The 72,089-nt window shown below is 34.6% G+C and overlaps 1 protein-coding gene and 3 pseudogenes across 1 annotated transcript; 2 read left to right on the top strand and 2 right to left on the bottom strand.

Moving 5' to 3' along the window:
• Positions 1-9,923: 9,923 nt before the first annotated feature.
• LOC109676657 (olfactory receptor 4S2-like) lies at positions 9,924-10,748 on the bottom strand. Its single transcript, XM_020152971.1, has one exon. The coding sequence runs from the start codon at positions 10,746-10,748 to the stop codon at positions 9,924-9,926; it is 825 nt and encodes a 274-aa protein (XP_020008560.1).
• A 13,597-nt stretch (positions 10,749-24,345) lies between these two features.
• LOC109676656 (olfactory receptor 4P4-like) lies at positions 24,346-25,264 on the bottom strand (annotated as a pseudogene).
• Positions 25,265-31,892: 6,628 nt separating this feature from the next.
• Positions 31,893-38,096, top strand: LOC109676659 (olfactory receptor 4C46-like; annotated as a pseudogene).
• A 25,791-nt stretch (positions 38,097-63,887) lies between these two features.
• On the top strand, positions 63,888-64,795 carry LOC109676676 (olfactory receptor 4C11-like; annotated as a pseudogene).
• Positions 64,796-72,089: the final 7,294 nt, after the last annotated feature.

Below are 72,089 nucleotides of genomic sequence, written 5' to 3'. Positions count from 1 at the left end.
TTTTTTTTTTCCTTTGTTCAAACCAGTGTTGTTCTTTGAACTCAGTCTTCTGCCTGGCAAGCAAGTGTTCTACCATTTGAGTCATGCCTCTATCCCTTTTTGCTTTGGATTGTTTCTTGAGATAGTGTCTCACTTTATTCCCTAGCTGGCCTGTAGGCCAGTTACCAAGCAGTTGGGATGGAAGCATGCTATCATGCCCAGCTATTATTAATAAAGGAGGGGTCTCACAAAATTTTTGGCCAACCTGACCTTGAACCAAAATCCTCCTGCAATCTGCCTACCAAGTAGCCAGGATTCCAGGGTAGAGGTACCATGTCCACCTTTCATTATAATTTATTTCTAACTTCCAACCATGGTTCTGCACTCCCTTTTTTTCCAGTAAGTCTCATGTCTGTGTCTTTTTTGGGAGGGAGACATAGTTGCTAAGATCGTTGTCACCATCTGGCTGATGTCTTCAAATGCAGTCATTACCAGCACTTTTGTTCCTATTTTACAGAGACAATTATACTTCGAGTGCAGTGAATTCAATTCAGTAATGTAGTGGGAACATAATTACAGCATAGATTTGCAACACCTAGAACTTACTGTGAAGAAGTATTGCAACAAAACTCAATTCATAATATGGCCTTCACAAGGATGCATTTTATCTGGGGAATTATGTCACAATTTTAGATTTATTCATATCAATTACAGGTTAAATGTTTTATGCTAATGTCCTCCAGGTATCTAGGTATTTCTGTTGCCTACCAACATCCTGCTAAGTGATCCCTTCTCAAACTTTTACTTTCTCCTAGGAAGCCCTGCATCTCAAATCATTTGCTATAAACCAGAATCCTGTCCAAGATCTCAAAGGATGGATACCCACGGAGGGTCCAAAAATACTGAAATTCAAGGCCTACTTGACAGTGTCTCTTATTAGGGATTAAAATCATTCTTAAAAAATGGCCTCCCACTGGCCACTGGTGGCTCACAACTAAAAATCTAGCTACATGGAAAGCTAAGATCAAGAGAATGATGGTTTGAGGTCAGCCTGGACAGTTTCCTTGACCCCCATCTCCAAAATAACCAGATCAAAATGGACTGAAGCAGTTGCTCAAGTAATAGAATGCCTGCTTTGCAAGTACAAAGCTCTGAATTCAAGCCCCAGCAAAGTAAAAAAAAATGTGTTCTCCCAACTTGCACAGTTTACATTAGTGAAGTTCAGCACATAAGCTGCGGTTAGGGTATTTCACTCCACTGTAGAAGCTTTACTCCTGTTGTGCTGATATTTTACTCTAACTGTTATTGTGCAACCATCAACACAATCTAAATTTAGAATATCATCCACGCCCCTCAAAGACAAATCTATACCCATTCTTTTTACCTCCATCACTTCCCACCTTTGACAAACCCTAAGCTCCCTATCATTCCACATTTGCATCTTTCATGTTTCCTACACAAAGAATCATACATAGTTTCATATTCACAATGGAGTTTTACTCAACCATTAAGAATTAGGCTAGGCATGGAATCTCATGTCAGTGGCCCCAAGCACATGGTAGGCATAGGTAGGAAGATCGTGGTCCCCGGTTGGCCGCAGCCAAAAGGCGTGAGACCCTTTCTAAGGATCCTATCTGAAAAGTAACCCATAGCAAAAAAGGCTGCAGGCATGGCACAAGTGGCAGAGGGATTGCGGAGTAAACACAAGTACCTCTGTTCAAACCCCAGTACCAGAAAGAAGAAGATTCCACTCACATTCATCAGTTGGCTGGCATGTGATTTAGTTCTAGAACTGTTAGTTCTAGAGCTGTTAGGAAGAACATTGATTTGTCAGTTTTTGTGCAAACATGTTTTATCTCCCTTGTGCATATACCTAAGTGTGAAAATACTGGGTCAATATGGTAGTTGTGCATATGACCTTTGGAGGAACTGTTTTCCACCATTTCAAATTCTCACCAGCAATGTATGGGACCTGCAATTCCTCCACATCATTGCTTCAATTGTTATTTTCTCTCTTTTATGACTCTAGAATGTATGTATTATCACACTGTGGTTTGGTTTACATTTCCTAATAGTGAAAGGTACTGGATATCTTTTCATGTGCTTTCGGTCATTTGTATGTCTTCGATAGAAAAATATTCACATATTTTATATAGTTTTAAATTGTGATAAATTTTAATTGAGTTTTCTTCTTTATTTTATTAAGTGGTCAGTTTTCTTTGCATATTTTCAAACTAGTCCCTTATCAGACACTTTTTGCCAATATTCTCTCCTAATCTGTGGATATGGTTTACAACTTGTTAGTTACATAGTTTTTAGAACAGAAGATTTTAATTTTAATGAAGTCTAATTTATGTATTCAAAATTACTTTTTACCTAAGTTTATTATAAAGTTATATTATGTACTTTATTATAAAGGATTTCTACTTCCAATCATGGAAATCAATTTCTTAATGACAGTTGCTGTTTTATATTTTTCTATAAAAATAATTTTTAGGTACTGCAGACACCTTCACTTGGACTTAGAGCAATACATTTTTTGTAAAGCAGTGTTTTTTCACTAAGATGCAATTTATATATAATGAAGCGCAGATTTTAAGTATAGGCTTAGATGAGTTGTGATAAAAGTATATATCCATGTAATTTTTTTTATTAATCATTTATTCACATGTGTGTATATTGTTTGGGTCATTTCTCCCCCCACCCCCCCACCCCCTTCATCCTCTTCCCCTTTCCCTCCTCTCCCCCTCAGAGAGGAGGGAAAGAACCTGTTCTGCCCTTATCTCTAATTTTGTCGAAGAGAGAAGACAAGCATAACAAGGAAGATAAAGTGTTTTTGCTAGTTGAGTTAAGGATAGCTATACAGAGATTCCTAGCATTGCTTTCAAGTACAAATGTGTTACAACTCAAGTTGATTCATCTCTAACTGATCTTTACACTGGTTCCTGATACTCTTCTCACATTGACCTCTTTATTAGTTCCTCTGTAGTAAAGATATCAAACGCTTTCAAATTTTGGGTTTTCTACCTATTCTCGTATCTCCCGTATGTGCTCTCCCCTTGTCATGTGATCCAAGTCCAACCACATTGCTGTATTTGCCAAGGATCTAAAGTCCACATATGAGGGAGAACATACGATTTTTGGTCTTCTGAGCCTGGCTGACCTTGCTCAGAATGATGTTCTCCAGTTCCATCCATTTACTTGCAAATGATAAGATTTCAGTCTTCTTCATGGCTGAGTAAAATTCCATTGTGTATAAATACCACATTTTCTCATTCCATTCATCAGTAGTGGGGCATCTTGATTGTTTCCATAACTTGGCTATTGTGAATAGCGCTACAATAAACATGAGTGTGCAGATGCCTTTGGAGTACCCTGTGCTGCATTCCTTTGGGTATATCCCCAAGATATGGTAGGTTTATGTTTTGATTTTTAAGAAGCCTCCAAATTTTTTTCCAGAGTGATTACACTGGCTTGCATTCCCACCAGCAGTATGCGAGGGTTCCTTTTTCCCCTCATTCTTACCAACACATGTTGTTGGTGGTATTTGTTTTTACTTTTTTTGCCTAATAGTATTTTATAATGCCTATTCTGACAATGCGTATCTTTTAAATGCTATATATCTATATTTAATGTAAATAAGATTTTTGGTTGTTCATCTTACTATAGTGTCCTTGTCCCTTCTATTATGATGTTTCTTCCTTTCTTGTCTTATTTTGATATCTTTAGTTTTTTTTTGTTTATTACTCAATTCCATTTTGTCTCTTGGCTTAATAATAGACTTATTTTTTAAGCAGTTTTATGATTCATGGCAAAACTGAGCACAAGACATAGAGATTTCACATATACCACTTCCCTACATATGAATTTTCTACCCTATAACTGACATTCTCCACAATTTTTAGTGCAATTTAATATTTATGAAACTGCATTAATATATTATTATCATCCAAAGTGCATAGTATAGAATAGGGGCATACTTTGATGTTCTCCATTTTTTGTTTTTTGACTATTTTATAACAGCATGAATACATCTTTATAATAGTATATATATTTCTAACAGCATTGATTTAAATTCCCTGTGCTCTATTTATTCATTCCCTAACTCCTGAGAACCATTGAAGTTTTACTGTCTCCATAGTTTTCCTTTTTCCAGAATATGTTACACTTGGAATAGTAAAGTATTAATCTCTTCAATTTGGCTTGATTCCCTTATTGATGTGCATTTAAGTTTCCTCCATGTTTATTTTTGCATAGCTTGATAACTCATTTCTTTTTAGCATTGAACAATATTCCACTTTTATGTGGAATCTGGATGAACCACAGTTTATCTATTTAGTAACCTACTGAGAAAAACTTTACATCTAGTTTAGGCATCTGTGAGAAAGCTTACCTGAACACTTGTGTACAGGGTTTTGTGTAAGCATAACTCTTCAACTTCTTTTTGTAAATATCAAGGAATGTAATTGCTGGATCTCACAGTAAGTGTGTTGTTAGTTTTTAAAGAAACTGTCAAACTCTGATCCAAAATGGCTATGACATTTTTATTTCCAGTAGCATGGATGAGTGTCCTTGTCACTCTAGTCTCACTAGCATTTAGTGTTACCGTATTCTGAATTTGGTCATTGTATTAGTGTGCAGTTACTTTTCACTCTTTCTTTAATATGCAATCCCCTGATAACATTTTGTGGAACACCTTTCATCTGCTTACATACCTTCTGTACGTCTTCATTGGTGAGGTATCTATTAAGGACTTTGGCTCATATTTATTAAGGTTGTTTGATTTCCTATTATTAAGTGTTAAGGGTTCATTTTGTATTTCTGGAAAGGCAGTCCATTACAAAAAATATTTTGTAAATATTTTCTCAGTCTTTTCATTCTCTTTTATTGTCATTCCCCCCCCAAATTTAATTTTATGAAAACTTTTTGTCTTCTTGGATATCTACTTTAGCCACAATTTAGACCCAAACTAATAATAGACTTACTGCACTAGCAGAATACCCTCTTGTACAATGGCTTCATGGCCCACATTTTGTATGGCCTCCCTTTTGGTGTCACTGATATCCTGGTTGTGGTCATGGCTTTTGATCACTATGTAGCCATGCCTACACTTCACTAAACAGTCATTATCAGGAGACAGGTGTGCTGTTGATATCCTGGTTGTGGTCATGGCTTTTGATCACTATGTAGCCATGCCTACACTTCACTAAACAGTCATTATCAGGAGACAGGTGTGCTGTGTCCTTATGATGGTCTGTGTGTTTGGAGTCTAACCCATACACTTCTGCCTGTATTGATTATTATTGAATTAACACTTTGGGGCCCTAGTCAGATAGACCACTATTTCAATGATATATTCTCCTTTTTATACTGTCCTGAACTGACATGGGATCTATTCACTAAATATTTTATTTACTATTTATGTAAATTGTAAATTTATTACTATTACTGTATTTATAACCTCATTTAAAAGGTCTTCATGAGTACACAAATTGTTTGTAAATTCCAAGTATGGATTATCTCCCATCCTACATAAAACTCTAAATTAGGAAAGCCATGTTAAAGAAGTGGATATTCATGGGGTGCAATTTGTTAATCTTACTGCACATGGAGTATGCAAAACTAATTTTAATTCACCTTTCAATCTATGCAACTCTGTGTCTTCTTCACACAAGGATGCTTTCATCCTGATGAGGAATAAAGATTATTGAATGAAGAAGCAAGATATCTGCTTGTATATGCATATACACACACTCAATAGCTAAGTGTGGTCATGGATATGTTAATAAATTTGATTATGATGATAAATCATAATTTGATCATCATTTAGACATACTGAGAGTCAATCTTTGTTTGTTTAGGGTTTTTGAGGCAGGATTTCCATATATAGTCCTGGATGGCCTCAACTCATGATTTTCCTGTCACATGTGTCTTCTTGAGTGCTGTAGTCACAAGCATCTTCCTCCATACCTGTTGAAGTTTTATTAATTAGTTTTACTACAAACAAGCTAGAAAAGAAAATGGAAACTGGTAAAACCAATGAAATTGAAACATAGGCTAATATTATGTTTAGCTCACTGAGGCATTTCCTTTACTTATAGAAGAATCTTCAATTTTGGTGAATTAGAAAGGACATCAAGAGGCTCTTGTGGCACAAACTACTGCAACACTCACCAGAAAAACTGGGCTTAGAGAATGGGTAAAAATCATCAGGTTTTTATATAGAAAAGATACATTACTAATATATTTTCTATTACATACTATGCAGCAAGATCTCTATTACATAACAACTATACACATTTAAACAATAGTCCCCTGTGCAACAGGAGAATGACTGTAACCATAAGGAATCAAATTTTAATTTTCACCAGGTTGAAAAGATTTTAGAAGAGCTTTCCCTTCCCAAACTTTCTAAACATATGTCTTGCTTTAAAAAAATTAGGGAATTTAGAATCATAAAAAGAAGAAACTGATTAAACACATTGAAGAGAAGATAAGATGATAGAAGTCAGGTTTGATATTTATGGTGATCTCAAGGGGGCAGAGTGGATGCTAAGGGAGGGGGTGGGGGCAAGGGGGAGAAATGACCCAAGCCTTGTATGCACATATGAATGATAAAAAAAGAGTAAATAATACAAACAAAAAAAAAAAGGAGATTTTCTCCTTGTGTGATTGTGTGTATCAAGAAAGTGAAGATGAAGAGAAATGTCCATTGATGCATGGGATCCACATAGGTGATGCATGGGATCCACATAGGCAGGTGTGTTATTCTGTATTTTATTTTTAATTTGCCTGCTATTGATGTATATGTATCATACATGTTTCCATTCCCAGACTAAATTTAATTATTGTGAGAGATTTGATACCTGTTTCTCTTAAAAGATAGACTTTCCACCACTCAGCTTTAATATGTCACATTTATCTTTTATTTACCTTCATCTAACAAGTAATCAACAAAGGAGGGGTGAAATGCAATCTACCCTGTAATGAGTAATAGTATGCCTATTTTTTCCTATGTGTTGTCCAGGAAATGAGTAGTTGAAAAGAGAAGGCTGCTTCACATGTATGTATTTAGTGATGGTCCATTACGTATATAATCTCTGTGGCTTGACTTTTTACAATGCTCCTCTCAAGGAACTTTACAGTGAGTATTTTGAAGGTTTTATTATTGTAAGAAAATGCCTCACAATCTCCACTTGCACAGTTTGATCATGTTGTTGTACAATCAAAAAGCTCAATAATTCTGTTACCAAGTCATACTTAACCTCATGGTTTATATAACAAACATTTAATTCTAGTTCATGAGTCCATGGGGAAAGAAACTTGGGTTCAACTGATCTAGGATCACTTTGAGTGGACTTAATTTTAGACTTTAGGATGAGATAAAAAAATCCTTTTAACACTTATTTTTTCAGGCATAAAACAGATGCATCATCTCACTCTTTCCAAGTCAGATTATATTAATTAACTGTCACTATGCAAGAACTAGACATAACAGAACACTTCAAAATGAATCATTGCTGTTATGGCATCTCAAATCAGGTTTAATTTTGGAGCCCTCAGTACACAATAAATGCTTTAGTCTCACATGTATACTTAAATGGAGGAATATGAAAAGCATGTGTACACAATCAATTTAACATTGCCTAGAAATATGTTTACAATAAATTATGTTCACCTTGGAGAGAGCAGAATAATCAGTAGTTAGAAGGTTATTCAGGGAGAAATATTTTCATTTTTTCCAATATTAAATAAACTATTCTTTTCAACTTTAAAAGAAGAAGGACTGTTATTTTTTTATCAATGAATTTTCCAATCACAATTACATTTGCAATTCTTAAACAGTGCAAGGTTGGCAGACAGTATATATCCATGAAATAAAATGTTTTTGTTGATCAAACTTCTACTAGAAATGGGGAAAGTTTGAGGTTCTCATGATGTAGTCTTTTCTCTGTAACTAATCAGAAGGCTTTCTAAGCTCCTTCAGTGGGGAATGACTCAGAGCAACTTTTGTGAATAGTTGTCAGTCTGTAGATCCATTCCTGGAAACTTGAATATGCATCCACATTTTCTACTTATGGTTCTTTTAAATCATGAAGCTGGCATTTGCTTAATTCCGAGACCATTAATATCCCCTGAGAGTCAATTCCCCAGTACAAAGCATAAAGCAAAGAGCATTGAGGAGAAATGTTATCTAATGGATCACACATGTTATGCATTTCTAAAATTTTGTCAATTTTTGCATCCTGTGTATTGGTAAGCAGGACAGCTGGTAGTGCATACTCAAAAATTCTGCTTGTATTCCATATTCACATAGAGCTATCATGATCTAAAAACATCAAGGGTCACTAGTCTCAGCTTTTCAAATTTATATACATAGACATGCTGTTGACTGTATACAAGTTAACAGAGGAGCTTTTTAAAAATACAGTTTTTTTTTAATACTCCCCAACCTTGGCCTAATTGATAAGACTTTCATAGACTATGTCTTGTTTTCTGTCAAAGATTAATAAAAACCTTCTCAGTATGAGTCTAAGGATTTGCCAAGTTAGTAAAACATTAACTGGAGTCTTGTTTTAAAATTAATCAAATAGAAATAGATGGTGAATGAGCTGGGAAAGTCATCCTGAAATTCTTTGACTCCAAGGCAAGACTTAAAACAGGATTATAATTTTTAATGCATGTATTCTGTGACTTTTTGATTTTTAGCTTTTAATAATATGGCTGCATCAATATGAAATGTCATTTTTTGCAGTACAGTTATTTCCAGTAATATTATTGCTACTCCACTCTCAATCATGAATATAATACCAAGTATAGGCAGTAGCACATACAAATTGCAAGAAATGACAATAAAACCATGGCAGAGATAATCAGTGATATGTACAGTTACTATAAAAATAAATCTTTGGTTGTGGCTTAACCAACATAAGTATCAGGTCATACACAAAAGAAATATTTATCCATAATATGAATATTAATGGAATGCTATCATGGAAAAGAAGAAACTTACAGATCTGTCAGTCCAATATCATTATTTTGGGAAAGAAAAAAGGATGAAAGCGAATCTTTTTTTTTTACACTTATGTTGTTATCACATTTACATGTTAGGCACGTCTCCACTTCCATTCCAAGCTTACTAGGCTTAGTTTCCCATTTGTTCGGCAGAACTTATATAAGAGAAGATTAATGCAGACATGTTGCTTTTCATGTCTGCATGCAATATATGCATGCAAAGTACTCAATATATTCCACCCACTTTTTTAATCCTTGTAAACAGTCTTATGTATTTATAGCACACTTTTTATTTATTCCCTTTTTTGAAGTTCTAGGTTTTGAACTAAGGGCCTCATGCTTGTTAGGAAGGCACTGTACCACTGGAATCACAACCCGAGCTGTTTTTATGCTTTATTTATTATTCAGGTAATGTCTAATGTTTACTCTAGAGCCAGACTCAGATGTGGTCTCCTGAGTATCTGAGATCACATATGTATATCATCATGACCAGCAAATTGATTGACATGGAGTTAAGGCCTGGGTTGGCCTTGAATCAAAATCCTTTTTTCTCTGCCTTCCATTTAGCTGGGATTATAAGTGTGAGACACTGCACCCAGTTACAAACTCTCATTTTTAAATAAATAACAAAAAAGTAAACAGGAGAAGAACATAATTATTTTGAGCATGATCATGACTATGATTCTGAGTCATAGGGTTTCTTCAGTCAGATATATTTCAGGAAATCATATGATGATGAAATAGTATAATGATAATAGTGGTCATAGCTTACTTATGTGGAATATTCCACTTGTTTCTCCTCAAATCCTGTGTGGTTGCAATTATTACCTTCTCTGTACACCAGAGTTAGCAAAGGTTAAAAAATATAAGATCATACAATTTCAGTGATAACTTATAGATATTTCCCATTAGCATCCTAGAAAAGCTTCCTACCCCACAGTTTCTTCATTGTATTCTTTACTTCTGCATTTCTGAGTGTAAGTCAGAGGATTTAACATGGGAGTGATAATGATATAAAATACAGCCACCATCTTATCTTCTGAGAAAGTAGTGTCAGGCCTCATGTACATGAAGGTACAGGGACGAAAAAAGATAATGACCACAGTGATGTGGGAGTCACAGGTAGAGAGAGCTTTGCGCCTACCTTCTACGGACTGCTTTCTCAGAAACGCCAGTATGATAGTATAGGAGATTAGCAGGATGACAAAACTTCCCAGTGCAATGGTACCACTGTTAGCTGTCACAACAACACCCACAACATAGGTGTCTGTGCAGGCAAGTTTCAGCACAGAGTGGACATCAAAAAAGTAGTGATCAATCTCATTGGGTCCACAAAATGGGAGCTGGATAACCAGAGCCACTTGGATAATAGAGTGAAAGAACCCACCCACCCATGTCTCCAGCAACATTTTATTGCATTTCTCCTGGTCCATGATGGCCATATAATGTAGAGGTTTACAGATGGCCACAAAGCGATCATAGGTCATGACAGTAAGAATGAAGATCTCAGTGTAACCAAAGAAATGCATCCCCAAAAGCTGCAACATGTTACTCAAATAGGAGATGGTTTTATTTTTCACTAATAGATCAACAATCATCTTGGGTGCTGTAATTGTAGAATAACAGATGTCCACAAAAGACAAGAAGTTAAGAAAGAAATACTTGGGAGACTTGAATAGGTTAGCCATGCCAACTGTCATTATGATGAAAAGGTTTCTGAGAAGAACGACTGTGTAGAAGAATGAAAATACCATGAAACAGACATTTTCAACTTCTGGGTTCTGAGAAAGGCCCCAGAAAATAATTTCCATGGAATGAGTTAGTGAGGTTATGTTCCCAAGAGAAAATTAAATTACCTGGAGAACACATAAAAAGGATAATAAGCAATTATTTCTAACTTAGAACAATTGAATAATTCTGGTAGCTGAAATTTGAAAAATATTTCTTGCTGTTGATTGGTGTGCAAGTTTAAAAGTGTGGGGTATGTCTATTTTGGTTATCTTGCCTCAGTATTATACCCCATTTATTCACTTCAGATAAGGAAGTAAAGGACAGAGAGATAAAGCAAATCACCTGAATCTCACATTTTGCCAAGTTTTTCTCTATATTTGCTTAGCTTTTGTTTAGCATAAAGCAGTATATTTAATTTTGAAATAACTGTGTTTGGGATTTGGTTGTTTTTATATATCGGGAAATGTTTGCTTTTCCTTAATGCAGAAGTAAAAACATATGCCCACATTTTCCCTGCCAAATACTGCCATGTCTGATTATCCGATGTACACAGGTTCTTTTTCTCTGATCCTTTCTGTATTGAGATATCTATCTATTATCTATCTATCTATCTATCTATCTATCATCTATCTTACCTTTCTTATTTTTCATACAGCATTTAAAATGTCAGTAATCTTCTTCATACCCCCACTCTTCAGGGCTGTCAGAGGAAACAAGTGAAACAGAAAAATCATGAAGTGAAGGAGCAGTCTCCTCAGGTTTGTGGAACTACTCAAAATGATTTAGTTACTGTATCAGTTTCCTGTTGCTGCTACAACCAAGTACCACAAACATGGAGTCTCAAATCAGTACAAATGCAATGTTCTATAGTTATGTAAGCCTTCAATCTAAATTTGGTCTCAATGGGCTAAGCTCAAGGCACTGATACAGTGGAGCCTCTGAAAGCTCTAGGGAAAAACTTGTTTCACTGATGTTTTCCACTCTTTTCTCATCATCAAACCTGGAAGTGGATCATCTTCATATCTTTCTTTGATCCTGACATCCTCTTTTGTCTCCCTATTCCAATTATAATAAACTTATGAATACACTAGGCACTGGAAAACCTGGAAAACACCCTTGATTAAAGGTCAAATGATTAGTACACTTGATTCTATCCATAATATGAATCTCTCTTTTCATTTTACAAAACACACTCACAGGTATTATCTAGGTGTCCCTCTTCTGCTTATCACAGTTAATCCATTAGTTGAGTAGCTGAGAAAGTTAGTTAACCTTCAGTTTTCCTACTTCGCAAAATGCACTTTAAGATCTAAGAGATGTTGATGTTCAATTACTTTTAGAAGGTGAATACTATGTAAGTCCCATGTCAAGCAGCACAACATTTCAGCATCCAGACACATAGTTTTTGAAACTTCCTTGCCATTATCATCATTCCCACCTATGAACTACATTTGTTTCTGGAGACATATTTTTTATATTGTGATGTAAAAACCAAGGAAATATTTTTTAATGAAATATAAATTAGGCTCTTGAATTAAGTGAGAGAACTTTATGATATTATTAAGTAGAAAGCTGGATCCTTCCTCAAGGGTGACTCCATATATGTGAAAAATAAGAAAAAAATCAAGAAAGTTGCAAGTCAGGGTTTATATAATGTTGGTCATGAGGACAGTTGAGCAATTTTAAAATGAAATCCTTTCTGTCCTTTGATGACCTGACTCTTGCTTTATGTCCTGAATCTCAATAAGTTTGTAGGCAGTCTGTCATGTGTGGAAATCTATTTGAACAGCTTAGCATAATATAATATTTCTTGAGACAACCCAGGCTGGTCTCAAACTTGCAATCTATCTGCCCTAGTTACCAGAGTGCTCAGATTATAGGTATGAGGCATGTACCACCACACCTGGTTCTAAGGTATGGCTTTTCATAATATTTATCATTGTTTTAAGGGTAAACAGTTTCTGATCTTTGAAATGAGCAATGTAAAAAGTATGAAACTGATGTGAACTGAGGAGATGGAAAATCACATTGTATATTTGAGGGAAAGCAAAAGCAAATAGAGCAGGATGAATTTGAAGAAGTATAAGAGAGGTAGGCAGGACACATGTAACTTAAGATCTTGTAGGCAAAGGAAAGGAACTTTGGATATAAGATGGTAATACACTCTTCAGAGGATATTGAACACAAAAGAAATAGAATTTAAAGATCATTTAAAAAGACTGGAATATTTCATGTTAGTATGTTGTCACAGACAAAAGTGAAAGCAGACAAAAGTGAAAGCAAAGAGGTAGTGAGAATGATAAAATAATATTTTGGAAGTAGAGTTAAAAATTATTTAAATATATTGATAAATAATGTGTGAAGGACAGAGCAATGAAAGACCTAAGACTTAGTAGACAGTATAATTTAATGAGATAAAGAACACTTAGGAAAGAAGAAATTTATTGAAGAAAATGAAAAATTTAGTTTTATAAATACAAAATTGATCTAATTTTAGAGATGTAAATTACCTACATACATAAGATCCCTTAATTATTTTTCTACTAATTTCAAACACATGAATTATCTTCAGTTTTTTCTGAAGTATTACATTTTTGTAATGCATAATGCATATTTTTGTAGATTTCTTTTCCACCCTTTTTTGTTCTATACAATTTTCAGTTTATTCACTTTAAAGTTCAGCTAAGGCATTTTTTTAAATTTTATTATTCATATGTGTACACAAGGCTTGGGTCATTTCTCCTCCCTGCCCCCACCCCTTCCCTTACCACCCACTCCGCCCCCTCCCTCTTCCCCCCCACCCCCTCAATACCCAACAGAAACTATTTTGCCCTTATTTCTAATTTTGTTAGAGAGAGTATAAGCAATAATAGGAAGGAACAAGGGTTTTTGCTGGTTGAGATAAGAATAGCTATACAGGGAGTTGACTCACATTAATTTCCTGTGCCTGTGTGTTACCTTCTAGGTTAATTCTTTTTGATCTCACCTTTTCTCTAGTTCCTGGTCCCCTTTTCCTATTGGCCTTAGTTGCTTTTAAGGTATCTGCTTTAGTTTCTCTGTGTTAAGGGCAACAAATGCTAGCGAATTTTTTAGGTGTCTTACCTATCCTCACCCCTTCCTTGTGTGCTCTCGCTTTTATCATGTGCTCAAAGTCCAATCCCATTGTTGTGTTTGCCCTTGATCTACTGTCCACATATGAGGGAGAACATACGATTTTTGGTCTTTTGGGCCAGGCTAACCTCACTCAGAATGATGTTCTCCAGTTCCATCCATTTACCAGCGAATGATAACATTTCGTTCTTCTTCATGGCTGCATAAAATTCCATTGTGTATAGATACCACATTTTCTTAATCCATTCGTCGGTGCTGGGGCATCTGGCTGTTTCCATAACTGGGCTATTGTGAATAGTTTCCTTTGAAAAATATTCAGCGATCAGCATTTCATGAATATTTTCCAGTGCTGTAACATTTAGCACACCGTGAATACATTTATAGTGACACTCATTAAATAGGTTTCCAATTTTCTGAGTCCATCTATATGTATCAAAGCACCAAAGGTAGAGAGCAATTTTATTATTCAATTTGGTAATCCCAACATCTATATCAAGTAGTTAGACCCAAAAGATGATCCATACACACTTTTGATTGAGTGAAGACACTTAAATAATAAATTAAACTAAGGAGCAATGTAACTTACTTTGCCTTCTTGAACCTCATACAGAATCTGAAGAAGAAAGAACTTTTTGTTATATTCTTCATTGTCTATATTTCTACCATGGTGTACAACTGCATGCCATGACTGAAACTATCCATTAACACATGGGCTTGCTGATGTTCTTTATTCTTGCTTGTTTATCACTTATGGATTTATTTCTCTGCTATTTTCTGCAAATTGATTTCAAAATTGTTCTTTAGGAAAAATTCCATGCTATACCAATCTTATATAATCTGCTTTATTGCAGAGCACATTTTTAGTGGATGAGAGGCTATGGCTTATGGACAGTATCTTTCTCTCCCCTTCCCCCACCCCCTCCTTTTCCCTCATTAAGACAACATTGTTGATGACTGATATATGATGATTTTGCAATTCAATTTCTGAAACATTAGGAGAAAACAATATTTCCAGTCCTTGAGCTAAGAAATAATCTCTATCAGATCCCACACAGCAGTTCTCTGGGAAAGAAATGAGCGTTCATGGGTATGTTCTTTAATTTCTTTTTACACTTATTGGAAGGAACCCAGGACCTAGTGCATGGTAGACAAATTCTGAAACACCAAACTACTCTCTCAGATAATTTTGTATACTTTAATGAGTATCCATTCAATAGAACTTTCTGGAAAATTAGACACATAGGATTTTCTTGTCATTTTGAGTTTGCAAAATATTCACTCAAATGCTTATCATCAGTACAGTCTAACATTTTGCAATTTTCCACAATCTTATATTATTTTAAATAAATTTTTGAACATCTAAACTCAAACCTAGCTTTTGCTTATGATTTGGTCTGTGACCCTATACTTACAAATAGCAAATATTTAGTGAACAGTAAACATACTCTTTATCAGACATGAGAAATTGATGATTTTTACATTATTTATCTTTATAACAACATGATGAATAAACACATAAGGATACTTAGGCCTGTGTAGAAAGTTGATCCTTTTATCATTATATAGTGTTCCTGTTTACAACTGATAGCTGTCTTTTTCCAAAGTCTACTTTATCAGAAATTAATATTTCTTCAGATTTCTTTATTGCTTTGTGGTGTATCTGTCTCCATTCTTTACCTTCTTTCATGTAGTCCATCACTGTCTTTATTTAGTATATTTCTATCACTCACAGTAAAGATAATTAGCTATATATTTGGTTACATATATATAAGCATCCTGAGTTTTAGTTGATTTATCTTCTCTGTTATGTTTTTCATTTTATCTTAATCTGCTTCAGTGATTTTACTTTCGTCAATTTTCAAATTTTATTTTTCTCTTCTTTATTTACTGATTATTTTTGCATCTTTAAAAAATCTTCCTTAGTGGCTATACTAGAGCTTTTAATATTCTTTCAAATCATATGGCAATAGATTAAAATAATGTCTGGGGCTGGTAGAGTGACTCATGTGATAGAGCAACAGTTTAGCAATCCTGAAGCCCTGAGTTTAAACCACAGTTCAACAGAAATAAATGCATCCTTTCCTTATAATAAAATGATCTTAGAAAAGAATATCTCAGTGACTTCCTGTCAATGAAGAGGCTATGACATGTTATTGCTGTCCTTTCATTCCATTTACCATAAGCTGTCAAAGGGGGTAAGAGGTGATATGATGAAACTAGAAAGGCTTTTTACTTCTAGAGTATTATATAAAAATAAATGAGTAAATGAAATGAGGGGCATTATTCAGGATATTAGGTCAACACTCTGCAAGACTATTAAGAGCCTGAGAAAAAGGAAGGATTGAGAAGTCATCACAATTGAAGGAAATCAACCAATAGGTTGATCAGATAAATGTATCTAATCTGATGCCCTGGAATTGAGAGATACTGTTAATGAAACTACTGGTGAGATCTAAAGAACAACTAGAGTTCAGTAAATAGGAATATATTAATGTTGGTTTCTGAATACAGACAAATTAACCTTGGTAATGTAAGTTATTAGCAATGAGGAAACTGAGCGAGGGTTATACAGAAAAGGTATATTCTTTTTTATCTAATTATTTTTTATTATTGTGCTGGGTGGGGTACATTGTGACTTTTACAAAGTTCTTCCAATCTATCAAATATATCATACTTCAGTTCATCCTCTACATTATTCTCCTTTATCTGTTCCTCCCCAGATTCCTGGAATAGTTTCAACAGGTATCATTTTTTCATGTGTTCACAGTAGTTGTGCTATATTCTTCCAACATTTTTGTGAGTCTAAAATTATTCCAAAAGAGGTGCTTTTTAAAATTATTCATAATTTTTTCCTAAAAATAACCACATTTGATACATGATATAATTATAATAATGTGAATATTATAATTGATTTTACAATAAAAATAAGTTTTATCAAACTACTTTGCATATAATATTAACATTTTTATAATACAGTAAAATAAAGAACATTACAGTGATCAACATAAAATCAGAGCAAATGCAATTTACACTTGAACTCTGAGTATTTTTCTCGTCTTTATTCCTTGTACTTTCACATATTTGAAGTGATACTGACTTTGTGACAATTTATCTTCTATATCATATTTATTGTGGTACATTAATATTTTGTTAGATCAATAAAATTCATGATGTACAGTATTTTTCCCAAAGAAATATCAACATATTTTGAGATACATTAAAAAGACACAGTGAATATCTTTTTTCTAAACAATTTATTATAAAGAATATGAAATATGTTTGCATAATAAATAATAGCATGTTTCTATGCTCAATCAATTTAAAACAGAGAAAAATCAAGGTTTTTTGTATTATGAAATAAAAATTGCAAAAAAATTGTCATTTACAGAACTTTCACCTCTAACATTGTAACTTGTGACTTTTCAGAAAATAATTTTTCATCATATACCCTTTATTATACTTTTCAAAGTAATAATTTGCCAAGTTATTCTCGTCTGTAAAACTATTTAAACCTTTCATTATTTTTCTGCTATTCATCTTTTATATATGTTATCACAAGAATGATTATGACTCTTTATTTGCAAATTCTAACATTTTCTCTGCATTTCAATGTTAATTCTATCAATATTGTCCTATTACTTAGTTCTTTCTTTCTGGTGACATCTGCTCTATTTTTTGAGTTTATTTAGTAATTCATCTTATCACATTTCCTTCTGGTTAGTCTAGGATGTCTTTTCGAAAGACCTTTTTTTCAAGATACTTCCCAGATGGTTTGCCATTGGTAATCATTGCCATAATTTGTGTTACAGTGTTTTTTATATTGTAATTAAAATTTTTTATTATAATACCATTTGGCATTCTAAATGTTTTTCTCCTGTAAGCAGTAAGATTTATAGGTGCTCAATCGAATGACTAATTATTGCCCTACTATCTCTGGCATTTTTTGGTTTATTTTCTTTAGGGTTGTTTTTAATTTTCAGCAGTAGGTTAGCAATGAGTATGCTCCCAAATGTCTGAGTAACTCGTTTCACACTCCATGTATGATTAATGTATTTCCAGTGGGAAGGCAGGAAAGCTGGTACTTAGGAACCACACTGAACCAGATTTATTATTATAACACTGACTTCTTATTGCACAATGAATTTCTAAACACTACTGTAGTTCTTTTAGGTAAAGACACTACCATAGATTAAAACTCATTTAATTTATAGACTACAATTTCTCTTCCATGGAGAATATTTCTTAATGTAGTCTGGACATTAATCCTGAAATCTATGTTAAAAATATAATTAAAAACCCTTTTAAATATTATGTTTCATTACTCTATCCGCATTGTCTTAATTGCTACAGTGTGAATTATTCTTATGAATAGAATTATTATTCTATTCACACTATCTAAATGAACCATATGTAATCTACATTTTGGATTCATTTTTGTACTACATAGTTAGTATATGATAAGTTGTTACTTTTAACCCCTAGGTCCAATTTCTTTCATTCATATAATAACACCAATGGAATAACTAATGTGTGAGATAAATTTCGAGCTCTGCGATTCTACATATAACTTTCTTCCTTTTATTTTAGCTATTATGTTGGACAACACACTTTTCACCTGGCATTTTTCATCTCCCTGTTTCTGTGTGGAGAGTAAGGGATTGAACAAAGGAAGAATGATGATGTGGAACAGTGAGATTTCTTTATCTTCAGGAAACATGGTAGACGATCTAAATTAAACAAAGATGAAGGTCCAAAAAATAAAAGTGATAGGATAGCCACGCTTAGAAAAGGATTTGTGTCTTCCTTCAGCTGAGTGATTCCTTAAATAGAAAAATATACTGATACATAAAACAAGTAAAAGCACATTACCATTCCTGAACTAGCAGCCACAAGTACAGCAGCAATGTTGGTATCAGTACAGGTGCTATAATAATTTACATTCCATCATTGTATTCAAGAATTCCCTTTTCTCTATTTCCTCACTAGCACTTGTGTCAACTTTTGTATTTTTGATATCATCCATTCTTACTGCGGTAAGGTTGTAGTTCATTGTGGTTTTTTTGATTTCCATTTCCCTGATTTTTAGTCATTTTCAGCATTTTTCAAGTATCTGTTGTCCATTTGTATATGTATTTTTTAGAACTGTCTATTTAGACCTAGTTTCCAGTTTAAATCAGGTTATATTTGTTTTAACTTATTTTTGAAAGTCCCCTCTTTATTCTTGATATCAATCATTTTACATATGTATGCATAGCAAATATTTTCTCTCAAGTCTATAAGCTGTCATTGCACTGTACACTTTGCTTTGCAAAGGCTTCTTACTTAGATACAATCCCATTTGTCTATTTCTGCTTTCATTCCACATGCTTTTGAAGTCCTCTTGAAAAAACCCTGACCCATTGCAATGTCCTGAAGCATTTGTCCAGTTTTCTCCTAGTAATTTCATATTTGAAAGTTGATTTGAATTGAGTTTCATAAGTGACACATGTATGTCAAGCTTCATTCTTCTACATGAGGATACACTATCCTTTCTTGAAGAAACACTGTCCTTTCTTCAATTGATGTTAATACCTTTGTGGAAAATCAGTTGGGTGTATATGTGTAGACTTACTTCCAGTCCCATTATTCTCTGTTTTTGGTCTATGTGTCTGCCTTTAGGTCAGTAATATGCTGTTTTGAAGATTATGTCACCTTTAAACTTTATCAATTTTACTTTCTTTTCCAATTTGGTTGCCCTTTATTTCTTTTTCTTTCCTAATTCCTCTAGCTGGAACTTCTAGAACTATGGTAAATAAAAATGTTGAAAGTAGGCATCCTTTTCTTATTCCAGATCTTAGATGGAAAGCATTCAGCTTTTCTCCATTCAACACAATGTTAATTGTCAGATCATTATAAATGGTTTGTATTATGTTGTGGTGTAGTCCTTGTATGAATAATTTGTTCAGTGTTTTTAACATGAAGGGATGCTCAATTTTTGTCAAATATCTTTTCTGCATTTACTGAAATGACCATATAGTTTTTATTCTCTACCTATTGATATAATGAATTGATATGATTATTGACTTGCGTATATTTACTTAATGTATTTGAGTCTTTGTTCTTTTTTTCTAAGTTAGCTAAGGATTTGTCCATTTTGTATACCTTTTCAAAGCACCAGTTCTTTGATTCTTTGAAATTTTATATCATTTTTCAGTAGCCCTTTTACTCATTTCTGCTTGATCTTTACTTCTGCTCTGATCTTTATGATTTCTCTCCTTTTACTAATTTTCAGTTGAATTCATTGTTGTTTATTATTACCCTGAGATTAAGTGATAGGTTGTCGTCTGAGGTCTTTCTACTTTTTTGATTCTGCCATTGATTGATAAAAACTCCTTTCTTAGTACTGCTTTTGTTATATACTATTAATTGAGTATTTTGTGTCTCCATTTTCTTTGTTTTAAGATTTTTTAAAATTTCTTTCTCAGTTATTTTCTTGATCCACTGGTTATTCAAACTAAACTGTTTAACTTCCATGTGTTTGCATAATTTCCCATTTTTTTGTTATTGAATTTCAGCTTTGTTGCATTAAGGTCAGTAAAGATATATAATATGATTTCAATGTTTTACTTTTTTAAGTATTGTTCAGAAAGAAAACATGGAATACCCAGGAAGATTAGTCTGTTCTCACAAGCCTCTCCCTGGGCTAGAGGTATTACCAGATACTTGTCCTTAATTATTGGCTTGTCATCTGACTTTGCAGGGTTCTGCTTACTTCTGGATAGTCACCATAGATGGACCATTCTCAGGCTTCTATGTTATATCTGTTGACTAAAGTTGCCAAGTTTATCACACCCTGAGCCCACAAAACACCAACACCAACACCACAACACTTAGGTAGAACTAAAGCCTACACTTCTTTGGGATGGCAAATTGCTAAAGTGGACTTTTGGCCAAAGACAAGTGGAGGTCACATGTCTTCCTCTGGCACTGTAGCTGATCTGGTGTATTGGTTTCCAGGAAGACCTTGAGAAGGACTCTGTTAGGGTCTTTTCAGTGTTATGTTTTATCAGCTCATCACTAAGTTCCAGAGATAAGTCTTTTCTTTACTATCCTGTCCTACCCACAGTGAAACATGATCTTGCAACAACACTATGCTTCCTGATGTTAAGGGAGACTTGGTGAAGGCAGACCTTGGCCATCTGAATTGCTGTTAAGTTGAGTCAAACTTGAGTCTCACAAATGCCTGGCCTTCACAGTCTCAGTGATACATTGAGGCCCATACCACAGTTACAGGTGGTGCTATCAAAAATATGAGTCTGTCCTACTGGGGCATAAGTTTCTGCATGATGCCAGAATAGTCTAAAGCCTCATTTCTCAATGATGACTTGATGATAGTTGTGTTGCCTGAAGTGGGGAAAAGGTAATGGAAACAGTCCTTTGCCTGCAAAACTAGTGCTAAGCTGGGCTATGTCTGAGTCTTGTAGCTTTAGGGACCTACAAAGTGTTGGGAAAAGGCAGGTGTTCTCTAGGTCCACTCAAAGCTACAAATGATAAGGGTATGAAGAAATGCAAGTCTGTCTGTAGGTTTACAGGTTTCTGCCTGATGGGGGAGTCAGTTTAGAGGCTCTGTGACTGAAAGCTTGCTTTTACAGAAGATAGCCTACAATTAGGCTCTGAGATATAATCTTGAGCTAGTTGCCCAAATGGTAAAGGCAGATTGATTGCTGTCTGACCTAATGCATTTCTCAAAGCTCAGATATTGGCCTGTCAGTAAGAATATGTGGCTTTGCCCAACACTGAATTTCACCATGGCAAGAATTCTGGGTTTCAATTCTAAGAACTAGATGTAATTCATTCTCCCTCTCCCAAGTAGGAGGTGACTTTCTGCATGCTGGGCTGCATGCTTGGGTTGATGTAGGAAACTCATTACTCCCTTCTTTGTTGGAATCTCAGGACCTACACATGAGAGCTTATTTGAAAATAACTAAAGCAAAATGACTGGGGACATGACTCGAATAGTAGAGCTCCGACCTAGTAAGTGCAAGGTCCTAAATTCAATCCTTGGTGCAGAAAAAAAAATGTCCCTTGCACCTACTTTTGTACCCAAACTATCTTTGAGTTCCACAGAAACTTCTAAACTACTTCCAGGCTGATATTCTTGATAGCCCTGAAGCATAAGTAATGTGCTTCTATCATATGAGTAGACTTCAGATGAGTTGTTATTCTTAAAATTTAGCAATGAATAGTATCTTAAATTACTAATAAATTCTTATGCAATTGGATAGGACTTATAAAATCATCCATTTATAACAATTTTTTAAATACACTGTTTACACTATATGCAGAATAAAATAATGTATCAAGTTTTCCTATAAATTTGCTTGATATATTTTGTATATATTAAGCATTCTGAGTAGCTCACAAAGAGAATCCTACAAAGATCATCAAGCAAGTAGAATGTCATCTAGATCAATGTATTTTGTGATTGCCTAACTATACAATATCATACTTTCCCCTTTACATTTATGATTGTTGCTGTTTGCTCTGTTACATTGCATTATTTCTGATGCAATAGACACTATCCCTGACCTATTCTAAAAACCCACAATGACCACATGCTATAATTACATGGCTACACTCTTCCACTACACAAGAAAATGTCTACATTTCTACACTTAAAGAAAAATTCAAACATTCAATGGAGAAAATAGTACATAAAGTCAAGTAAGATAAATTGTGAATTAATAACTATCCAGAGCTAATTTTCTTTTGGAATTGTAGTATCTAGAGATTTGGACAGCTCTACAAAAAAAAAAAATCAGTTAAATGTGTGAAAAGCCCTAAGACTTGAAATATGTAAGAAGAAGTTCCTGGCACTAATGAAAAATAGTACGTCTTTTCCTTAATATTAACATGATTATGAAAAAGAAATAAGTGAATCCAGGATAATCTACATGAAATTAATGTAGTCATTCTTCTGAGAAAAGACAAGAAAGAAATATCTAGCAAAGGGAATTGAGGCACCGAGCTAAGATTGAATCATGTTGCTGACAAATATAGGAGGAAGCTGTAACTGGAGTAGTAGTGCCTCTCTAAAACAGGAAGCAAATGATGGAAAGGTGTTTTAAGGGACCTAGAGTAGGTTTGATATCATTCTATCACTTTTGGGAACATACAGACTTTTGTCTTTTTTTGTATTTTATATACTGTCTATTTTATTATTAATGCTATATTGTTATTAATATAAGATATTTTAGACACTTGAAAGAAGTAAATACAGTCAAAAAAAAGAAAAAAATACTACCTTCGAGTTTAGTTGTGTAATAATTCATTTACTTATTTGTTGTATGTATGTCATTGCTAGGAAAAAGAAACATAAGGAAAAAATAATGTATCGCATAATTTTTTCCTGAAAAAGCATAAACACATAGGGCAATAGTAATATAAGAAGAGGAAAGGATTTTGAAATACTTTTGTTCTGTTTAATGTTCAAAATCTTCCTGAATAAGACTCCATTCACTATGTGATTAGTTACCAGCATGTGGTTAGCATCAGAGCAGGGACATTCTAAGCAGAGAAGAGAAGAAGAATACAGCTCCAGAAGTGGGAGAGACTTTAGAATGTATCCTCACAAAGAGAAACAGGGAGAATGGTAGAAAAGAAGAAAAATTCCTTACATTAGTAACAACATTCCCTGTTAAAAAGTTTCATGTGTTAACCAAGATAATCTTCCATCTTTAAGAAACGTTAATACCTAGCCAGGCATGGTGGCCTGTATCTGTAATCCAGCACTCAGGAAGCAGAGGCAGTATGATCCTAAATTGGAGGCCTACCTGGGTGAAAATGAGAACCTGTCTTGAAAAAAAACAAAATAAATCAAAAGGAATATAATACCTTAATAGTACCTCATTTCACAGACAGTATGAAAATGAGGCTTTTATAATTACTAGAAATTGCCAACACTCAAAGATAAAAAACCAACAGAGGCAATCAGTGCCAAGGTCCCCTTTTATCTCAAAGCCTGTCATCATCACATTATAATTTCTTCCAGCATAGGGAGTTCTGAGATCACAAATCAGCTATGGGGCAATTTCAGAAGATTTCTGATTACAAGTGAGAAGGGTGGTTCGTACTGCATAGAAAACAGACTAATGTAATTTTTCAGTGAGAGGATTTATGTGATTAAAGATAGGTATTTTTTTTCACATTTTTTGTGTGCTGGGAATTGAAACCAGATCCTTCCATGTCTTAACCATGATTTCTACTACTGAACTGAAGTCCAAGCAGAAAAACGTGCTTCAGAGGGAAATTTCTTGCAGTCTTCAAACCTATTTAGTCAAATGTGAAGTATTTCAGCCATCTGCCATTGGGACAGATTCCAGTCCCAATAACAGTACCATGTTTCTTTGACTCAGGTAACATGAGAGATCAAGTAATCCAATTCCCTAAGCAAAGCTTATCTTGTTTTCGTGACTTTTTAAATAACTGTTCTGGGGACACAGGCAAAAAGCAAAACGTATCTCTCTTTATTTACTTCAACTCTGAATGTGACATTCCCAAACATACCTTCCTCATAGCAATTTTCATTTCCATGTTTCTCAGTGTATAGATGAGAGGATTTAGCATGGGGGTGATTACAGTGTAGAACACAGAGATTCCCTTATCCTTATTCTCACTATCGGTCGGTAGGATATATGTATAAATACAGGGCACAAAAAATAAAGCTACTATCATTATGTGAGAACTACAGGTTGAAAGAGCTTTGCGACGCCCTGCAGATGATCTTTTCTTGAGATTATATAAAATGAGAATATAAGAAGCTACTAGCATAGTAAAAATTATGACTAATCTTAGCAATCGCTAAGATACTAACAGCATGAATATCTTTGCAAACAAGTTTCAAAAGAGGCTTGACATCACACATGTAGTGATTTATCTGACTAGTACCACAGAAAGGCAAATTGAGTACTACTAGCAGCAAAGCAACAGAATGCCAAAAACCAAGTACCCAGGCCATGACAATCAGCAAGTTACACCTCTTCCGGTTCACGATACTCATGTAGTGCAGCGGCTTCACAATGGCCACATAACGGTCGAAAGCCATGGACACCAAGATGAATATTTCCACACCTGCCAACCAATGAACAGTGAAGAGCTGGGTCATGCAGTCATTATAAGAAATCTTTCTACTTGCTCCAGCGAAGTCTCTGATTAGCCGGGGAACCTCAGTGGAGGTGCAGCAAAGATCCATGAGGGAAAGGTGGCATAGAAAGTAGTACATTGGCTGTTCCATTAGATGGCTGAAGGTGACTGTGAATAAAATGATGAAGTTCCCCATTAAGACTGCCAGGTAACAAAGCAGGAAGAAGAAAAAGAACAGTAGCTCAATTTGCTTGTTTCCAAAAAGTCCCATGAAAACAAATTCTGTGACATTTTTCTGTTTTTCCATGAAGTCCAGGTAAGCCTACAATACAGCAAAAATTTAACTCATCTGAAATTATCCAGCACTTAATAAATCTTTAAAAGTCTTTCTTTAAGTTTTGTAGAGATTTTTAAATTGGAAAAAAGTAGTTGTAGCGGATTTATTACAAGGTTAATCTTTGAAGCCCTTTATATATATGTATATGCACATACATGGCATCTTTATATTTGTAATGATATGCAATGAAATCACACTTATGCCTGGAACTTTCATAAATATTTTACATACATTTGACTTTCATATAACCCAATAGGTTCTGCTTTCATTTCATGGGGACAAAGAAATGGGAGGGGTCACTTAATTATACCAAATTATGAAGATATTATATATCAGACTTAAGATATTCACCTATATCTGTTTTCTGATTCCACACTCCTAATAGCTATGTCACATTGCCCAGAGCAAGTGGAATTACAACTGTTTTTCAGCCTGAGTATATACAGGGAGTAGAGCACATTGCACACGCATAATCTAATTCTATAATACTAAGGAATTTCCTCTGATCTATTTTACATGTGATTCATTTATAAAATTCTAATTTCACAGCTAACATTTCATGCATTCAGTGGAACTGATATTTATTTTTCAAAAAACTATAATGCTCTTAATCATACCAAATAAATAGCCTGGATACATTAACCAGAGTTCCAGTGCTTCTCCATGGCATGCTTGATCAGGTTCAGGAAATGGAGAGGCTGAAATTACAGAATTTGAGGCAGCTATAGCAGACATCTAAGAGGAATACAATTTATTATTGTATAAAGCTTCACCTTAATCCTAAAATTACAAAAGCATATTTTAGCGATAACTGATGACACATTAGAAACATTTTAAAGAGCTATTCATTTTGTGGTGTCACATTGAGAGACCTAATAAGATTCTTAAGAAATGATCTGCTTATTTAATCAGACAATCAGAACACTGAAGCCATTCCTATGCTGGGCATCTGGGACAGAGTGTTATTATGTTGAAACTTTCACCATTTGCCAACATGTAAATATCCTCCTGAGCAAAACCATGCTTTATCTAAAATAGTGTTCATTTCTATGAATTTATGTTCTTTCAATGGAGCCAGACAGGGAGCAATATGATGTTCTAACCAGATCCCTGTTGAAAAAGCATAAAGATGAACTCCCATCTCAGATGCTCTCAGAATCTCTGTTTTTAGAGCTGAGAAATTCATTCTCTCTAAGCCTATTCCTTCAACTGGTAAGTGGAAGTAATGCTGCTCAGGGTACCTGCCTTATCCCCAGAGCAAAATGAGTTCATATACATATGTATGAGAAAAGGGGCTTGCCAAGTCCACAGGACAGCCCTACTCTCTGAAAATGTTTTGGAGAAGAACACACTCTGCCAGCATTTTCATCTCTTAAAGTTTTCAGTTGCTATGGATTTTGTGTTCTGCCACAAGAAGAAGAAGTAAATAACACATATTAAACAAATATTAAATATACGTAAGGACCCATGGATATGAGTACAAGTTTCTTCTGGATTGAAGTGTTGTGGAATGATCTGTGAGTTGAATAAAGAAAAGGAATCTATGGACAGCTACTCATAGAAATTGTAGAAAAGCTAGAAAATTAAAACCATAGTAATTGTGAATCTTAGTTCAAAACATTTCCATGATGTTGACATAAACTCAGAATCTCTTCAACTATAGATTAAGTACTATCTTACTTACAATGATCAAATATTATCTACAAAAGCACGGAACTATGTGGACAAAGATGTTTCAAAGCAGTGTCCATAGAGTCTGTATTCGTGATTCTTAAATTCCTTCTATTTTGTAATCCTGAAATTCTACTCTCCCTCTATCCCCTCTTCCTTCCTCCCCCATGCCCCACACCCCATATGCACATATTCATAAATACACAGGCCAATAGAAGTGAAGAATATTTAGTCCATTTGGTTACATACCTTTCACTTAAAGTCTCTAGCAGGAATTCTTCCAAAATTTAAGATATCAGTGAGGAACTGTTTCCACAGATATCTTGACTGCTGTCAGATAGAAAGAAAAGAAAAGCATTGACATATAATTCTTGGGAAGTTGATATTTAACTAAGTTCATGAGAGTGTATGGATAGTATGAAACTCCATCAAAGAGAATTGTATCATGTTCTATTTCTTTCAATATTTATTATATATGTAATAATGAAATGGAGTGATATATGCTTATTTGATGCATTTGGGGTAAAATATATAAGTCAAATATTAAGCAATATTGTTTTCTGGTCTTGGTATAAAGCACTTTTCATTATTTACACAGTTCATACTCACCATGACCCACTGAGGTAACATTTTTGCTTACATTTCAAATAAGGATATTACAGTTTAATCTTGCACAAGCTCTAAGACGAAGAACTTTATCTAATCTATGTATGTATGTTTCCAAAGTTCATACATTTTTTACAATGCTCAATTGCAATTTCACAATTCTTCAAACCAAAAATAGCTCTATGGATGCATTAATGGGAATATATTGAATTAAAAGACATAAGAAGACTCAAAGGAAAATCTCCCATGGGCATTTTTTGCAACAAATGCATGTGTAGCTATAATTGTGAAAGTAAAGCAAAGATTACTAAAGTGGTCATAAAGATGAATTTGAGACATTCATTAATCTCTTTCAGGTATAAGTAATAAAAGATTTCCCTAATATCACAGTACTGATGAAATATTATGAATGCTTTCTTTTTCCTCTGGAGAACAATTTCATTAAACACTGAATACACTGATACACTGATATTTATATAATCTATTTAATAAATGAATTATTTATCTTCCAATTATATGTGTTAAGAAGGTATTATAAGGTAATTATCAATGTATTTATCAACATTATCATCAGAATTATTGCCTTTATAATAGTGGATTAAAGCTATTTAAGTATGATCACTAGAAATTTATATGTCATGACTACTAATTTCTCTTATAGGTATTAGTTAGTGTTAGAGTAATGGCTTAAAATTGGAAAATACTATAATATAAAATCTATTTTTTACTTATTTTCATGTTTTTTTTTTTATCCTGTCTTTCTTTTTGAGTAAGAAAAAGAAGTGTCACCAGAACGTAAATGGCAAAGGTCATCTAAATCATAGCTCGTAATTCATAACAGGTATTCCTCACTTGTCTTTGCAAGTTGACTCTACAGGTTTATTTTTATTTTGTATTGTACAAAATGATGAGCTTCATTATTGCATTTCCTCACATGTATACAATGTACTTTGATCCTATTAATTCCCCATCACTCTCCCTTATCTCTATTCTTCCTCCTCTGACCCCTTAACCCAAAATAGTTTCCAATTTGAGTTCATGTCATTTTGTTTGTATATACATTTGATTATATTTATGGATCTACATTCTCCATGTGATGGAAACCATGAAATATTTGTCTTCCTGAGTCTGGATTATTTTGGTTAATCTGATGATCTCCAGTTAGATCCATTGTATAACTTGCTATGTGAATTATGGTGTAATAAACATGGTGTGCAGATATTATTATTGTATGCTGAACTTACATTCCTTCAGGTTTTGCCACAAAAGTCATATACCAGAATCATACAGTTCTATTTTTAGTTTTGCGAAGACATCCATAGTGATTTCCAAAGTTTTGCACTAATTACATTTCTACCAATGGTTCATTAGGTTTCCTTTTTCCCTACACTTCGGTCAACATTTTCTGTTCTTTGATTTCTGGATGATAGCCATTCTGACTTGCTAAATTGGAATCTCAATGTTACTTTGATTTACATTTCCTTTATCACTGAAGATGTTGAATATTTTTTCATGTGTTGATTGGACATGTGTAATTTTTCTTTTGACAACTCTCTATTCAATTAATTTGTTTATTTATTAATTGGATTATTTATTCTTTTTGGCATTTAATTTTCTGAACTCTTTACATATTCCTAATATTAATAATTTGTCAGATGAATACTTTTCAAAGATTTTTGTCTCTTTTTTTAAACTAGCACTTCACTCATGTAATTGTTTCTTGCTCTCATATCCTGAGTTATTCGAGTCCTTTTAAGGAAAGGATGCTTGTGCCTTTATCATGAAATGCTGTCCCTATATTTTCCTCTGGTAGTTTCAGTTTTTCAGATCTTACATTAAAGTATTTGATCTAATTTGAGTTTGGTTTTTACAGGGTGAGATATGAGGATATATTTTCTGTCTTCTACAAATTGATATCTGATTTTTGTACACATCATTTGTTTAAGAGGCTGACTTTTCTAGAACATATACTTTTGGCACCTTTTCAAGAATCAGATGGTAGTAGATGCATGAGCTTATTTCTGTGTCTCCTATAATGCTCTATTGGTTAAAAGACATGTTTATTTTTATGCCAGTGGCATCTGTTGTTGCTAATATAGTACTGTAGCATAAGTTGAAGTTGGGTATTATGATATCTCCAGCATTGAACTTTTTTTCAGGATTTCTTGAGCTCTCCAGGATGTTTTGTGCTTCCATATGTATTGTAAGAATGTGTTATTTCTTTCTGTGAAAAATGTTATTGGAATTTTGATGAGTGTGGTATTGAATCTGTACATTATTCTTGACAGTATGGATATTTTTACAATGTTAATTCTCCCAGGTAAAAATAAGGAATGTTTGTCCATCTTCTAATGCCTTCTTCACTTTCTTTCCACAATGTGATAGTTTTCATTGTATTGGTCTTTCACCTCCTTGGAGAGGTTTATTCCTGAATGGATTTTAAAGCTACTGTGAATGGAATTGTTTTGTTGAATACTTTCTTAGCCTATTCAGTGTTGGTATTTTTATTTTATAATTCTTTCTCATTCATTTCCACTTTCCTTACCCATTCTGAATACTCACTGTATCCTACTTAGCATATTCATCTCAGTAAGCCCAGGGTGTCACACATTCCTGTGCTTTTCCTATAGCTGTTCACATCCTCAAAATAATCTGATACTACACCATCATTAAATTATAGAATTTGACATGGTGGTCACTGTTCAGTGAAATTGTGGAACTTGTCTGATACATTTCCTTTATAATATAGCCTCAATCAGTATGAAACATTAGAAAATCCTACATGAAGAAACAAATAAATTAATCTTCACAATGTAAGATTTCAGTATTCCAGTCTGTATGATGAGTCAAGTTGTCATTAAATTTGGAAGATTATAAAATATCTCAACAATATAATTTAAAATTTTCATGAAGCATACATAAAATTATGCTTCTAACAATTAATAACACACTAGTAAATATTTGGAAAAATGTTGTAATTAAACCATTAAAATATCCTCAAAATATTTATGGAAGTGACATTTTTAAGACTTTACTATAACAAATGCTACATGTAGATCTAGATTTAATATATGGAGTTAGAGAAATAGAGACAACAATAAATGTATATGCAGTATGTGGGAATTACACTGTGCTCTACTAAATATAAATTTATTGAGAAATAAATCATAGGGCTGGGGTGTAGTTCATTGTTAGAGACTTGGCTAGCATGTCAAAAGGCTGGGATTCAATCTCAAGCACCACACACAAAAAAGAAAGAAATCAAGATGGAATTTTTAAAATTACCTATAATGGAATAATAAGGATCATCCTAGATAGTAGTTCAGAGGTTAGAGAAATATTCTTGTGATTATAAGTAAATATGTAACTTTTATAACTCATATGGGAAAAGATAAATTTGAAACACTCTACCATTGAAAGAAAAGAGAGTACACAAAACTGAGAAGAAAATAATTAAAGCCATAGTGGAATTTAATGAAATGGAAAAATAAAATAAAAAAGATAGGCAAAATTGGATATTGGAAAACCCTTTTAAAAAAGGTAAATTTTGAGAGACATGTGTAAAAACTAAACATAAAAAGTGAAATATATTAGTGAAAGGGGCTATATAAACTGGTAAAATGACAATACTATATAACTATAGAATGTTAACAACTAAATGTCAATGATTTGGAACAATTAATAAAAAATGATTTTCTAGGAGAGTAATTAAAATGACTGAGTCAAAAAAGACCTGCAAAAAGAAATTAAGCTCTAAAGAAACTGAATTAGTAAAATTTCCATAAAGAAAACATCAGCTCCAAATGGACCTGTAAATTTTTACCATATTAAAAAAAATAATATCTTACTCATATAACAAAGTTTATGAGTAGTAGAGAAAAAAACCAGTTATCATTCATTCATTTTACAAGACTCTTGTTACAAGCAAATGGAATGTATTACTGATTCACTTCTTTAAGGAAGACTGTGAAGAATCTTAATAAAATATTATCTAATCTACTCAGTATATAGAAAATAAATGTCCATTACCAGGTTAATTTTATATCTGCATTTTATAATGTTTTAGAATTATAAAAATGAAAATCATTATCCAGAATCTAAACATTAGACATTAAAATACTCTTTAATAAATAATGCCTCTTTAAAAAATTTAACATATGCAGAAAAAGGGACTCGACTAAACATTTAACCTTTAAGTATTTGTCAACCTAAACCTCGAAGTATATCAACAATACAAATGAACCCGGGTAACACTAAAATCGTATTATTAAAAACATCCTACAGTAAACACATTCCCTTTGAAATCGAGAATGAGCCAAGGATGCCCATTTCCATCAACATGTTCATTCAACATGGTAGTACAAGTCTTCTCAAGCACAGAGGCAATAAACACCAGACATTTAAGAACTGGAAAGAAGAAATAGAACTGAAAGGTATTTGGACACAGCATCCACACAGAAAACCCTAAGAATTTATGGATACTTTAGAAATAGGAGAGCAACAAAATGAGTGATCATAAAGTTAACCTACAAAAGCTCATTACATGTCTACGTGCCACAAATAAGCATTTAGGAATTCAAAAACACTGCATAATTAAGACAGATGTCACTAATTTTACTATTAGGAAATATAGTATCAATTAACAAATACTACTTTAGCTCTGCTGATAATATTTTACTGTGTGGCTATGTGATATTTTTCTTACTAATTAATGTTTATAGATTTTAGATTGTTTACAGATTTTAGCTATTACAAACAGAAGTTTTCATTAACATTTATATGCAAGTCCATATATATATATATATATATATATAATTATTCTTCAGTCAATACCTAAAGGTCCAATGACTGACTGGGCAATATAGTAAGTGTATGTTTAGCTATTTAACTTTCCCAATAAGAGTGTAAGAGAATTTCAGTTACTTTGCATTTTTGCTAACACTTTCCAACTTCAAGCCTTTTAAATTTAGACATAATATTAGGTGTGTAGCATTAATAGAAATCAAATTTCCACTCAACTATATACTGTTGATGGCTAACAGTGTAGAATTTCTTTCATGTTCTCATGTGACTTTATATATCTACAGTAGAATGCCTTTTGGAAAATTTTATCCATTCTCTGTTAAGTTGTTTGTACACTTAATGTGGGGCTTAAAGATTTGTTCATGGATTCTGAATACAAATGATTCATCAGATTTATAATCTGCAGTATTTTCCTCCTTCTGTGCCATCTTAACAGAGCCTTTTGAAGAACAGAAGTTTATAATTTTGATAGTGTTCAATGTATCCACATTTTAATTTTAGGTCATGATTTTGGTACCAAATTTAGTAAATTGTTTCCTCACTCAAGGTCACAAATACCTTCTTCAATATTTTCTTACAGAAGTTTTTACTCTTGAGATTTATATCTGGATCTGAACACCATTTTGATGTTTTTAAATACATTTCTGCAAGGTATGAATCAAATAACTTTTTTGCATGTAAATACTGAATCACTTCATGTAGATAATGCATCATTTACTGAAAATATTTTTCTATACTAAATTGTTGTTGGCCTTTATCAAAAAGCAATTGGTGATGGCCAAATCTATACATTTCTGAGTCCTTTGTGATTCTATCAATCCACTGATTTTTTTTCCTAATTGCCCCAAATTTTGAATATTTAAAGTTTGTAATGGTACATAGGATATCACTTACCAGAAATCTTATACATACTTTGAACTATTCATCCATGCTCAAATATTTAAATATAGCTCATTCTACTCCCCATTTCCATGAATTTTTTTCATTCATATTTTTCTTTCAGTTTCTTATTTCCATTTTTTGTTCCTCCAGTTGTCTTGGTTGTTCTTTTGAGTTTTCAATAAATAGCCTATGTGAAATCTAATTTGTATTTTTACTCCATTTACACAATTCTAATAATATCCCTGATCTTAAACAAGAAAATTGCTACTCTTTGATGTGGTATACATACACCTTTATAAAATTTTTTTTAGATACTAGCTAGCCGTATTTCCTACCAGGTTCTATGGTATTTTATCATTTAATATTGACTACTCAAGTTTATGGTGCTTTTGCATCATTACAGTATTACTGGTGTCCTTCATCCTGACGATAAATGGAAAGATTAAAAAGATTTCATATTGCTTATTTTAAACTAGTGTTAAAACCAAAAGTGAGAATTAGGAATATCTACATGGAAAAAAATTCCTTACATATTTTCTTTGGCTCATTTAATCCTTGTCCACTCTGGAAGCAAGCAAACTGTTACATTACTTACTATATGATCAGTGGATTCGTGGACTTAGACTTGGAGCTATGAGCCAGAGCTGGCATGGAGCATATACAGAGAAATAAAAATTAACAAATGGACAATGAAGTGTATATATGATATAACAGAAGGAATGGACTCTGACTACTTACATTAAAGGCAAAGGAAATGGGTGTCTCTTTTCCAGTAGGGAACACCTAGGAAGGCATAGAAAATAACCATAGAGAACCAGACAAGAAAAAAAAAGGAGAAAAAAAGCTGGAACCAACACAAATATCAAGAAGAGAAACATCAAGAAGAGTAAAGCTGTTTTTGTTCTGGGGGTAGGTAACAGTGGGATAGGGGAGGACTTAAGTAAAGGTTGAAAGAGGGTGAATATTATGGATATATTTTGTATTAATATTTGAAAATAGAAGAATTAAGTCTGTTGAAATTGTTCTAAAAAGGTAGGAGTAGGAAGGAGGTAGAATGATGGAGGTGGTAAATCTAATTAAGATATATTATAATCACATATGTAAATATCATAATGTTCCTCCTGTACAATTATTATGTGCTAATATAAATATACATATGGGACACAGACTATCATTTAAGATTCAGTCCTCAATAAATTTCCAAAGATGATTTTTATAGAAAGAGAAAACTAACAAATTCTTACAGAACTACAAAAGAGTCTAAAAACAATGTGATCTTGAGAAATAAGAACTAAGCTGAACAGACCAGACTTGCTGATTGCAAAATATACTTCAAAATGTAGTTTACCGTGCATTATGCTACACTCATTAAAATATACACCATAGACCAATGGAATAGGATAGAAAGACAGGAAATAAACCCATTCATAGAGGGTCAATTAATCTTTGGCAAGGGTGCAAAGAACATACAAGAAGGAAAGGATTGTCTCTTAGAAAAATATTGTTTGGAAAACTGGATTATGCATGTGTAAAATACAAAATTAGAACTTTGATAAATAAAAGCAAGAAAGTAAAAATTATGTCATTAACGAAATTTAATATGCTGTTCTCACGGGTTTCATTTTTTTTAATTTTTTTTTTGTTTAAAATACTTTAATAATCAACCACCATCACTATGTCCTTTAGCCTTCCATGCTCCCACTGGCTCTCAGAGTCCCCCTTTTACAATTATATTATTGATTTTTTAGGTTTAGATTCCACATATCACAAAATTCGTGCTTTGTTTTTTTGAATCTGGCTTATTTCCCGTAATATGATGATCTTCAGTTCCATCCATTTTCCTGAAAATGACATCATTTTGTTCTACATTATAACTAAATAATATCCCATGGTGTATTCTAAACAACCCATGTTCAGATCAAGAAAGGGGAATCTCCTATGCTTAAATTCCAAATACAGGGAAAACTCCAAGAATGGCTAATACTCAAACAAATCTTCCCAGAATTCTTGCTTTTAAGGCAATGCATTTCAGTTGAAGACATAATGAATTCCTGGGAAAGAAAGCACAGCTACAAGACAAATTCCCTGTGTCATATGGGAAGTTCTATAAATATTCTGTACTACTAAAGGAAAATGTTAGTTTGTTGTAGTTCACATATCCAGAGCAAGAGTCCTCATGAGTGGAGTGACTCATTTGAATGTTTCCTCTCCCACCTTTCAAACTCCTTTCTTGCAGGACCAGAATCCAGAAACAAAGATCACTTTACCATAGTGTATCAAGTGAATCAATACTAAATCCAAATATTGCCTTTCTGTGATGACATTGTTGGAATTTAGGAGCAAAAGAAAGATATATACTGATGAAGACATGTCTTTACCAACTGTTAATTTGATATTGAATTATGTGAAATCTCTTTTCAAGTGTATAATTTCTTTCATATCGAAATCTTCTAATACCAATAAGAGACAACTTTAAAATTGGGCCTGAAATGTATGTCAACACCATCATTAAAGATCATCTAATACTACTAAGGTAAGTTTTCAAGAGTGCTGATACTTATTAAATATTATTTTGATGTATAGTAATTTTTCAAATACAGCCAGAGAGTATTTCATCCTCATCCTAATTTTTCTACAGATAGTTGATGAATATCTTAACCTAATTTAACACTGGACAATTTGAAACTTACAGAGATGAAACAGGTTATGTGATCTAGGTCTCTAAAACCAGGAACTATTATTTGGCCAAGAAATAACTTCTTTAATATTTAAGATTAATCATGAGGATGAAATCAAATTATAATTATACCATACACAAAAGCTCTAAATATGAATATTTAAAGACATGAATCATCAGCTATTGAGTCTGAGCACAAACATGGAAAACTCTGAGATCAATTGCTATAGATAAAATAAGTCTATGTGACATCTCTTAAAGTAATAGTGGACATGATTTCCCTAAGTTTATTTCAGGAGTAGATGTTTCTACATGTTATTGATCATACTGTGAATTACACTTCTCTGCTGAGAGCAAACGTGGCAATCAAAAGAAAGGAAAGTCCTATTTGTGTCTTTAGCACTGTAGTGGATGTGTTCATGTAACAATCAATTCTCATAATAACTCATGAAGTGTTCTAACTTTATAAACATATGATGAAGCAAATGTAGAGAGATCCAGAAAATGTAGCCATGTTAAGACTAATTATAAAATAAGTATGAAAATAAGTAAAATACTGCTAATATTAACCACTTAATAGTTTCATAGGGAGTATTAAATCAACAAGTGTCTGCCAAAAACACTTGTAATTCAGTGTCATTATATAACATTGTTTGTAATATTAGTTCCAGAGATCCCTAAAACACATGAAATAATACCAACAACATAGGGTTTTAAAAGTACTACAGTGAATTATGCATGTAAAGCACTTGATAGGATTTAATACACAGAAAACATGCTATTTTATTATTGGCCACTACAAAGTAATTAACTTTTTCATCCATAATAATGAATTATGATACACTAATTCTTGCATCATTTCATTACATTTCAATCATAAGCATGCTGAAATTCTTTACTTCAACTGTTATAAATATCATGTTACTGAGGTTCCTGTCTCTGGCTTTCACGTTTTGCTAAACATCAATCTGTTTCTTCAAAGACACAAAATCGTATTAGTAGTCAATTTTGTATGTTTACAAAACTTCTCATGTATATACTCTTTGTAGAATCTTCAACCCGCAGGCAATTTGAGTATTCTTCAATAACACAGAACCCTTTATATCTTATCAAAACAAGTAAGAAGACTTCAAAACTTAATAAAAACTACACATCTACTATTTGATAGAATTCAGAAGTCAAATTCAAGGTTTTATTAGTTTATTTTCAGGTATTAAAATTAGCTTTAACAAGCAATATTTGGAGAACAGAAAGAACATGATAGAGTTTGTTCTGGGACTCACAGAGAATCCAAAGATGCAGAAAGTCATATTTCTGTGTTTTTGGTCATCTACCTCATCTCTGTGATAAGAAATGGGCTCATTTTGGTCACCATAACTTAAAAGTCCTTTGTTTGGATCCCCTATGTACTTTTTCTTGGCCTACCTCTCCTTTATTGATGCATGATACTCCTCTGGCAATACCCCTAAGCTGATTGTACATGCACTCCATGAAAAGAAGACCATCTTCTTCAATGGATGTATAACCCAAGACTTTGGGGAACATTTCTTCACAGGTGCTGAGGTCATTCTGCTTATACTGATGGCCTATGACCACTATGTGTCCATTTGCAAGCCCTTGCACTATACAACCATCATGAACTGGTGAATTTGTATCTTGCTAATGGGAGTATCATGGGTGAGAGGTTTTCTTCACAGAACCATTCAGATCCTGTTCATCTTTCAATTTCCCTTTTGTGGTCCTAATGTCCTAGATCACTTCATGTGTGATCTCAACCCTTTGCTTGAACTGGTCTGTACTGATACCCACACTGTGGGGCTCTTTGTTGCTACCAACAGTGGACTCATCTGTGTTTTAAACTCTCTTTTTACTGATTTTCTATGTGGTCATCCTCTGTCCCTGAGAAATCACAGCTTGGAGGGGAGGCTCAAAGCTCTGTCTACCTGTGTCTCCCATATCACAGTGGTTGTCTTATTCTTTGTGCCATGTATATTTGTGCACCTGAAACCTGCAGTTACTGTATCCATTGATAAAGCAGTTTCTGTATTCTACAAGGTCATAACTCCAATGTTAAATCCCTTAATCTACATCCTGAGGAATGATCAGATGAAAAATGCCATTAGAAAAAGGTTTAGTAGGAAAGTTACTTCAAGGGACAAATAAATGTGCATGATACCAACATGATTTCAATTGAAGAGAGAAAGATCATTTTTAATTTTGACAATAATGAAAAATTACTGGAAAAAAGTATGTGTCAAATTCATGGAATCTGTAGTGAAGGAGGCCTACATAGGTGTGAAAAAAAACTGGGCAACTTAAACCAGAAGCACTTTTCATATTTGGAATATTCTAAAGTATTTTGGCTTATTTTTTAGTTTTATAAATGCATGTGGACCAAAAACTTTTGTTTTAGTAAGAAATAAATAATTATTTATTTATATCAAGCAACAATTGCTATGACTTAAAAGAATTAAGCACTGCTAGTATCCCCATTTTACCATGAGAACACTTAACAAAATGGCAAGTTATATTTGAGCAGTAACCATAATGTGTCCTATATTCTACACCATAATATTAACTCCTATGTTATACCTGACAGGTACAAGTAAAAGATCAGATAGCTATGCTAGCTTTTGTTTTTGAGACAAAGTCTCTGTTAAGCACATTGTATATATCAGTTGAATATTTCTGTCTAAAATTCCAATAATTTCCTATATAACAGGGTATATTTTTATATATCACAATTGACTGTAGTTTTTTAAGAAATATTATGATATGTGAGCACTTTAGGGCTTTAAAAACAATGCATAACTTATCTTCTGAGTAAGAAGTAGCAAAGTTTCAACATATTTCTAAATTTTCTGGTAGACTTCAGAACCACTTTGTATTGTTGATATAATCCTATGTTAATAACCCCATCAGAAAGTCAAAAAAAAAAAGAAAGCTCAAATGTCATACAAGAACACCTATATCAAAAGATAGCCAAATCTATAAAACACTTGTATGCTAACAATATTTATACCTAGCAGCACAGAGTCTATCACCTGATAAATACTAGATGAAAAGATAATAGTATAAATTTGCATAAATAAATTAAATAGTGTGTAACTAGAAAAAGAGATTGAAAGAAGATGGAAAGGTTTTCTAACTATCAGATGAGAGTCTGAGAGTTCAAGATAGTTATCTAAGGAAAAGCACAATTTGTTTTTACTATACTGTAAGCTGAGGAATGACGAGGGATTCTGAGCATAGTAGTTTCTGAGCATATGAACAAAGATTTTTACTTTCATATTTTTTCAGGAGGATTTACTTAACCTTTGAAGATGAAAGGTTTATATTTTTCTGCTATATTGTATTACATTTCATTATCAACAGCTGTTTTTAATAGCTTGTATCTCTGTTGAAACACCAAGAAATATGATTAAATATTTTTTGTTCAATTCTTCCATCATTAAGGACTATTGACAATTTAGGTGCATCAGCAATGAATAAAAGGACATCTAGGATATTTCTCCATAGACCTTGCAATCCCATTATAAAGAGAACAGAAAATTACTGCTGATTTCTTATAAATAGTGTCATGGACAGAATACTTCAAAATCATATAAGAGAGACAGCAACAATGGTCTGGGAGGAGGATTCAGGAAAGGATTCCTTGATGGAAGGACATAAAACTGGCATTCAAATGATAAAATTGGGTCAGTAAAGTGAATGGGAAAGAGGGTAGGCCACAACAGTTCTAGATCAGAGAGGAGACAAGCCCAAGAGATGAAAGTATATGCAGGAAACCTAATCAATTCAACACAATTTGCTATTAGTTCATTTATCTGCTATATAAACTTTTACTGAAACACCTTTGAGTTCAGGCACCAACTGAACACTAAAGTTATGACAAACACAAATTGTAAGACATGAGACAGAGAGACAGGAACAGACAAATTCAAAAAGCTCTCATAAGCCCTTTAAAGTTTAATGATAAAGACAATGGGGAAAACATTGAAAGAGTATTTAAGCTTGACAGTGTTGCAGTTAGAGTTCAGTTTTTTTTTTTAATTTTATTATTCATATGTGCATATAAGGCTTGTGTCATTTCTCCCCCCTACCCCTACCCCCTCCCTTACCACCCACTCCGCCCCCTCCCTCTCCCCCCACCCCCTCAATACCCAGCAGAAACTATTTTGCCCTTATTTCTAATTTTGTTGTAGAGAGAGTATAAGCAATAATAGGAAGGAACAAGGGTTTTTGCTGGTTGAGATAAGAATAGCTATACAGGCCATTGACTCACATTGATTTCCTGTGCGTGTGTGTTACCTTCTAGGTTAATTCTTTTTGATCTCACCTTTTCTCTAGTTCCTGGTCCCCTTTTCCTATTGGCCTCAGTTGCTTTTAAGGTATCTGCTTTAGTTTCTCTGCGTTAAGGGCAAAAAATGCTAGCTAGTTTTTTAGGTGTCTTACCTATCCTCACCCCTCCCTTGTGTGCTCTCGCTTTTATCATGTGCTCATAGCCCAATCCACTTGTTGTGTTTGCCCTTGATCTAATGTCCGCATATGAGGGAGAACATACAATTTTTGGTCTTTTGGGCTAGGCTAACCTCACTCAGAATGATGTTCTCCAATTCCATCCATTTACCAGCGAATGATAACATTTTGTTCTTCTTCATGGCTGCATAAAATTCGATTGTGTATAGATACCACATTTTCTTAATCCAGTCGTCAGGGGTGGGGCATCTTGGCTGTTTCCATAACTGGGCTATTGTGAATAGTGCAGCAATAAACATGGGTGTGCAGGTGCCTCTGGAGTAACAGTCTTTTGGGTATATCCCCAAGAATGGTATTGCTGGATCAAATGGTAGATCAATGTCTAGCTTTTTAAGTAGCCTCCAAATTTTTTTCCAGAGTGGTTGTAATAGTTTACATTCCCACCAACAGTGTAAGAGGGTTCCTTTTTCCCCGCATCCTCACTAACACCTGTTGTTGGTGGTGTTGCTGATGATGGCTATTCTAACAGGGGTGAGGTGGAATCTTAGCGTGGTTTTAATTTGCATTTCCTTTATTGCTAGAGATGGTGAGCATTTTTTCATGTGTTTTTTGGCCATTTGAATTTCTTCTTTTGAGAAAGTTCTGTTTAGTACACTTGCCCATTTCTTTATTGGTTCATTAGTTTTGGGAGAATTTAGTTTTTTAAGTTCCCTATATATTCTGGTTATCAGTCCTTTGTCTGATGTATAGTTGGCAAATATTTTCTCCCACTCTGTGGGTGTTCTCTTCAGTTTAGAGACCATTTCTTTTGATGAACAGAAGCTTTTTAGTTTTATGAGGTCCCATTTATCTATGCTATCTCTTAGTTGCTGTGCTGCTGGGGTTTCGTTGAGAAAGTTCTTACCTATACTTACTAACTCCAGAGTATTTCCTACTCTTTCTTGTATCAACTTAAGAGTTTGGGGTCTGATATTAAGATCCTTGATCCATTTTGAGTTAATCTTGTTATAGGGTGATATACATGGATCTAGTTTCAGTTTTTTGCAGACTGCTAACCAGTTTTCCCAGCAGTTTTTTTTGAAGAGGCTGCTATTTCTCCATCGTATATTTTTAGCTCCACTGTCAAAGACAAATTGGTTATAGTTGTGTGGCTTCATATCTGTGTCCTCTATTCTGTTCCACTGGTCTTCATGTCTGTTCTTGTGCCAGTACCATGCTGTTTTTATTGCTACTGCTTTGTAATATAGTTTGAAGTCAGGTATTGTGATACCTCCTGCATTGTTCTTTTGACTGAGTATTGCCTTGGCTATTCGTGACTTCCTGTGTTTCCATATAAATTTCATGGTAGATTTTTCGATCTCTTTAATGAATGTCCTTGGAATTTTGATGGGAATTGCATTAAACATGTAGACTACTTTAGGGACTATCGATATTTTTACTATGTTGATTCTACCAATCCATGAGCATGGGAGATCTCTCCACTTTCTATAGTCTTCCTCAATCTCTTTCTTCAGAAGTGTATAGTTTTCCTTGTAGAGGTCTTTCACATCTTTTGTTAGGTTTACACCTAGGTATTTGATTTTTTTTTTGAGGCTATTGTAAATGGAATTATTTTCATGTATTCTTTTTCAGTTTGCTCATTATTAGTATATAGAAATGCTAATGATTTTTCTATGTTGATTTTATATCCTGCTACCTTGCTATAGCTATTGATGATGTCTAGAAGCTTCTGAGTAGAGTGTTTTGGGTCTTTAAGGTATAGGATCATGTCATCTGCAAATAGGGACATTTTGACAGTTTCTTTACCTATTTGTATTCCTTTTATTCCTTCTTCTTCCCTAATTGCTCTGGCTAGGAATTCCAGTACTATGTTGAATAGGAGTGGAGATAGTGGGCATCCTTGTCTGGTTCCTGATTTTAGAGGGAATGGTTTCAGTTTTTCTCTGTTAAGTATAATGCTGGCTGTAGGTTTGTCATATGTAGCTTTTATAATGTTAAGGTACTTTCCTTCTATTCCTAGTTTTCTTAGAGCTTTTATCATGAAATGGTGTTGGATCTTATCAAAGGCTTTTTCTGCAACTATTGAGATGATCAAGTGGTTTTTGTCTTTGCTTCTGTTAATGTGGTTTATTATGTTTATTGATTTTCGTATGTTGAACCACCCAGGCATCCCTGGGATGAAGCCTACTTGGTTGTGGTGAATAATCTTTTTGATGTGTTGCTGAATTCGGTTTGCCATTATTTTGTTGAGGATTTTTGCATCAATGTTCATTAAGGAGATTGGCCTATAGTTCTCCTTTTTGGAGGTGTCTTTGCCTGGTTTTGGGATAAGTGTAATACTGGCTTCATAAAATGTGTTTGGCAGCTTTCCTTCCCTTTCTATTTTGTGGAACAGTTTAAGGAGGGTTGGTGTCAGTTCTTCTTTAAAGGTCTGATAGAATTCAGCAGAGAATCCATCAGGTCCTGGAGTTTTCTTTTTGGGGAGACTCTTGATTGCTGGTTCAATTTCATTTTGTGTTATAGATCTATTCAGGTGATTAATTTCCTCTTGGTTCAGTTTTGGATGATCATATGTATCTAGAAATCTGTCCATTTCATTAAAATTTTCAAATTTATTTGAATATAGGTTCTAAAAGTAGTCTCTGATGATTTCCTGGACTTCCATGGTGTTTGTTGTTATCTCCCCTTTTGCATTCCTAATTCTACTAATTTGGCATTTTTTCTCTCCTCATTTTAGTCAGGTTTGCCAGGGGTCTATCGATCTTGTTTATTTTTTCAAAGAACCAACTTTTTGTTTCATTAATTCTTTGTATGGTTTTTTTGGTTTCTATTTCGTTGATTTCAGCTCTTATTGTTATTATTTCTCTCCTATTTGTTTTGGGTTTTGCTTGTTCTTGTTTTTCTAGGAGTTTGAGATGTATCATTAGGTCATTGATTTGGGATCTTTCAGTCTTTTTAATATATACACTCATGGCTATAAACTTTCCTCTCAGGACTGCCTTAGCTGTGTCCCATAGGTTCCAGTGGGCTGTGTTTTTATTTTCATTGACTTCCAGGAACTTTTTAATTTCCTCTTTTATTTCATCAATGATCCATTGTTCATTAAGTAATGAGTTATTTAGTTTCCAGCTGTTTGCATGTTTTTTGTCCTTACTTTTGTTGTTGAGTTCTACTTTTACTGCATTGTGATCAGATAGTATGCACAGTATAATTTCTATTTTCTTTTATTTGCTGAGACTTGCTTTGTGCCCTAGGATATGATCTATTTTGGAGAAGGTTCCATGGGCTGCTGAGTAGAATGTATACTGTACAGAGGTTGGATGAAATGTTCTGTAGACATCTACCAGGTCCATTTGATCTATTGCATATTTTAGATCTTGGATTTCTTTATTGATTTTTTGTTTGGATGACCTATCTATTGATGATAATGGGGTGTTAAAGTCTCCCACAACCACTGTGTTGGAGTTAATATATGCTTTTAGGTCTTTCAGGGTATGTTTTATGAAATTGGGTGCATTGACATTGGGTGCATACAGGTTGAGAATTATTATTTCCTTTTGGTCTATTTTACCTTTTATTATTATGGAATGTCCTTCTTTATCTCGTTTGATCAATGTAGGTTTGAAGTCTACTTTGTCAGAGATAAGTATTGCTACTCTTGACTATTTTTGGGGGCCATTGGCTTGCTAAATCTTCTTCCAGCCTTTCATCTTTAGCCTATGCTTTTTTCTGTCAGTGAGATGGGTTTCCTGTAAGCAACAAATTGTTGGATCTTCCTTTTTAATCCATTTTGTTAAGCGGTGCCTTTAAGTCCATTAACATTAAGCATTAGTACTGATAGGTATGTGGTGATTCCTGTCATTTAGTTGTCTTACTTGTTTGAAGGTTTGATTGTGCATACCTAAATTGAGGTTACTCTCTACTTTCTTGCTTTTTCTTTTCCTGTGGTTTGGTGCTGCCTGTCTTTTCATGGTTAAGTTGGGTTTCACTTTCTGTGTGTAGAATCCCTTGCAGAATCCTTTGTAGTTGTGGCTTTGTGGTCACATATTGTTTTAGTTTCTGCTTATCATGGAAGTCTTTTATTACTCCATCTATTTTGAATGATAGTTTTGCTTGGTAGAATATCCTGAGGTTGAAGTTATTTTCATTCAGTGCCCGGAAGATCTCACCCCATGCTCTTCTTGCTTTTAATATTTCTGTTGAGAAGTCTGCTGTGATTTTGATGGGCTTACCTTTGTATGTTATTTGTTTTTTTTTTTTCTCTTACAGCCTTCAATATTCTTTCCTTAGTTTCTGAACTTGTTTTAATGATGATATGTCGTGGGTAGTTCTATTTTGATCTGGTCTGTTTGGTGTCCTGGAAGCCTCTTGCATCTGTATGGGAATATCTTTCTCTAGATTTGGGAAATTTTCCATTATTATTTTGTTAAATATATTACACATTCCCTTCGCTTGCACCTCTTCTCCCTCTTCGATGCCCATGATTCTCAAGTTTCGTCTTTTGATGGAGTCGGTGAGTTCTTGCATTTTCTTTCACAGGTCTTGAGTTGTTTAATTAATAGTTCTTCGGTTTTTCCTTTAATTACCATTTCATCTTCAAGTTCTGAGATTCTGTCTTCTGTTTGTTCTATTCTGCTGGATTGGCCTTCTGTTTTGTTTTGCAGTTCTGTTTTGTTCTTTTTTCTGAGGTTTTCCATATCCTGGCTGTTTTCCTCTTTTATGTTGTCTATTTTTGTCCTGAGTTCATTTATCCGTTTATTCATCGTGTTCTCTTTTTCACTTTGGTGTTTATACAGTGCTTCTATGGTTTCCTTTATTTCTTTTTTTTTTTTTTCAAATTCTCTATTTTTGTTGTCTTGGAATTTCTTGAGTGTCTCCTGTACATTTTGGTTGACCCTATCCAGTATTATCTCTATAAAATTCTCATTGAGTACCTGTAGTATGTCTTCTTTTAAATTATTCTTGTGGTCTTCATTGGGTCCTTTGGCATAGTTCATCTTCATTTTGTTGGAGTCTGGATCTGAGTACCTGTTCTCTTCATTCCCCTCTGGTTCCTGTACTAATTTTTTGCTGTGGGGAAACTGGTTTCCCTGTTTTTTCTGTCTTCCCGTCATTGTCTTTGGTGTTGTTACTGTCCCTGTACTGTGTGCAATTAAGTATTTTCTAGCTTGTAATAATAACAATGGTAATATTTAGAATGGAAGGGTGAGCTGAGATGGAAAGCAAGAAGTTAAAGAAATGGGAAAAACAAATACACAGACTGGAGAGAGAAAACAGAACAAGGTGTCAGACAAGAAGATTTCAAAGGTATAAACAGGTAGCTTTAGTGTACTAATCAACAGTAAGCTGAACAGACATTAGAGAGACAGAGAGAGGATTGAAAATTGAAAATAAAAAAGGTAAGAATAAAAATAAAAAATAAGTAAATGAAAGAAAAATCTATTTATAAAAATGTATTAAAATAAAATGAAAAAATAGAAAAATTTAAAAAAACCAAAAACCCAAAAAAGCCTCCATGTTCAATGCAGTGAAGTCACAGTCTCCAATCCTGGAGATGGTGCCTCAGATGTTGTTCTATAGTTGTCTCATCAAAGGGGATGCATAAAGAAGAACAAAACTACACACACACAAGCACCAAGTGTCCCAAGTTCAAATGCAATACAGTTTTAGTAAGGTTTTCAGCTTGCAGGTGTAATTCAGTTGTTCTCTCATCAAAGGTAGGGAGACAATGAGAAAAAAAAAAAAGAGTTTGGAGACAGATCTGACAATGATTTCTGCAAATGTGGCTTGCCTGCCCACTGTTGTCAGCCTGCTGTTGCTGGAGGCATTGTTTATGCAGATCTCTGGGGTGAGCTTAACACTCACCTGGACCCACAGGCTTTGTTGCTCAGATTTCTCCAGTGCATGAGCCTCTGTTACAAGCTTTCCCCTTTCCAAGCACTGGGAAAGGTGACACTGCACCTGCATTCTTAGGCCTCCTTGTTTATTTACAGTTTATGTGAGAGGTGGGTCTTTCCCCCTCTCCTGTGCAGTTCTTCTCCCACCGCCACTTTCACAAGCTTTCCTGCTCCTGATTACTGGGCAGTGCTGCTGCTCCTGCCAGCCGCCATGTTTGTTTACAGCTCACGTGGGAAGTGGGTCTTCCCACTCCTGGTTCCTGGGCACTTGCCTCTGCTCCTGCCAGAGGCTCTCCAGCCCACCCGGCTTGTTTATTTACAGTCCTGGGAAGGATTCCCTTCCCCAATCTTCAGCGCTCAGGGCGCCCCACCCTCTTTCCTGCGTGTCTTATTTGTTCTTATTGCTTATTACTCAGTTTCTCTTTTTTCCTGGGATAGAGGTCAATCTGTCCAGGGGGCTAGGCTGTTCTGGCCCAGGCTTGCCTGTGGGAGTACCGAGGTACTGCGAAGCTCACCTGATCCGTGTCTTCCCAAGCCATCTGGGAGCGGGCAACTGGCGGCCTGGGGGCCCTCCTCGTTTCTCCATTTAACATGAAGTGGAGATTCTCTGCGCTGGCTGGAGGTGTGGAGGGGTCAAAGTTATGCCTTTTCTCAGTGATTATGCCTGCAAAGTGTGTCTCCAGCATCTCTCCAAGATTTCACTATAGGAGGCTTGCTTTCTGCTTCCTCCCTCTAGCCACTATCTTGGAATTCCCAGAGTTCAGTTTTATAATTGATAATTTTAGCAATGGTATAAGAAATAGCAAGCAAACAAGACTAGCATCATATCAGGATATTGTAATGGTCTGGGTGTGAAAGCTACTTACAAGTTCTGCTGATGAGGATGCAGATTGTGGTAGACACTGTTGAATGCAACTGAAATACCCACCATCAGGTCAGTACTCTCTTACACAAGCTACTGTGAGCCTAGGCTACTAACAGTTTGTCTTATACTTCTTTTGGCAACACCAAAAATATGGGAGCTTCAGTGGAGGTATTATTCCCAACATCTTAGAGTTCCCAGAATTCAATAAATGACTGTCTTGGGGTTTTGAAACGGTTGAGTCCTCTTGTCTCATGGTGAAAAAGTTCTGTAGTACAATATTTAGTCTAGAATATCTAATGCTCCAGGCTGAAGTCAGATTTTAATTGAGTATGTCCTTTTGCCCCCTACCTTAGTTAACATTAATACTTTCATTTACTGATAATATTCATGAATGTTTTCAATGCAAGTTCTCCATCTATAGAACTCAAAATGACTTGGTTCCCTAAATGTTTACAATATATAAATAAATGTTTTTAAATAGTAGTAAGATTGTAAAAGAGAGAAATCATCAAAGAGATCAAGTCCTGTCTTTCTTACCAAGTGAATGAGTGAATTTATAGATGGAACACAGGGAAAGATGTGTCATAGCAAGAGATAAATGAATCTCCATTTCCAGCAGAAGTGCCCTCTCACTACCATTAGCCCTGTGTGAAGGACTTATCTTACATTATCTGAGGAAGTTATCCAGTGTTCTTCCAAGGGACATGCCCTGCAAGACAATGCTCACTCTCCTTAGAATTCTCTGCATTTAGGCCTGCAACTAGACTCAAGTCCTAGACAGACACTAAATGAAGAGCAAAATGTGACCCATGAGTAGGTGCACTACACTTCAAAGAACTACACAATTTTTCTAATTTATGCAAAAATATAAGGAGTAATACATATTGATTGCGGGATAATGGTGGAACAAACATAAAGTTAGGTAAGGTCAGATTTATTGCTATATGCTCATTAAATTAAGGTTTTTTATTTCATGCTGCAGTTCAGGGATTTTGGACAGGCTCTTTTTCGTTAGTTGCCTGAAACATAACCCTAAAGGGAATCCACAGTACGTTAAGTAGAAATGTAGAGTCTTCCTGGGTTTAAAGCTGAGGAAGAGGTACAAAGACTCATGCAATTTAAAATGTTAGTGTTCTTTATTATTTAAGATGTACTCACCAAACCCAGGACAGCTCAATAAGGCATCTAAGAGGGTAAGTGATCAAGGCAAGTTTAAGTTAGGTCTACCTTTTGGTGGGCACAAGGGTCCTCAATTTGACTTGTTCATTACATCCCGGGTCTGGAATATAAAATTGGAATACATATGCTCAGCACTGGTAGAACCTCCTCATTGGTGCTTTCCCTTGTTAGGAAAGGCCAAAGGGAAGCCATTAGAGCTTGCTGTATCTAGTAAAATATAGCACCAAAAGGAGTACTGCATATTGTATTAAAAATATAATATTTTATTGCAAATATAAAGTGCATCTCTGTAGGGATTTCAGAGATTAGTGGTGCCAACAAAGATGGTTCCCAGCATCTATTCACTCAGTGCAACTATTTGGCCTGTGCAGAACACAGATGGTTCACTGAAAATGATAATGAATTATCCTAAGTTTAATAAGTCAGAGGCTCTGGTTGTAGCTGCTTTACCAGATGTTTTTCATTGCTTTAATAAATTAACACATTCCATTAACTGATATGTCACTAGTGGTCTGGCAGAGGCTTTTTCTTCCCTACCTGCCAAGAAAGACCACTAGGAACAGATTTGTTTCAGCTATCAAAGACAGCAATGCCCTTTCATGATCTTGATTCAGTAGTGTGTCACAGTTCTAGTCCTTTGTCATAGTTCAGGGCTTTCAAAGAGTTTCACATTCATTTCAGAATCCAACAGAGTCCTGTATCTGGATGGAATGGACTTAAGTTTCATTCTTCATCAACACTAGCTAAACTATGGCCCTGAGTACAGTCCTGAGACTGGGTGAGTACATTCACATATGAGACTCAGTTGCAATTAAGCATAGCATCACTGTAGTGAGGAAAGTACTACCTTTATCAATGTTACTTCAATCCCAGGCATCATAGCATGGGAGCAAGACACCATTCCCAGGGGTAAGACAAGGTAGTCATTACAGGACTGCCTTGGAACTCAGTGCTGACATGGTGAGTTCTAACCCTAGGCAGATCTTAATTAATGGCTGCCAACCCCCAAGCTACTGTTTAGGAACAGTCTTAGGAGTAGCCCTCATGTCAGGCAGAGACCCACAAAAACAGTCTACTGAATTTCTATTCCAGAGAGTGCCACTGGTGACTGCTTGTAGCAGTCTTGGGCCATGAGTTTGACTCATCATTAGGCAGCCCATAGCACAGTGGGCCTCAGAAGGACTGCATTAGTCTCACTGGGCTGTGGGCTCAGTGTGTGACACATCATTGTAGTGCAGTGGTCATGGCCACAGATGTGTCACAGGAACCTGTGGATGGTTCTGCCATGGTAACTTCAACCCAAACCAGAGAGGATTCAACAGTTCCTGAAGGTAGGCAAATTACTGTGAACAGAATGTTTCTGGCTGACTTATTCCCAGGGACAGGTTTGTTAGATGCTGCCCCAATTCAAGCTGTGCAACATACTACCTGAACATATGAGGTACCTCCATCACCTTCTAGCACTGAAACACAGACAGCACACCAACAACATACTTGTAGAAAACCTGTACCTAAATATTCTCTAGTGCTGACATAGAACTGGCTACATGCTTAGACAAAATATCCTGATTGATTTCCTGAAAAGACAAGTATGAACAAATCTAGCTTATAGACACTGAAATAAATACATAGCCCACCAATTCCAAGATGATGTTGCATACCAACAAGCATCAAGAGCTTTCAGAAACCATGACCACTCACAGTAGTCAAGACACCAGGCATTGATAAGATAGTAACCAGTATGCACAGAACTACAGAAAAAGTTAGATCAAAAAGAATTAACCTAGAAGGTAACACACACTCACAGGAAATTAATGTGAGTCAACTCCCTGTATAGCTATCCTTAACTCAACCAGCAAAAACACTTGTTCCTTCCTATTATTGCTTATACTCTCTCTTCAACAAAATTAGAGATAAGGGCAAAATAGTTTCTGCTGGGTATTGAGGGGGTGGGGGGGAGAGAGAGGGGGCAGAGTGGGTGGTAAGGGAGGGGGTGGGGACAGGGGGGAGAAATGACCCAAGCCTTGTATGCACATATGAATAATAAAACAATAATAAAAAAAAAAACTCAAAGCAAGCTTCAAGAGAATACAGTGAAATTAGGGAATAGTATGTGTGATGATGGAAGCATTTAATAAGTCAAAGAGATATCCTTGAGCAAAAATAAGGTATGTGAAATTAAAGACATGAGAGAAAGCATAAATCCTACATCAAACAGAATAAATATTGAGATTAAGTAGAGAATACTTAAAATATGTAGAGTTAAGAGAAAAAATAAATAGGAAGTACGACAACCTACTGAAATTTTGGGCTAGCACTAAAATAGCTTAATTTTCAAGCTATTCAGTGTCATGAAGGATTTTAAAATGCCAAGGCAAACGAAGCTTTTCAAAGAGATCATGTGCCAAAACTTCAAATACTAGAGAATTATACAAATGTCTAAGTAAGGAAGGTCAGATATCACTAGTCAGACTTAACTAAGTCTACTGCAATATATAGTATACATATATATATACATATATATATGCCTACTTACTTTCTATTCATGCATCCATCTATCTTATGCTCTAAAAAAACAAAAATTAAGCAAAAAATTCTCAAATTTGCAAGATAAAACAAAGAAATAACACATACGTGTACCTCAATTTTGCCTACAGCAAACTTCTCAGCAGAAACTATAAAGTCCAGGAAAGCATGGCAGGTAATTTTCAGAGTACTGAAAAATATCATCAACCATGTATAACATATCTCAAAAATCTTCTTTTTAGAAATGGAGGAAGACATGCCCAAGCAAACAAGAGCTGAGAGAACAAATCTGTGCAAAACATGTACTACAAGAAACACTAATAGCAGTTCTTCAAACTCAAAGGAAGAAATATTAATGAATAAAAGGAAAAGTTAAGAATTTGTAAAATTCATAATTAAGTGTAACAATGCGAATTCAAAGTGTCCTAATATTGCAAATATGGTGCATGAACCAGTAATATCATTACTATGAAACTTAAAAAGCAAAATGATAAGCACAATGACTACAATATCATATCATGTTAAGAGGTAGGCATAGAAAGATAAAAACATGGGATTTAAAAATGTGGGAGAAATAAACTCCAAACGGATTTTTTATTAGTATGTTTTCTCTCTCTGGTTTGTATTCTATTCTTTATGATCATGTTATATTGTTATCATTAGAAAACAGAGTCTCATAATCTAAAGATATTTTATAGGCCCCACTGCAAACATAAAAAAAATTTGTAAAATTTAAAGTAAAATTAATAAGCAAGCATTCAAAATACACTAGTCCAGTAAACTACTTAAGCATAAAGGAAGATTGTAAGTCAGACTATTCAGGAATAAATTCTATAATTTCCATGTATTGGTATAGTTTCCAATGTTTTCCTTGCTGATTTTGAGTTTTATCACATATACTTAGAAAATATATTCATCATGATTCCAGTTTTTTAAATATATTGATACAAGTTTTGTTACCTATCAAGCAATCTATTCTGGAATATATTCCTTGATCCATAATGAAAATATATAATCTGTAGTTTCTGTGCAATGTTCTATAAATATATGCTAGGTTTTTTAGATATGGGGTGAAATTTTTCTTAAATCTACTGCTGTCTTTATGCTTATTTTATGTCTGTATGTCTGTCAATTGCTATAAAATGAGTTCTAAATTACCGTGGTACTATAGTACTGCAATCATGCCTCCTTATATATTTATTAATAGTCAGTTTATATCTGTTACCTATTCTGATGTTGGGTGCATATATATTTAGAAATCTTATTTTGGTGAATTGATACCTTTATGAATATATAACAACCTTCTTTCCTTTTATTGTTGTCCAAAAGCTACTATTTTTGCATATGAATTTTATATCTGGCAATATTGTTAGGCTCATTTAGTCCTAAGAGTTCACTAGTGTAGTCTCATTTTCCTTATGTACAACATCATGCCATTAATAAACAGTAAAAATTTAAATTCCTCCTTTTTTAATTTGGAAGTGCTTTTCTTTTCTTTTGCATTATTACTCATGTGAGGAGTTCCAGAGCTCGGTTGAATATAGTAAATGAAAAGAAAATTGTAGTGTTAGTCTAGAACCTAGCAGAAAATTTCAAGCATTTCCCTGTTCAAAATGTGTTAGCAATAAGCTTATTTTACTACACATCCTTATATCCTTTACTTTCACATCTTATACTGTGCAATATTATTGATGCTTGATTATTCTCTTTTCCTTTCTCTCCCCAGGTTCCATAGAGTGGTTACGTTGTTACAAGCATATTCTACCACTAAGTTTGTATATGTATATGATAATGCTTGTTTTTGTGTATATGTTTATCTTTGGATCTGTCTTCCATGCATGAGAGAAAACATGTGCTTTTTGTTTTTCTGATCCTGGCTAACTTCCCTTAACATGATGTCCTTCAATTGAATTCATTTACCATCAAATCCCACATCATTATTCCTTGTACCTAATACTCCATTGTGTGTATATTCTACAATTTCATGATCCATTCATCAGTTATAAGGCTTCCAGAGCTTGGCTACTGTGAATACTGCTGCAATGAACATCAGAGAGTACAGGTGACTCTACTTTATCCTGTTTTACATTTTTTGGGTAGATGCCCAGAAGAGGTATTACTGCATCATATGGCCTTTCTATAGCTAGTTTTCTTCTTATACCTGAAAATAAAATTATAAGGAAGAACAGTGACTTTTTTTTTCTTTTCTCCTTTTATTTTATTGCTTTTGCATTTACTTACATGTGTATATATTGTTTGGGCCACCTCCACCTCACCACACCTCCCACCCACTCCTACTCCCCTACCCCCCCTACTTTTGAGCAGAACCTGTACCACCCTCTTGTTCTCCAATTTTGTTGAAGAGAAAACACAGGAGATAATATTAAAGACTTATTATTTTGCTAGTTTGAGGTAAAGAGCTATACAGAGAGATTCCTAGAGTTGCTTCCATGAACTTGTGGATTGCAACCCACGTTCATTAGTCTCTACCAGACCTCTTCACTATTTCCTTGTTCCCATTCCCATAGTGACCTCTGACAAATTAAGATTACTTTATTCACTCCTCAACAGGGAGCACATCACCCACATTCAAGTTTTAGTTTTCTTTCTCTTTCTCTATTTCTCCTGTGCATGTGCTCCCCTTAGTGTGTGACACATGTCCAATAATATTACTACATTTGTTTTGGCTATATAATCTGCATATGAGGTAGAACATGCAAATTTAGCCCTTTGTCTGTCCCCCTCAACCTCCTCTCTGCCCCACTTAAAGCAATTATAGGAGGTATTTTAGTTATCTTTCATATAGATATGTGAAGTCCATCAACCATACACCATCACCTTAATCTCTTTCCTTCCCCATCCACCCCAACTAGTACATCCCCCTGTACACACTATGCATATTCTATAGTCCTGGTTTTCATTACTAATTTTTGAGTTGATATTCTAAGGGGTGTCTCAATGCATGCCCACTGTGGGTGTGCTTTAGATTGGTCTGCTTAATACCTTTAAATACTCTCATTACCCCTTTACCTCCCACCCCCCACTTTTCAACAGCTTTCAATACACATCCTTATATCCTCTACCTTCACTTCCACCCATCTATAGCCAACTGATCTTTGACAAAGGAGCCCAAAACACATGATGGAGAAAAGACAGCCTCTTCAACAAATACTGTTGGGGAAACTGGATGTCCACATGCAGAAGACTGAAACTAGAACCCTGTCTTTCATCCTCTACCAAAATCAATTCAAAGTGGATCAAAAACCTTAATATAAGGCCTCAAGCTTTGAAATAACTCCAAGAAGCAGAAGGTAATACACTGGAACAGATAGGTATAGGGAACAACTTTCTAAAGAGAACTCAAAAGTCTCAACATCTAAGAAAAACAATGAACAGGTGTGACTGCATCAAACTGAAGAGTTTCTGCACAGCAAAGAAACAGTCCCCAGAGTCAAGAGAAAGCCCATAAATTGGAGAAAATCTTTGCTAGATACTCATCTGTTGAAAGACAATTATCCAGAATCTACAGACAACTGAAAAAACTCAGACCCCAAGAATCAATATGTCAGTGACAAATGGGCACATGAACTAAATGGGGAATTCTCAAAGGAAAAGGTACAAATGGCCAGTAAATACATGAAGAAGTGTTCATTATAAAAGAGATGGAAATCAAAACAACACTTAGATTTCACCTTGCCTTAGTTAGAATGGCAATAATCAAGGGTAATAACAACAATAAATGCAGGCGAGGGTGTAGTGAAACAGGAACCCTTTACAGTGCTGGTAGGAATGCAAATTAGTACAACCACTATGGAAAGCAGTGTGGAGATTCCTCAAAAAAAACCTAGAGATAGGACTGCCATATGATGCAGTAACACCTCTTCTGGGCATCTACCCAAAAAATGTAAAACAGGATAAAGTAGAGTCACCTGTACTCTCTGATGTTCATTGCAGCAATATTCACAGTAGCCAAGATCTGGAAGCCTTATAACTGATGAATGGATCATGAAATTGTAGAATATACACACAATGGAGTATTAGGTACAAGGAATAATGACATGGGATTTGATGATAAATGAATTCAATTGAAGGACATCATGTTAAGGGAAGTTGGCCAGGATCAGAAAAACAAAAAGCACATGTTTTCTCTCATGCATGGAAGACAGATCCAAAGATAAACATATACACAAAAACAAGCATTATCATATACATATACAAACTTAGTGGTAGAATATGCTTGTAACAACGTAACCACTCTATGGAACCTGGGGAGAGAAAGGAAAAGAAAATAATCAAGCATCAATAATATTGCACAGTATAAGATGTGAAAGTAAAGGATATAAGGATGTGTAGTAAAATAAGCTTATTGCTAACACATTTTGAACAGGGAAATGCTTGAAATTTTCTGCTAGGTTCTAGACTAACACTACAATTTTCTTTTCATTTACTATATTCAACCGAGCTCTGGAACTCCTCACATGAGTAATAATGCAAAAGAAAAGAAAAGCACTTCCAAATTAAAAAAGGAGGAATTTAAATTTTTACTGTTTATTAATGGCATGATGTTATACATAAGGAAAATGAGACTACACTAGTGAACTCTTAGGACTTAATAAGCCTAACGATATTGCCAGATACAAAATTCATATGCAAACTAGTAGCTTTTGGACAACAATAATGAATGATTAGAACCAGAAATAAAGACAGAAATTCCACTTACAACAACCAATTAAATACTTAGGAACAGATTGAGCTAAAGAAGTAAGGCAAGAAGTGAAACAAAACTATAAATCAGTGATGAAACTGATGCACAGATGACACACGCAGGAATTTCAGGTGTTCAGAATTCTTGAGTCCACTACTTTATTTAGGTTTTTTGCGGTTACATGATTGGCAATCACCCCATAGCTGATTCCAGCTAGGGCTGCAATTAATGCTGTTATACATAAAACTATTAAACTAATCTCCCTTTTATCCCTTTGGGAAATTGTTTCTGTTCATTGGGAAAATTTTATTTGTTGTATTATGCTATTATTCCAAAAAGAGATACACTCAGGATTAGGTATCAGTTGGGCATTTGACCAATTTCTTTGAGTATGGTTTGGGTGTAGACATGGAAGCCACCATACCTGGTTCTTTTTCCATGACCTCCCTACAAAGAGATTCCTTCCTCAAGGCATATACCTTGGGTGTTGTTAGCTTGGGCCTGAGAAGTGTCTCTTTGAAACAGGTAGTTGGGGATATTAAGGCAGCTGTATAGAGGTATAGAGTGTTCTTAACCATGTTGTATATTTTCTTAAGATACACTTGTGATGGCAAGTAGTAAGTATGCAATAAGAGTTTTTACCAGTGAGATTTCAGGACTTGGTCAGCTTGGAGATAACGCTCCCATTAAAAGCACTAGGCCTAAGCACATTGGGACCCATAGAAGTGGGGCCCTTAGAGTTATCCATACAGATGGTTGTCAGATGATAGTTCCCTTTAAGGGTGGTAAAGTGAAAAATGTCTTTTCTTTGGTATGTAGGTCCTAGGTCTTCTATTGACAAATGACAAACTGGTATATAGTTGTCTGGGACAGAAATACTAAACATCCAAATTTTTTTCTGAGAGATGATCCCAAGCCAGGAATAAGACATACTAGTCTGGTTCTACTGTAGGACCCCTGTAAGAGGAACAATGGCAATAAAGAGGAGCCTGGTCCAGGAGGAGTGGGTTTCTTGGACCAATTTAGCTAGGTGTCTTTGTAAAAGTTTGTTTGTTTTTTCTACTTCTCCAGATGATTGGGGATGCCTCAGGGAGCCATAATTTTTCTCCAGGGGACACCACCTGCCCTGGTGATCTAACTGGTACTTTTGGTCTAAGGCTTTCTTATTTTCCTCTGATCAATATTGTGGTCTCTCTGGGGGAAGGAAAGTCCACTCCCAGAAGAGGGGGACAGCTATATATTCCTTCATGGTTGCCTGTTTAGCTGCTTCTTCAGCTCTTTGTTTCCCTTTGGTATCTTATCGTCTCCTTTTTGGTGACCTCTACAATGGATCACAGAGACCTCTTTAGGCAATAGAAGACCATCTAGGAGGGCTAGTATGTCAAGAGCATGTCTATCGGGAGGTCCTGTTGTAGTTAGCATTCCTCTTTCCTCCCAGATTGCTGTATGAGCATGCAGGATCAGGAAGGCATTCTTCGAATCTGTACAGATGTTGAGTTTCTGTTCTTTTGATAGTTTTTAGTCTTCTATTAGAGCCACTAATTTTGCCAATTAAGCACTTCTATTAGGAGGAAGTGGAGCTGATTTGAGGATGTCAAATTCTGTTACAACTGCAAACCCTATATGTCTGACACCATTCTTGACAAAGGAACTGACTGACATTGTTGTATAATTCTAGATCTGTGTTTTTTAAGAGCCAATCAGTTAAGTCAGGTTGGGCAGCATAATTTTCCATAAACATCAACTCACAGGAGTGTTCAGGATTTCCCTATGCCTCTGGTAGAAGGGATGCAGGGTTTAAACTCTGACAGGTCCTTAAAGTTATTTCTGTCCCTCCCAGAAGCTGGGCCTGTTATTTAAGTAGAATCTTGTCAGAGAGCCAAAGTTCTCCTTTTGAGTTTAAAATTCTCCCTAACTCATGTGGGATGGAAATCATTAGAGGGTGATTTAGGATAAGTTTTTGAGCTTCAGGCACTAGAAGGCTAACTGCAGTGACTGCTCAAAGATATCCTGGCTATCCCTTGGCTACTTGATCTAATTCTTCACTTAAGTACCTATAGTATGGGGAGTGATGCCACAGAGCTGAGTCACCACTCCCAAGTCCAGTCCTCCCTTTTCAAAGATACATAATTGAAACTTGTCCTGTACTGGGAGGTCCAGGGCTGGAGCTGTCATAAGAGCCTTTTTTAACTGATGGAATGCATTTTCTGACTTGTCATCCCATTTAATAAAGGACTGGGAATCCTTTTGTGCTTCTTTAAGGATTTGATATAGGAGTCTGGCTAGGTCTGCGTATCTCAGTATCTAAATTCTACAGTATCCTGTCACCCCCAAAAGGCCCTCAATTGTTTTATAGTTTTAGATAGAGGAAACATCAGGATTGGATGGATTTTATCTTCTTCTAGAGTCCTCATTTCTTTCTTCAGGACAAGACCTAAAGATATAATACTAGACTGACACAATTGGGCTTTTTCTTTAGAGATTTTATATCTATCTGCTAAGAAGTTTAGGAAGAATTCAGTGGCTTGAGAAATGATAGGCTCAGTTGGTCCACAGAGTAGGAGGTCATCTACATATTGTAGCACAGTAGCTTGTGGATATTGCCACTCTGCCAAGTCTTGGATTAGAGCCAACCCAAAGAGATCGGGGCTGTCTCTGAATCCCTGGGGGGGGACAGTCCAGGTGACCTGTCCAGACTTTCATGTGTGGTCCTCAAAGGAAAAGATAGGTTGACTTTTATGATGTATGGGAATGTAAAAGAATGCATCCTTTAAGTCCAGGACAGAGAAGTAAGCAGTACCTGTGGTATTTGGACTAAAAAGCATATAGGGATTTGGAACTACAAGGTGGAAAGGCACTATTGCTTCATTGATCAGGCAGAGGACTTGGACTAGCCTCCATTTGTTAGATTCCTTCCTGACACCGAGAATAGGAGTATTATATGGGCTGGAGCATTCTATTAGCAGTGCCTGAATCTTTAGGTCTTTGATTATGGGAATTAGGCCCTCCTTATCTTCTGGTTTTAGAGGATATTGGTTTTGATTATGGAACCAGTAGGGGTTGTTGAGATGAAATAAGACTGGGACTGCTGCTTGTGCCCATCTTACAGTATGTACATCCATCCACACCATGGGATCCACTTGTTCCTCTACTGGGACAAGCAAAAGTACACTCCTGGGGGTAAAAAGTTGTACCCCCAACTTAGATAGAAAATCTCATCCTAGCAGAGGAATAGGGGTTTCTGGAACAATTAAAAAGGAGGGACAGAAGTGGAAATCTTACCAGGAGCAGGCTAGAGGCTGAGAGAAATAATGCTTTAGAGGCTGGCCTGATATGCCCTAAACAGTAATTTTATTGAAGGACCTGGGTCCTGGAAAGAAAGGAATAGCTGAAATGCTGGCTCCAGTATCCTGGCTGACCTTGTGGTTTTCAATAGTGAGTATTGCCTGGGCTCCTCTGCTTTTATGGTGGTTACAGAATCCTGGATGGGAGGCCCAGGGACCCATCATTGGGTGGGAGGCTCTGGCTTTGGTTCCCCTGGAAACTGAGGACAGTGTGCCTTCCAATGTTTTCCCTGACAAATGGTGCAGGGTTCTTGGGATAGCTTCCTTCAGGATCACTCCCTCCTAAAATGGCCTGCCTTTCCACATTGAAAGTATGTCCTCAGGTTTGAACTTTGCCCAGCTGAAGCCTTTCTGATCGCTGTGATCAGAGCTTGCTGCCATTTACCCTTTCTCCTTTCCTTCTCCAGGTCCTTCCTTTCTTTTTCTAAGTCCCTATTATAGTATACAGATGTGGCTATATGGACCAATTGGTATAGATCTCTGCTCCCTTCCACCACCCGTTTCTGGAGCTTTATACAGATATCTAAGGCCGACTGTTAGAAATTTATCTTTTGGAAGATTTCCTCCTCCTGTTACTATAGTACAATGTTGGTATGTTTTTGTGAAGCATCCTTAAGTCTTTGTAGATAAGCTACTGGGGTTTCTAAGGGTCCTTGCTGTACAGCTGTGACTTGAGATGATTAAGAGATTTTATCTTGGTTCTCCTTAGACCCTCAAGAATTCAGTGGATGAAGTGGTTATGGGACCATTCATCCTTGTGATTTTCAGGGTCCCACTTAGGGTCATAACTAGGCACTGCCTGATCTCCTGTCAGAATTGGGAATTTGAGTTCCCTTTTAGGTATGCAGTGTCTTTGTCTTTTTTCTCCCTCCGGCTCCTCCTTTTGTGAGGACCCAGTCTGAGAAAGGCCTGTAGAGCCACATTTATCTAAGTGATAATCATCCCCATCTTTGGCTGCTTAATCTAGTACTTTCTGTTTCTCCAGAGAAGTAAGGGTCCGAGATAGCAATAGCATTACATCGTTCCAGCTCGGAACAAAGTTTTGGCTGGCTTCTCTAAATGCCTGGATGTACTGATCTGGGTTTTCTGTGTAATTTCCTAAATCCTTTTTTATTTCTTTAAGTTCATTTACTCTAAAAGGAACTTTAGCCCTATCCCGTACAGTAATTAACTAGAGGGGGTAGAGTCCTGTGGGATGACGTCAAGTATGCAAGGTAGCTGGTAAGGGGGAAAAGGGGAGCTGATGGAGCATCAGATGGTTTTTTAGGTTCTACTTCCTCAAGGGAATTTGGTGGGGTTTTGCAAAGGGTCCCCATGATCTCGCTATCTATCCTGCATTTGCACAACCTTTCTGGGTGGTCTCTTAGGAAAAAGAAAAGTTGAATATATGGGACGTTAGTCCACTTTCCCTCCTTTTTATAGAAAATGTCTAATTGAAGAATGGCATTATAATTAATGCTCCCTCCTTCTGGCCATCTTTTCTCAACTCCCAGAGGATACCGTGGCCAGACTTGGGTGCAGTAAAACTTGAGACACTTTCATTGAAGACTTTTTGGATCAAGGTCTTTCCAATGTTTTAGTAAGCAGGGAAGGAGGGTTCCTTCCTGGATCCTTGATGCTTGATTCCCCATCTAAACAGGGAAAGAAGGGGAAATTGATCACCTTTACAAAGTTTTTCTCCTTTTACCTAGATCACTCCTGGTGAGGAGAAACTCTACATGGGAGAGGATGTCCCTCCATCCTGTGGTCTCATGCCACTGCTAAGGTTGTCATGGACATATAGGTATTCTGGTTGCATCCAACCTCCACCCTGGAATGCCCCTGATCAATACTTTATCTATTTATTTTGACTTGCCTGTTTGCCCAGCGACCCAGGTACCTGCTTATCCTCTACCAGATGAAGGCTTGTAATTTAAAAATAACTCTATCAAAGTAATGAAGAGGGAGGCAAGGACGGGGACTCTTGATGAGATAGACTTTTGTCCCCCTATAAATCCTGTGAGGCATACATATTTTCTATGAACAAAAGAGGGAGCATCTGAAGAATTTTGCTTCAGTAAGGGACAACAATGGACAAGACTGAAGTCTCTATCCCTTTACATTTTTTTTTGACTTTAGACAAAATTAAACAGGAATAATATATGTTTGTGTTCATCCAAGAAATGATACATTGAGTTGATGATGTTGTCATGAATACAGTAAGATGTGACATTTCTCTTACTCCATGGTTACAAGGTATAGAATATTATGGAACGTGTTGACATGCATCTACAGGAAATCTCTCAGTTGTATGATATTTCTTCATGCCAATATGTAAACTATTATTTTCTCTATAATTCATATAATATAAAAATTATGTGTACAATAGTGTATAGACAGTCTGTCAATCTGTCTGTATACATCTATCCATAAAGATATAGATAAAATATAGATGTAGATAAAGATACTGAACATTTTTATACTTAACCTATGAACCCTAAAATATTTTACATTTGTTTGCTAAGGATTCTTCACAAAAAAAAATTTGGAAAACATCCAATAAAGCAAATGACTCTGTAGCTATTGGCATCGTGGTGGTGTATATGTTTTTAAAGAACACTGAGTTTTGCTGCTGCCTCTACATCTAACTCACCATCTTACTCAAGCCTCTGGAGCTTAATGTTGCCAGGAGAATATGACCATGATTCCTGTCTGCAGCAGAAGTGAGCTGTGATAGCTCACTGACATGGTGATGTGAATTACTATATCCCAAGGTAAGGCTTTTTAAAGCTTTATTTTTAATACATGATCATTAAAATACAATTTTACATTTTGGAAAATACATACCTCAAAACAGATCTCCCATCTAGAATGCCAAGAAAGCAATTTGACCTCTTAAAGCCTACAAATATTATGTTTTTGTAAACAAATTTTGTCTTCTAAATAAAAATCCTTCATCTGATTACATTTTTATGTGTAATGTATACTTTTTGAAGTGAAAATGCTGTCATACTAAGCATACTTAGTATATTGCAGTCTTGAAGTTAAATTTGCAACATCTGTAGAATCAGCTATACATAGTGTATGTGATATAGCTGCATCAAATTACTTATTGCTTTCATAATACTGCCTTGGTTTATTCATTTACTGTGATAAAAGTTGAAGTTTCTCACTATCTTTCATCACCAGTGAATGGAATGTGGCCATTGTCTTTGTGCCTGTGGTGGCTGTATCTCTGGGAAATGAGATCTCTGGATTAATGTATGAACGTAGTTGTTCTATTATGGGTTTTGAAATCACTCTCTTAGAGAGGGCAAGAACCTGAACTCCACCACAAAATGTGAAATTGACTGCTTTTCCTAAATTTGTCAGCATCTTTTGTTAAAAGACACTTAGGAAAGGATTGCTTTACTAACCTTGTAGGTGTTAACAGAAATTTCTTTTTCCCTTTTATTTATTTTGACAGTATTGGGGTTGAAGCTCAGCACCTCATTTGAGACACTCTGCAGGCACCTAACCAGAATTTCGATCCGAGTGTATATTATTATGAATGAAACTGGCCACTTTTCCACATGGTTATTATCTTTAATAAGGGGAAGGATCCCTTTTAAAATTACTACTTCACGATTTTGCATTATTTTTGGCAGTCTGTGAAATCCATTTATATTTGAATAAATTGTGCTGTTGTCTGAAATGTTGTTATAAAGGTATTTTACCAGTTGACTTACATATTTTATTTTCAACTGTGATATTGTTTAGAACACATATGCTTTAAAATAAATAAAATGAAATTTGTTGTATGTAATAATCCAAATAATTATTAATTCTCTTTTATATATCTAACTTAAAGTCAGTATATAAGATACTCAAGAATACACACAGCAAAATGTTCATTTAAAGTTTCAGCTGTGACTGAAGTATCAAGTAGTCATTTTCTAAATTTCTGATTTTTAATGTAAACTTGAACTTAAAGAGTGTTATAAATACTAGCTTGATATATATTTTCACTCATTAAACTTTAGCTTTCCAATGAGTTATCACTTATAATTCCTTTGTGTAAAATAAATTTAAGAATTTTCTAATACAGATACCAAATTTTATATGCAATTAATGAAAGAGTAATTTATTCTTCATAAAGTACATTAATCTAAGTGATCTGATATGTGGAATGTTATGAGTTATGTCAGTTGTTCTTCCTCTTTATAGTAGATTCTGTTTCTCCATGTATTGTATGGGAAGTTGTTAAAGGACTCAGAACCATAAGGTCTTATGAGTTAAATTTAAAAGAATTAAAATTAGCCAAGGAAGGAAATTAAATTAATTCTCATTCTAGACTGGATAGGTTGGATTGTTCATAACTATAAAAATTATATGTATGTTCATTATTTCTCTTTCTCTACTCTTGTTCTCACTCACTCTATGTGTCTGTGTACACCTAGATTTTCTGAAGAAAGGCAACCTCAGGTGTTTAAACAATCAATGGTAGGATGATCAAACTATTAATAATTAAGTACTTTATAATGAGACTATGTGGTTCAAGTACCATAAAAGTATATTGAGGCAAAAATGTAATGTGAATGATAATGTGATGATTTCAATGTGAGACACTTATAGAAATAATATTGAGCTCTGAAATTGTTCTACTCATGTCAAATTCCCTAAATTATTGTTTTCTTTACTTGAATAATCACTTGGTCTTTCATTATTTACATGTGAAATTTGGTAACTCAATTAGATAATTATTAAATTGACTTTTAAGAAGAAAATACAAAAATGTAAGGGACAATTCGTAGGAAAGGTAAAGTAAGTTTAATGAATGAGAATATATACTCAGCATAAAAATTTAGTATTTATTTAAAGTAAGTTTAATGAATGAGAATATATACTCAGCATAAAAATTTAGTATTCATTTTATAATTTTTTTCTTTTCTCTCATGCAGATTGTTTCTAACCTGTGATTTCCCCACATTAACTGAAGCAATGCAACAAAACAACAGTGCAACTGAGTTTATATTGCTAGGGTTGGCACAGAATCCTTGGAGGTAGAAATTAGTGGTTTTCATTTTCTTTGTATTCTATGTGGGAACGTTAGTGGGGAATATACTCATTATTGTAACCATCAAGTCCAGCAAGACACTTGGAAGCCCCATGTACTTTTTCCTATTTTATTTGTCCTTTGCTAATTCCTGTTTTTCAACAACTACTGCCCCTAGACTCATTGTGGATGCCCTTTCCACAAAAAAAGTAATTTCCTACAATGAATGTATGACACAGGTCTTTGCACTACATTTATTTGTCTGCATGGAAATATTTGTCCTCATCCTCATGCCTATTGATCACTGTGTGGCCATCTGTAAGTCCTTGCACTACAGCAGGTCTGTCACATGTTGATTGTTCTTGCTTGGATAGGGTCTTTTATACATTCCATTGCTCAGATGTTCCTGGCCTTGAGATTGCTCTTCTGTGGACCAAATTTGATTGACGATTATGGCTGTGATTTACCACCTTTGCTGAAACTTGCCTGCATGGACACATATGTAATCAACTTACTGTTGGTGTCTAACAGTGGGGCTATTTGCTCTAGCAGTTTCATGATTTTGATGATTTCATACATTGTCATCTTGCATTCACTGCAAAACCGCAGTGCAGAAGGGAGGAAAAAAGCTCTCTCCACTTGCACTTCTCACATCATTGTAGCAGTCTTATTCTTTGGCCCATGTATTTTCATGTATGCACATCCCCCAACCACTTTCCCCATGGACAAGATGGTGGCAGTATTTTATACCATTGGAACACCGTTTCTCAACCCCCTTATTTACACACTGAGGAATGTTGAAGTGGCAAATACCATGAGAAAGTTATGGCATGGTAAAATCATTACTGTATAAGTATAAATATCAAGTATAACCATGTCTGAATGTTTGGATGTAACATAGTAACACATATAAGTTTCCAAACTTTAATTTTTCTAGTTGATAGGTGACATTCCAAGGCATGGTGTTTTCTGTTATACCTAAATAGAGTGTAGATTAATTCAAAACGTGTGTGCCAATAGTCTTTCAATTTCAGATTCTTCTTCCTTCCATCCATACCATTTCTAATGTCTAAGCCTAACTAGCCTTTTGAATTCTAAAGCATTTGCTTTCTTTTCTATTTCATGGTGCTTCTGTCTGCAGGCTGGTACCAACCTTGAAATTGTAACTTTGGTGGTTTATTTTCTTGAGAGCTTAATTCTAGCATTTGTCCATATAACTTATGTGTCACATTTGTGTATCTATCAGATTGTGTATGAGAAAAACATGCAATAACAAATGTTCACAATTGTGAGTATCCAAAGATACAGCATTGTTCTCTGTATTTAATTCCTTCTATTATATATTTCTAACAAAGTATTGAATTTTCTTCTGATCATTTATATGGCAAAGTAGTCAGTGTATCAAGTCAACACATTTCATTTTATGGTATGTATGTATTTGAATAGCTCCTTGCTTTTTTAAAAGGGGCTTCTCTCATCCTATAATATATTCAATATATTTTCACATTGGTTCCATTGGCCTTAATATAACATTCATATTATTTATGAGCTATTTTAAATGTACTATTACTACACCTGAAGTATTTAGATGTAGCTATGACAGAACTCTGTGACTCTAAAGATTAAAAAAAAATTAGATGGTATAAAACTCAGTTAAAAATCTTTAAATATTCTTCATATATAACATATTTTCTAGGATGAATAGCAGACAAGCAGAAATTTTCTCAGAGTCAAAATGACAAGATTTGTTGTATTTACTTTGGTACTGTTGTGGCTTTTTATTTTAGAAGAACTGGGGTTTGAACTCAGGATATCACACTTGCAAGACAGGTTCTCTCCTACTTGAGTCACACCTTCATCCTAATAAATGTAATCCATAACATTTAAAATTGATAATATCAATGAAATAAAAGAAATATCCATAAGCATTTAGAAAATACAATTGTATCAAGTATGTAGCATTATAGTGAACCAGCCACAGCATCAGCAAGACATTTTCTCTTATTTTGTTGTCATGATAGAGGTTGTATAGATTCATAAGTTAGAATTGCCAAGTAAGTTTTCCTGACCAAAGTTCATACAGCAAATTAGTATATGTACCATAGTTGTGTAAGCCATGGTTCATATCATAAAATTTTAATATCAGTACATTAATCTGGATGTCATCTTTAGTAACTTTCAAAAGACTCTATTTCATTTTTAACCTTGTTCCTAATTAATGTGTGGGAAAATAACAACAGTTCAAACAATACTTCTCTTTGAAGATGTTTTTGAACAAATTTAGTAAAATAGCAAGGTTTTGTAAGCTTGTTTCTTTTCATTTTATGGGACAAAATATGGAATATTTTTCACAAAGGTGTCCAATGTTGACATGTCAGGAATAAGGAGATTCATATATTTAGTGGACAATGGATAAATAAATCCATCAAATATTTGTCTAATCTCTCTTTGTGGTACCTACACCCATGTAAGATCACAGACAGGTGTATGATGAAATCTTTTGAAGATTTATATTTCAAAAGAAGAATTGAATGCAGTAAGTACAAAAGATAAGAAATTTGATAAAGTTAAGTAAAAAATAGGATTGTAAAATGGAATAAGAAGCTAGGTTTACAAAAAATGGAGGGTTCTTAAGTTTTACAAACACTAGCAGTTAAATTAAACCTGGAAAAATGAGGCAAAAAGTTTTACAATTCTGTGGTAATCGATCCCTTCACATATAGTTTTGAAGTGAACATTTACCCTCATACATGAGTGACTCTAAAAAGAAACAAGGAATTCTTAGTATCCTGGCATTGTAGGAACAAGTACAGTACAGTGTGTCCCATTCCTTTTAAAATCATATTTGAGTCTCAATAAATCGGGACAAAGTTAGGTATTTCTAGTGAAAATTGTAATTTTCTAGACCAAAATGTAAGGAGAGAGGAATAAATATATCCCTCAAGTTTGTTTTACTACAGCAAAATTAATGTTTCAAACCAGTTTATTTTTCTCGTCATATCCCATTTTAATCCTTAAATCAAACATCATTTCAAACATTATGTAAGGCAAACTTTAGAAGTGTAGTGATCATGAGCTGCAATTACTCAAGTTGTAGCATGGATGGTGGAATATGGTGATTAAGAGGATGAAAGCACAGCTCAGTGGTAAAGCTCTTGTCTACCATATATAGTTCTCTAGTTTTAATCTCTAGAACCACAAAAATAATTTTTATGCTTTAGAATCAGAATGCAATAATCAACCAATTTTACAGGCTTGTAAATTTAGGAAACACTTATAAATCAAAAATAAAAATTCTTTTAATTTGTTTGAGTTGTCATGAAGATTACAGAAGAGGATATTTATAAAAAATTTGAAAACCTGAAAAATTAGCATGTGGTATTTTTATCATAAAACATACTGTTCAAAGAATTAACTAAATTTCTTATTCAGACACTATATATCTTTATTGGTAGTGTCATTTCAAATTCTGAGTATGTAATTTACAATTGCACAGAAATGAAGTTTAATAAAATATAGTAGTCAACTTCTTCTTTCTCTCTCTCTCTCTCACATCTTTGGTTCATTTTTTCATTTGTCCTTTCTTAAGACAGCTTGCAAAGATTTTTGTCATCACCCAGAAATTAAACAACCTGGTTTATATGTGAAGATCCAACTAAATATAAGCTGATAAAGGAAAGAAATTAAAAAGATTAAAATAAAAAGAAATGGAAAAAACCAAAAAGACTGTAGAAGACATCAAATGAATCTTATCATTTTAATGAAAAGACAAATTATATAAATTTAAAACCTGTCAACTAAGAAAAACATAGAGAACACTAAAACAAATATAGTAAGAAATGTAAAATTGGACAGTACACTGATAACACAGAAATGCAAAGGATCAAAAGCCTTATCAATATCAAGTGTATAACGACCAATAGTATGCTACCAATTTGGTCTTTAAGCTGAAAAGTATACATAAAAATTTTCATCCCAATTAGATTGATTCATGAAAAGACAGAAAAACTGAACAATCTCATGCCAAGTACAGATATTTAAGTAGTAGTCAACAACTTCACAACAAAGATAATCCCAGACCAAATGGCTTCACAAGTAAATACTATGTAATATTTAAAGACAAATTTAGCATCAGTCTCTTTCAATCTTTCTCAAACATTTCCATTAATTGTAAAAGAAATAACAGCTTCAAACTTGTCACACTCATTCAAAGCCTTATAAAATAGTACAATATAAAAAACATAAGCAAATGTTGCTGATGAACTTAGATGCAAATCCATGAATAAAGTAGTAGTAAAAGAAATATAAAAGTACTTTAACTGGTTATCCATACAAATGAAGTGTGGTTTACCCTGCATGCATAGACGTTTCAGTACACACAAACCAACAAATGTGATTCACCATGTCAATAGAATGAAAGATAAAAATCATATAATTATCTCGATGTAGAAAATTCTTTTCTCAATACTTAAATTCATGTTGTGATAAAACACGCAACAAATGTAATAATAATGTAGTAAATGTAATAAATCCATTTCCACGTCTGTCACATGTAACATCACATTCAGTGGTGAAAAATTAGTAATTTTCATTCAATAACAATTAGAATGCAAGGCCTTCTATCATCAGTTCTACTAAACACATTCTGAGCAAGTGCAAGGAAGAGGAATAATAGCTACAAGAAAGAAAGAAGTCAAATTGCTTGTTTGTAAAGAACATAATCACAGACATTCATGTAATATACATATATATAATATAAATATATAATAGTACTCTATGCAAAATTCCAAACACTTCAAAAAACTGTTACAACTACTAAATGAATTCAGTGAGATTAGAAAATGCAAAATCATTAAAATATAAATTTTAATTTATAGTAGTATCAGTAAGAATAACAAGCAAGTTATGCAAAGAGTGTGAAAAAGGCACAATGTGCCTTGTCAATTAGAAAATAGTATTCCTCAATTTTGTAAATGTCTTCTTTTCTTTATTAATTTATTCCTATGTACATACACTATTTGGGCCATTTCTCCACTCTGCCCCCTACCCCATCCCTCTCTCTCCAGCACCCCTCGCTTCTTGAATCATGTATTTGACAATTTTTCCCACTGTTTCCATGTTCTCTTTCTCTAGAAGTCCTGTTATCCAGATGGTGAGCCTTTTGGCTAGCGTTAAAATCTACCTTACAAGATGGTCTTATAGAATAATAAAAAAGATTGGATTTTTGAGTAAACAGAAGCCCCAGAACAACATAACCAGGCAAATGCTACTGCTCTGAATGCCAGCAATCATATACTTTAAAGACATTGCTTTTATGTTATGGGAATTCTAGTGCCATAAAAATATTTCTAACTTCCAAGAAAACAGACATATAAATTTCGCCAAGACGTGGAAGACCTATACGATCTTTTGTATAAATTTGTCTTTTCTCACAAACTGTAAGAAATTAGTGAAAAAATAAGACACAAATAAATTATAAGATATCCTGTGTCCAGGAATTGGAAGAATTAATATTGCATCTAAACTACCCAAAGCATCCCACTAATTCAATGTGATCTTTATTAAAATTCCAATAAAATTTGCAGTAATATAATACTAAAATTTTGTGGAAGTATAAAACAAGATGCATACCCAAAGTAATCATGAGAAATAAGCACAAAACTGAAAACGTCAGACTTCCCAATTTTAAAATATAATACAAAAATCTAGGACTCAAATTGTAGTAAAACAATGTTCCATCAATCTTACTACTGTCAAAGAAAATGAACTCTATTTTTGGACTTGACATTTTCAATCTCATATTAATTTACAGTACTATTCACAGTAGCCAAGAAATGGAAACAACCTACATGTCTATCCACTGATGAATGAATGAAGAAAATGGGATACATAGACACATTAGAATATTACTCAGCCATAGAAAGAGTGAAATGTAGTCATTCGCAACAACATGAATGGAACTTAAGATCATTACGTTAAATAAAATAGTCAGGCCCAGAAATATATGCACCACATGATCTGATACAAATTCGCTGTTCTCAAAAGTTGATGTTATAGAAATTGAAAGTAGAATGGAGACTCTCAGAAGCCAGAGAGAATAGATGGTGATCAAGAAAGGAGAAATAGTGACCAATGAGTACTGAGTTAGTTATAGTTCGAGATTGGCAAACAAAAGAGTTTGGTTGTGCTGCAGCACAGTAGGTGACTACAGAAAATAACAATGTAGTGTGAAGTTCAAAACCTAGAAGAAAGGATGTTGAAATTTTCCACATATATAAATGAGACATGCTTGAAGAGATAAATATATTTAGACTTATATAAACATCATAAGTATATTTACCAAAACATTACATGATATACTCCATTAATATATATAATTTTTATGGTTTAAAATGTATCAAGAACTTGAATATTTTTCCAAAGAAGACATTTTAAAGCCACCAGGTATATAAAAAGATACTCAAATCAACAATCATAAGGAAAAAAAGTAAATCAAAATCACAACAAGATATCAATTCACACCTGTTAGTATATGTATGAGATTAAAAGCTTGACAACAAAGTTGGCAATGTGGTGGAAACAGCACCCTGACCACTGTTTGTGTACATGGAAGTTAATGCAGTCTTTATGGAAAATGGTATAGAGGTTCTTCCAAAATTTGCAAAATCAGAACTATAGGTGTTCCAACAATCCCATTTCTGTATATATATCCGAAAAGATAGAAATCAGAATCTCAAAGTCATGTACACTCTCATGCTTATTACCTATTTTTCACAGTAACCAAGACATTGAACAAATCTTAATGTCCATTGACAAATCAAAGTAAATGTTATTCATGCATAATGGAATATTATACTGCCTTTTAGAAGAAGAATGTCTAGCTATTAATAACATGGATGAATAAGAGAATATTAAGAAAAATAAGCAAGACATAGAAGGACAAATATCACATATTAGTACTTATAGAGTAAATCTGAAATAATCTAACTTGTTCAGAGAGCAGAATTGTGGTTATCATGAAATTGGGGAAGTGAGAATGGAGTATTAATCAAAGTGTTCAAACTTTGGATACAGAACAAATAAGTTCTTGAAATCTACACACCAAGCGCTTTTAGCTATTAATACTATTTTGGATACTAGATCTTAAGTTAGGCATTCTTAATAATAATATGAACAGCTAGAGGACACTTCTGTACAGAAATTGACTGGGTTATTAGAGAAGTGTATGGCATAAATACTGGTGACAAGTTCACAAATGTACATTAATCTTCAAACTTGATTTATATGTATTTCATATGTACAGTATTTTACCTCAAAGTACTTGTGTTTATCTTTCATTTGTCTATTTTGTTTGTTTTACAGTACTAGCATATGAACTCAGGCCATCGTGCCTACAAAGCTAGGCCTCTACCACTTGAGCTATCAGGCGACCTGAATTGTGGTCACTCTATTTTGAGCTTCTCGCCATAAATGTGATGACATGTGCCTGTCAACATGCCCAGCTTTTCTTCATGGAGATTGGTTTTTATCAATGTTTTTCCCTTGGCTGGCCTGGAGCTGCAATCCTCCTGATCTTAGCTTCTTACATATCTTGTGATGACAGATGTGCACCACTGCACCTAGTTATTGATTGAGATGGTGTATTGTAAACATTTTGCCTGGTGTGCCCTCAAACCAAGATACTCTCTATCTTAGTATCCCAAGTACCTGAATATAGGCTTTAGCTACAGGCACCTGACCTGAAAAAAGCTACATAAAAGCACAAATTTGAAATTATAAGTTTAACCACCACAATTTATCACTATGTATCTTCTGGACTTACTAAATGGGAAATGCTAAGTGAGAGTTTTGGAAAGAAAGCAATCCTCTTCTTGTGTTTTAAATATCTTTTGACATTTGTAATAAAGCCTAGTCCTATTCCATTCTGATCAGATTAGGTATCCCACAGATAAGTATAACATGGAGCCTTTGGGGTTTCTGGTTACTTTATGAACACTCTGAGAACTGTGAAAAACATCTTTTGAAGCAAAGTAAATTAAAATGGTGGTCTTTGACCATATGCCTTCCCTGGATGAGTTCCTAAGCCATGAACTCTATGTTTTGAGAAATAGCTTAATTCTGGTGATAAGAAGTTCTCTTGGTTTCAC

This window comes from Castor canadensis, chromosome 1 (genome assembly GCF_047511655.1).
Source record: "Castor canadensis chromosome 1, mCasCan1.hap1v2, whole genome shotgun sequence".
NCBI classification, from domain to species: Eukaryota; Metazoa; Chordata; class Mammalia; order Rodentia; family Castoridae; genus Castor; species Castor canadensis.
This window is presented reverse-complemented; position numbering and strand designations above follow the sequence as displayed.

What these genes read in the sequence shown, in the direction of transcription:
- LOC109676657 (XM_020152971.1), bottom strand. Translation starts at nt 10,748, where the DNA reads ATGGTATTTTCATTCTTCTACACAGTCGTTCTTCTCAGAAACCTTTTC.